Source organism: Pelecanus crispus, chromosome W (assembly GCF_030463565.1).
Source record: "Pelecanus crispus isolate bPelCri1 chromosome W, bPelCri1.pri, whole genome shotgun sequence".
NCBI classification, from domain to species: domain Eukaryota; kingdom Metazoa; phylum Chordata; class Aves; order Pelecaniformes; family Pelecanidae; genus Pelecanus; species Pelecanus crispus.
Genome location: NC_134675.1, coordinates 17580882 through 17641829, shown reverse-complemented (window position 1 = coordinate 17641829; position 60948 = coordinate 17580882). Strand labels below are relative to the sequence as shown.

The 60948-nt window shown below is 43.2% G+C and overlaps 1 protein-coding gene across 1 annotated transcript; it reads left to right on the top strand.

Annotated features, from left to right (window-relative positions):
• Positions 1 to 567: 567 nt before the first annotated feature.
• LOC142596514 (E3 ubiquitin-protein ligase KCMF1-like) lies at positions 568 to 57813 on the top strand. The gene is made up of 7 exons (XM_075725657.1): positions 568 to 670; positions 29583 to 29750; positions 35168 to 35307; positions 43936 to 44037; positions 47224 to 47398; positions 55923 to 56202; positions 57561 to 57813. Exons 1-7 carry the CDS (start codon positions 568 to 570, stop codon positions 57811 to 57813), a joined length of 1221 nt encoding a protein of 406 aa, XP_075581772.1.
• Positions 57814 to 60948: the final 3135 nt, after the last annotated feature.

The following is a 60948-nucleotide window of genomic DNA, read 5'->3' as shown; positions in this document are numbered from 1 at the left end:
GTGGAGAAGGAAAGAGACCTTGAGCCTAGGACGGGAAAGAGCTGAGGGGTGCAAGAAGGAGTCAGTGTTCTTAGTTCTTATAGTAACAATAGAAGAAGGAACAGAGGTGGGGACTCAGGAAGAGGGGTGTAGATTAAAGCGGCGGAAGAGGAAGAGGGGCCTAAGATTCACTGTATCGCGGCGCCTGGGAAGTCGTTGCTGGTGGATCCGCCCCCCGAGGGAGGGAGGGAGGGAGGGAGAGAGTGAGGCAGGCAGGCAGGCAGGCAGGCAGGCCGGCTGGCTGGCCGGCCGGGGCCGTTGGAACCTCTTTGCTTCACCTTCCTATTTCTTCCCCCTTTTTGTTACTTTTTCGCTTCGCGCTTGGGGGTCAGTGCGTAAGAGGCCTAGGCTAAAGTGACGCCCGAGCAGCCCAGCGGGAGCCTAGGGACAGGCCTGGGCTGCAGCCTCAAAATTAGGATGTCCCGACATGAAGGTGAGAGACCCAAGGCCGCGGGGGGGGGGGGGGGGGGGGGGGAAGGGGGGTGGGGAAGAGATGCCCTTGAGCCCTGTACGGCGTTAGGGCCTCGCATGCCGCTGTGTGAGGTGGGTCAACATGGCGGCGCCGTCGCCGAGAGCGGGGCCTGTGGAGTCTGTCGCGGAAAGTGGCCATGGTGGGAGGAGGAAGGCGGCGGCCAGGCCTCGCTTTGCAGCGTCGCGGGAGGGGAGGTGGCGGCCGTGTCTGTTACGGGTAGGCCCCGAGTCCCTTTTCTGTCGCCACTAAGCACGCACACCAGACCTGTGCTCGCTGAGGTTGAAGGGCCTCCTGCAGCTTGAGGTGGGTCTGGTCTCTGTCACTCCTCAATAGCCTGCGACTCACCTCGGACAAGGAGCGTGTCCGAGGCAGATAATAGAGGGGAGGAGACAGGAGAGCTGTTTATTTTCACTCCTCTTACTTCACTGTTTGAAGGGTGGGCCTGGAGGAGTCTGTTCTGGGGGAAAGGAAGAAGGTGTAAGGGGGGTGGGAGGTGTGTGTCAGGATGGTTTGCTGATGTGTCCTGGGAGTTGTGAATGGCATGATGTGAAGAGAGAAGGGGTGCAGGAGGGGAAGAGGAGGCAGGCTTGGCATGATATGCTCCCTGTGAGGGGAAGTACCCCCAGGTTTCTTAGGGTAGGGAGGAGGATAAGGGACTGTGAGGTATGGGGAGAGTAGTGCTTGAGGGGAGGCGATGCAAGGGGAAGTGGATTGGGGTGTGGTCTGCTTTGGTATAATGAAGGTGGTGGTGGGGGGTTGTGTGGCAGGTGTAGAAAGAACTCATGCATGTAATTGGCTGTGGCGTTGGGATTGGGAGAAAGAGTTTATGCAGTCTTCATGGCTTTGTTCAGGTGTAGTTTGTATTCTGGTAGCTTTGGCAGGTTGAGAATATATTCTTTTTTAGTTTTGTATTTTAAAAGAGGAAACATGCTGATGTAGTAGCAGCTTTTGTAGAGAGATCATCATACAATTATTTTGTGTGCTTGTTCTGGCTTTTGGGGGGTTTTTTTGGTTGTTTTGCTATGGGTAAGTGAAGTGGATAGTTAAGGATTAATAAAAAAGTGAGAAGAATAGAGAGAAAAATTAAAGAAGGGAATTTATGTAGAGAGAAGTTGTGTGTGATATTTGTTAAAGAAACTTGCTTGTTTTTCTACCTCTTCTTATCAGTAGTTGCACTAGTATAAAATATTCTCTAGAAGTTCTGCCTTGTATCTTGAAAGGATAATTTTTTGCTCTGTTAGGAACTAAATTTAGCACCTGTCTCCATACATAATTTGGATTCTCCTAGAGCTGTGAGAATAATCTTTTTAAAAGGAATGGGAATATCTTTATTTAATCTTAATGTTTTGAAAGCAACGTGCTAGAAGACTTAAATGTTTGGGAGTAATAATACTGACTTCTAGATGGAGGGTTGGTAGCTTGATGCTGAACTAGACTAAGTATGATGGCTGTTCAGTATATAGCTACAGCATTTTGTTAGTGTGTGTGCTTTCCTATCTAAGACCAGTCTTGCCTGAATCTACTAACACTTTTTTTTCTAGTAAAGGTACCAAATCCTCTTGGTTCTTTTCTGATTAAGATGTGGTTTTGTGTGTGTTTGTTTTTTGGTGGTGTGCGGTTTTTTGTTTGTTTGTTTTCTTTTGTTTTTCCAAAGAGGGTGGGTGGGGTTGTTGGATTATCTGCATCCTATGCAGCTAATGAGGCAAATTACAAATTGCAACAATAGTGAGTAAAATAAGGGTTAATAAAAAGTTTTTGTTTGTGGCTTTGTTGGAGAAAGTACTCTGTAAACTGCTACTGTGATAGATATCCATGGTATGCAAATTAAAGCATGGTAGTAGGATGTGGACTTGTTAGATTGCACTGGTTAAAGCTACAAAAGTGGTATGATGTGGTGTTCAGTGTTGCGATGTTTTAATAAAGGAGAAGAATTATCAAAACAGGGTTTCTTAAAATGTGTTTCTGATTAATAGAGATTAGGTTTTGAGGTTTTTCTAGTGGATGTTAGGTTTTGTCTGTAGCATGGGGAATAATGTTTTTCTCAGCTTTTCTATTCAACAGCAGAAATCAAAGTATGGAAATAAGGTGAAGCGTGGTTTTGCTAAAAATTGGAAACGGGTATATCGATGTTCTTTTGAAGTTGCATGTTTTTAAAAATGAAATCAGTTATCTTCTAATAAACTGTTGATGGTAATGTTACATTGTTGACATAAATATCATTTTATATAAAGAAGGAAAAACCCCATCAAAACTGAAAAGATATAAAGCTGCAGCAACAGTTGTACTTTGTGATAGATTTTTATACGAACCTGGTTTGTCTTGAGTTTTCTTAATGTTTTTCTTTTATTCCTCATTTAATGTGTTTTAAGTGTTAATCTTATACTAGTTATAAGGTTAGAATAAGTTGCCTTGATGTAGGGTCTGTAGTTGGCTGAGAGTTCTCGATCTGTAAGTTGATGGGTCAGCTATCCTGGCTGTGCCCCCTCCCAGCTTCTTGTGCACCTCCAGCCTCCTTGCTGTCAGGGCAGTATGAGAAGCTGAAAAGTCCTTGACTAGTGTAAGCACTGCTCAATAACAACTAAAACATTAGTGTATTATCAACATTATTCTCATCCTAAATCCAAAACACAGCATTATGCCAGGAAGAAAATTAACTCTGTCCCAGCTGAAACCAGGACAATATCCACCCCTTAGTCTGTACCATCTATGTCATAGCAAGGTCCTACTTTTCCAGTACATTCCAATTCATCACCACCACTTTCCCTGTCTCTTGATATATGCACACAGATATCATTGCCTTAGTCTATGGGCCGTCCCTCTAAAATGTCCATTGAGTTCATTCAGTCCATGATGTTGGGCTCCATCCCATAAAAGTGATGCCATACAGCATTATATAGCAATTAACATCACACCATTCAGTTCATTGGCTATTTTCACCCAAAATCAAATCCCCTTGAGGTACACATCGGACTTCCCCATCCTTTTGCATTACCCAGCAAGTGCACCCAGGTCCTTGAGCAAAAGCAATCCCACGAATAGGTTTGCCTTTGCCCGAGGCAGGAGTATCCCAGACTGTCTTCCCCACCATATTTTTTACATGCAATGCAGGGACTTTATCTCCTTCTGCAGTACGTAAAAGTTTTGATTGGGCAGGGCCAGCTCGATTGGCAGATCCCCTAGTGTTGACTAACCAGGTGGCTTTTGCTAAATATGTATCCCAATGTTTGAATGTCCCACCACCCATTGCTCTCGGGGTAGTCTTTAACAGTCCATTGTATCGTTTGATATTCCCGGAGGCTGGTGCATGATAAGGGATGTGATATACCCACTCAGTGCCATGCTCTTTGGCCCAGGTGTCTATGAGGTTGTTTCGGAAATGAGTCCCATTGTCCGAGTCGATTCTTTCTGGGGTGCCATGTCTCCATAAGACTTGTTTTTCAAGGCCCAGGATGGTGTTCTGGGCAGTGGCATAGGGCAAGGAATACGCTTCCAGTAATCTGGTGGTTGCTTCCACCATGGTGAGCACATAGCGCTTGCCTTGGCGGGTTTGGGGGAGTGTGATATAATCAACCTGCCAGGCCTCCCCATATTTATATTTCAGCCATCGTCCTCCATAGCACAGAGGCTTGAACCGCTTGGCTTGCTTGGTTGCAACGCACGTTTCACATTAATGAATAACCTGTGCAATACTGTCCATGGTCAAGTCCACCCCTTGATCACGAGCCCATCTATATGTTGCATCTCTTCCTTGATGGCCTGAGGTGTCATGGGCCCACTGAGCTATAAATAATTCACCCTTATGTTGCCAGTCCAGATCCACCTGAGCCACTTCAATCTTAGCAGCCTGATCCACCTGCTGGTTGTTTTGATGTTCTTCAGTGGCCCGACTCCTGGGTATGTGAGCATCTACGTGACGTACTTTTCCAACCAGGTTCTCTACCTGGGCAGCAATATCTTGCCACAATGCGGCAGCCCAGATGGGTTTGCCTCTGCGCTGCCAGTTGCTCTGCTTCCATTGCTGCAACCACCCTCACAGGGCATTTGCCACCATCCATGAGTCAGTATAGAGATAAAGGACCGGCCCCTTTTTTTCGTTCAGCAATATCTAAAGCCACCTGGATGGCTTTCACCTCTGCAAACTGACTCAACTCCCCTTCTCCTTCAGCAGTTTCTGCAACTTGTTGCGTAGCTCTCCATACAGTAGCCTTCTACCTTCGATGCTTTCCCACAAGGCGACAGGACGTATCAGTGAACAGGGCATATAAACTTCCAGAAAATGAGAAGCAATTATACAGTGGGGCCTCTTCAGCATGTGTTACCTCCTCTTCTGGCGATATTCTAAAGTTTTTGCCTTCTGGCCAGTCCATGATCACTTCCAAGATTCCTGGGTGACTGGGTGTCGTGGTTTAGCCCTAGCCAGCAACTAAGCACCACGCAGCCCCTCGCTCACTCCCCCTACCCCGATGGGATGGGGGAGAGAATTGGAGGAGTAAGAGTGAGAAACACTCCTGGGTTGAGATAAGAACAGTTTAATAATTGAAAGAAAGTAAAATAGTAATGATAATAACAACAACAATATAATAATAATATACAAAGCAAGTGATGCACAGTGCAATTGCTCACCACCCACCGACCGATACCCAGACGGTTCCTGAGCAGCAATTGCTGCTCCCTGGCCAACCCCCACAGTTTATATACTGAGCATGATGTCATATGGTATGGAATAACCCTTTGGTCAGTTTGGATCAACTATTCTGGCTGTGCCCCCTCTCAGTTTCTTGTGTACCTGGCAGAGCATGGGAAGCTGAAAAGTCCTTGACTAGCATAAGCAGTACTCAGCAACAACTAAAAACATCAGCATGTTATCAACATTCTTCTCCTACTAAATCCAAAACACAGCCCTATGCAAGCTACTAGGAAGAAAATTAACTCTATGCCAGCCGAAACCAGGACACTGGGGTTTCCTATTCAAGCCCGTTGTGTGCTCAGTGTGACCCACTTGCTCCATGTAGCATCAGTTGCATGATGTGTAGAGGGGACCCTCCCTTTGAGAGTCCCTTTTGCACCGGTGTACACTAGAGCCTTCTACTCCTGTGGGTCTGATGTGCCAGGCCATTGAATCCACACAGTCCAGGAAACCAGACTGTCCCTCCACCTGGCTGGAGGCAGGGCCCCTCTAGTCCTGGTCATAGTATATGTTGTTCACTTCTTGTAAATACGAATAAGAAGTCTCTTCATGAAGATCAGGGTAAGAGCAGCCCTTCTGCTCTGTCTGGGGAATTGCCAACTGGAAAGTGGAGCAGCAGTTTTCCTGGAGGAACCCCATTGTGTGGTGTGTGTGTGTTGTGGTTTTTTTTTTTTTTTTTTTTTTTTTTGTCCCTGCAACTCATGTACCTGTGCGTCTAGCGTCAAGGTAGATTTTCTATCCCACGTTTTCATAGAATCATAGAATGGTTTGGGTTGGAAATGACCTTAAAAATCATGTAGTGCCAACCTCCTTGTCATGGGCTGGGACACCTTCCACTAGACCATGTTGCTCAAAGCCCCATCGAACCTGTCCTTGAACACTTACAGGGATGGGGCATCCACAGCTTGTCTCGGCAACCTGTTCCAGTGTCTCAGCGTCCTCATAGTGAAGAATTTCTTCCTTGTATCTACCCTCTTTCAGTTTAAAGCCGTTGCCCCTTATCCTATCACTATATGTCCTTGTAAAAAGGTCCTGCTCCAGCTTTCTTGTAGGCCCCCTTTAGGTAGTGGAAGGCTGCTATATACCTGGACTTTAGCAAAGCCTTTGACACAGTCTCCCACAGCATTCTCCTTGGGAAGCTGGCAGCTCATGGCTTGGACGGGCGTACTCTTCTCTGGGTAAAAAACTGGTTGGGTGGCCGAGCCCAGAGAGTAGTGGTGAATGGAGTTAAGTCCAGTTGGCGGCTGGTCACAAGCGGTGTTCCCCAGGGCTCCGTTTTGGGGCCAGTCTTGTTTAACACCTTTATCAATGATCTAGATGAGGGGATTGAGTGCACCCTCAGTAAGTTTGCAGATGACACCAAACTGGGTGGGAGTGTCGATCTGCTGGAGGGTAGGATGGCCCTGTGGAGGGACCTGGACAGGCTGGACCGATGGGCTGAGGCCAACTGTATGAGGTTTAAAAAGGCCAAGTGCCAGGTCCTGCACTTGGGTCACAACAACCCATGCAACGCTACAGGCTTGGGGAAGAGTGGCTGGAAAGCTGCCTGGCCGAAAAGCACCTGGGGGTGTTGGTGGACAGCCGGCTGAACATGAGCCAGCAGTGTGCCCAGGTGGCCAAGAAGGCCAACAGCGTCCTGGCTTGTATCAGGACTAGTGTGGCCAGCAGGAGCAGGGAGGTGATTGTCCCCCCTGTACTCGGCGCTGGTGAGGCCGCACCTGGAATACTGTGTCCAGTTTTGGGCCCCTCAATACAAGAAAGACATTGAGGTGCTGGAGCGTGTCCAGAGAAGGGCAACAAAGCTGGTGAAGGGTCTAGAGAACAAGTCTTATGAGGAGCAGCTGAGGGAACTGGGGTTGTTTAGCCTGGAGAAGAGGAGGCTGAGGGGAGACCTTATCACTGTCTACAACTACCTGAAAGGAGGTTGTAGTGAGGTGGGTGTTGGTCTCTTCTCCCAAGTAGCTAGCGATAGGGCGAGAGGGAATGGGCTCAAGCTGCGCCAGGGGAGGTGTAGTTTGGATATTAGGAAGAATTTCTTCACGGAAAGGGTAGTCAAGCATTGGAACAGGCTGCCCAGAGAGGTGGTGGAGTCACCATCCCTGGAAGCGTTCAAGAAACGGGTAGACGTGGCACTTTGGGACATGGTTTAGTCTAGTCTACCCTTGATTGGTTTAGTGTGGACTTGGTAATGTTAGGTTAATGGATGGACTGGATGATCTTAAAGATCTTTTCCAACCTAAACGATTCTATGATTCTGTGGTCTCCCTGGAGCCTTTTCTTCTCCAGGCTGAATAACCCAGCTTTCTCAGCCTTTCTTCAGAGGAGAGGCGTTCCAGTCCTCTGACGGTTTTTGTGGCCCTCCTCTGGACCCGCTCTAGCAGGTCCATGTCCTTCTTTGTGCTGTGGGCCCCAGAGCTGGACGCAGTATTCCAGGTGGGGTCTCACGAGAGTGGAGGGGCAGAATCACCTTTCTTGACCTGCTGGCCACGCTTCTTTTGATGCAGCCCAGGGTATGATTGGTTTTCTGGACTGCAAGCACACATTGTCGGCTGTTGTCCGTTTTTTCATCCACCAGTATATCCCTGGATTGCTCTAACCCAGATGCAGGACCTTGCATTTGGCCTTGTTGAACCTCATGAGGTTCACATGGGCCCACTCCTCAAGCCTGCCAAGGTCCCTCTGGATGGCAACCCTTCCCTCCAGTGTGTTGACCATACTATACATTTTGGTATCATCTGCAAACTTGCTGAGGGTGCATGCAGTCCCACTGTCTGTGTCATTGATGAAGATATGAAACAGTACTGGTCCCAGTACAGACCCCTGAGGGGCACCACTCTTGTTACTGGTTTCCACTTGGATATTGAGCCATTGACATCTTATGTGCCTCTTATGTTTTTAAAGTTGCTAACTACTGGAGGTGCATTTCATGTGAGTGTGAGCATTTCCTCACAGGCATCTGACTATTTCGGATTGCTCATAAATGTACCGAGCAAAAATGACCCTTCTGAATGGCATTTGAGTGAAGCTCAATAGAAAACAAGATCACCCTTATTGACTAGTTTTTTTGAAATTTAAAGTTGGAGCTGTTTGCTCTTCAGTGTTTCAGCTGTCATATATCTCTTTCCCTGAGAGACTTCTATATTGTTACCTCATGGGGTTTTTTTCTGTATTTTCAGTGTGTCCCCTCCCTTTATTATCTAGGTTTTCTTCCTGGGCATCTGATTTCCTTTCTACTTCTAGTGGTCAATCCATGTAAAAACATACTATGATTGCAGCAAGAGAGCACTGGACCTTTCTTTTGAACAAACTTACAGCATTGTCTTTTCTCTTACCTTTTGTATGCAGATCAGTGGCTCATGCTTTTCCAGTTTCATGACATTAGCATAGTCCAGAGATCACAATATTTTCATATCCTAGCTTCTACAGGCAGTTTTTACCATACTGCTATTTATTGTTCAGTTGTGAGCCTCAATCAAATCTATAATCTCTCCTGTTATTTACCAGAACTACTGGGTCTTATTTTGCCACCTAGCAGACTTTTTAAGTCTGAAGTGCTGATTGTATCTCAGTTGTTATCCAATTCCTTTAGCTAAATATTAGATCAAAACACTTGTGTCTGAATAAGTAAACAAGACTGAAATATACTGACTTAAAGGTCAAGGGGAATCTTAGATAATCAATTGTGATTTTTCTGAATGTGACTGCATCATATAAAATGTATAATCGACAGAGTAGCTGTTTCTAGATTTCTAGCTTTATTTAAAATCTCCTAATTCTCAAGCATTTTGTAAGCTTTTCTAATAGGTCACTGAAATCATAATTGTCCTGGTGAAGATCTGTCAAACTTGTGTTAATATAGTTGACCCCCCCCAGCCTGTTAAAATACTATTAAATAATATTTTACTGGTTTGTGCCTTTTCCTTTTTGTAGCTGCACCTTGGGGTCTGAGTATATAATTAGGAATCATGAGACCTGGATTTTGATGCTCTCTTTGCTTGTGTCTCAATCTATGGAGTGGGATACATGTGTGTTGATGCAGTGATTTATTAAATACAATTTTGCATCATATTTCAACATAATAGTATAATAAAGTTTGTATTTTCATAAAGCTAGTTCAGCAAATAAAGGAAAACATCTCTGTAGCATAGAATCACTTAAATTTAGGAAAAAACTTTTTGGCTTCAAGTTTAATGTTCTAATTTTTAGAACTTGATGTGTATGTGTCTTGTTCAGTAAGTCAATTACTAAATTTGGGATTCTGTACTAAGCCTTTTGAAAGGGGGTTATGTTGAGCATAAAACCACAGTGACTATTTTAAGGGAACTACTTTGGAGTCATTGTCCCCAAATAAAAATAAATGCTCTAAGTAATGGTCTTAATGTGTTTTCAGTTTCTAGACATGCAGAAATAGATGTGGTTTTTGTTTGTTTGGTTTTTTTTTTAAATTGCATGCGATTCTTTTGTTTTATAGAAACAAAAGTGAATTCTCTCTTCTTGTCATAAAATTTCCTAATATGATTTGGACTGTATGGCACTGTAATAGTGAGGCTGATAAACTTGTATTTCTTATTTGTTCTTTACAGTATGTTGATCCGTTGCTATCTGGTGTTGACAGAATTATGAATTTGCTTTTTCCCAGCTGTAGTCAGTGATGTCTCTTCTTCTAGCTGCATTAGACTAAAAATGAAGCTGCATAATGTTTTTGTTGTGGATCAGATTTTTATTTTCAGAGGATGGATTTTCACACATACTCTAATTAAAAAAGCATAGCAGTTTCAGTTAAGTGATAATTTATAGTGAAAAACTGAATTATGAAAGATTCCTCACCAAGAGGAAGTGGTGGGTGATGGTAGTGAGGCCTCCTGTGGGGGATTGAGGTACCCATCTGCCAGCCTGACTTGCAGTCTTGGGAGGCTTGTTGCTTATCAGGGGCTTGGATTTGGGCAGTTGCAGAAAGAGCAAAGACTCATCTGGCCCTTGGAATATTACCTCTTTTTGCTCATGCATGTGGGCACCAATGATAATGCTAGGGTGATCTTGAGTGTATCAAGAGTTTTTATAGAGCTATGGGGAGCCCAGGACGTTGTCTGAGCATGCAGGGATGGAGTTAGGAAAGCCTGAGATCATCTGGAGTCACAACTAGAGGGGGATGTGGAGGACAGCAGGAAGGGTTACATTGGCAGCAAAAGGCCCACTTTTCTCCTCAATGAACATGGAAAAGGCTGAGGTACTTGGGTACTAAATGACCCTTTGCCTTGGTTTTCACTGGTAAGGTCTGCCCTCTGGCCTCTCAGGTCCCAGAGCCTAGTGACAGTTTGTGGGAGTGAAGTATTGCCCACAGTAGACAGAGATTCAGTTGGGGACTACTTAAGCCAATTGCAGATTCACAAGTCCATGGGACCAGATGGGATGCATCTGAGGGTGCTGAGGGAACTGACTCATGTTATTGTGAGCCCACTCTGTCATCTTTGAAAGACCATGGCGATTGGGAGAGGCTCCTGATGACTTGGGGGGGATATGACCAAACATTACTCCCATTTTCAAGAAGGAGGATCTGGGAAACTACAGGCCGGTTAGCCTTGCCTCAGTCCTTGGAAAAGTTAAGGAACAAATCCTCCTGGAAGTCACGTCTGAGAACATGAAGTGCAAGAAGGTGATTGTGACCAGCCAGCATGGGTTTACCAAGGGTAAATTGTGCCCGACTGCCCTCTCTGCGATAACTGGCTGTGTGGACAAGGGGAGAACGGTGGATGTTGACTTTAGAAAGGCTTTTGATGTGGTCTCCATACCTCACAAATTTGGTGAAGTGGATGATAAGGTGGGTGGAAAATTAGCTGGACTGCTGGACTTGGAGGGTTGTGATCAGCGGTGCAAAGTCCAACTGGTGGCCAATTACTAGTGGTATCTCTTAGAGATGGATATTGGGGCCAATACTGTTTAATGTCTATTAACAACTGGATAATGCAACTTTGTCCTCTCTCTGCAAGTTTGCAGATAAGACCAAATTGTGGGGAGCAGTCAATATGTTATAAGGCTGGGCTGTTATTCAGAGGGACCTCAGCAGGCTAGAGAAATGGGCTGGCAGGCACCTCATGTAGTTCAACAAGGACAAATGCTAAATCCTGCACCTGGGGAGGTATAACACCCCACACCAGTTCAGGCTGAGCACCAACTGGCTAGAAAGTAGCTTTGCAGAAAAGGACATGAGACACCTGGTGGACAAGTTGAATAAAAGACAGCAGTATGCCCTTGTAGTGAAGGCCAACCAAATATGGGTCTGTGTTAGCAAGAGTGTAATAGCAGGTTGAGGGAAGAGAGTCTTTCCTTCTATTAGGCACTTGGGACTCCAGGTGTGATCTCATGTGTCCAGTTCTGGGCTCCCTAGTACAAGACTGACATGGACATGTGGTGCAGTTGACTTGCCTGAGGGACAGGATGCCATCCAGAGGGACCTTGGCAGGCTTGAGGAGCGGGCCTATGCGAACCTCATGAGGTTCAACAAAGCCAAGTGCAAGGTCTTGCACCTGGGTCGAGGCAACCCTCGGCATCAATACAGACTGGGGTATGAATGGATTGAGAGCAGCCCTGCGGAGGAGGACTTGGGGGTACTGGTGGATGAAAAATTGGACAAGAGCCGGCAATGTGTGCTCGCAGCCCAGAAAGCCAACCATGTCCTGGGCCGCATCAAAAGAAGCATGGCCAGCAGGTTGAGGGAGGTGATTTTTCCCCTCTACTCTGCTCTTGAGACCCCACCTGGAGTACTGCGTCCAGCTCTGGAGCCCTCGGCGCAGGAAATACATGGACCTGTTGGAGTGGGAACATGGGAAATCCTGATTAGATATTAGGAAAAAACTTTTTTCCCCCATGAGTGTGGTTAAATGCTGGAATAGGGTCCCAGAGAGGTTGTGATATCTTCATCCTTGGAGGTATTCAAACCTCAACTGGGACAAGGCCCTACACAATCTGCTTTCATTGGCCCTACTTCAAGTAGGGGGTTAGACCAGAAACCTTCAGAAGTCCCTTCCCACATAAGTTGAGAAATAGGTCTGAGGCATGTAAAAATGATGCAAGACTGTAAGGGGATCATATTTTGGATACTTCCTGTGTATGCCAACAAGAAAGAAATTAGAAACTTTGAATCATGAAGCCAACGGGGTGAATCTTGCTTATGAGATCAAGAGAAAGCAAGATGGATGTGTGGTATAGCAGGCAGATATTTGGGTTGTGTATTTGGGGAAAGTACAAGCTAATAGCTAAGAAGCATGTGCAGTGGTGAGTGAAAGAAGGGGGGGGGTGAGGAACAGAACAAGTTTAAAGCTTGACTGAAGTAGGTATGAAAGTTCTTGAGGCTTTTTATTATAAAGACTGTACAATTCCCATATTGAAGACAGTACTTTCCTAGTATTGCTTTTCCTTGTAAGCAATTGTAGTTTCTGTGGGTGTGTTGTCTGAGTGGAGAGAGATTTTCTGTGATGGTGAGTGGGAGTGGTTGTGAAGCCATTCTCTTTGTTATGTTTCCATTGTAAGAAAATGTTTGAGAATTCCTCAAGGTAGAACATGGGTGATATTTAAATGATCCAGTGTAGGGGTTTTTTTATGTTCTACTATAATTTTTTTCAGTACACTTGTATTATTTTTGGGTTCAAAGAAACCCTTATTTTTGCAAGTCAGCCCATTGTCTGGGAGTGAGACCTGCTGAGAGGAGTCAACAAGAGAGGCTCTCCTTATATTACTGTGCAGACTCTGGGGGATGGGGGGGGGGGGTGTTCTGCCTTCAGGGATATAGGACTCATAGGATGCAGGGGAAGAGTATTTTGGGATTGTGCAAAACTTAGTATTGGGGTATTTAGGGGAAGGCCGAAAGGCAAGGGAAGAGAGGTATCAAGGTGGATTGGAGAGGAGTAAGCATAGGAAAATAGAGGGATAAGGGGATAAAAGGCCCAGTCACATGTAAACAAGTTGCTGATCAGTATGCTTGTCTGGCAGTGCCCTGTGCCTGATCAACACAGTCTGTCCTGTCTTATTAAACTCGCTATTTTTCCTAGGTGAGGAGGTTTTCTGTTTTGCATGCATGTGTGTGTATGGAGGTCTAGATGCCAGCAACTGGAGAAGAGGCCATGGAATTATAGGGGCTCATGAACCTGAGGTCCCAGCAACTGGAGTGCCTTCCAGTTGTGTGGGTGCATGTAATAGCTAGTAAACTTCAAGCCGGACTAGCTGGAAAGTAGGATGAGAGGCTTGGGAGCCAGATATCAGAGAGGTTGTAAGTCTGGGTCAGTTACTGGAGAGACCAGAGGGTCTGAGAGACAGCTACTGGAAAGGCCATAAGTCCAGATGAGCTGCCGGAGAGACCTGTCTGTGTGTGTCTTTGTGTGAGGCAACTGGAAGACCAGGGGATCCAGGGGGCAGCTACTAGATAGACTTGTTGTCTCACAAAGGGAGTTCGTTACCCGGTGTGCAACAATCCAATCCACACACTGAGTCGAGATATCAATTTTATTTCATTTCTGCACAGAGATGGGTGCTAGGTGATAATTCCACAAAGCTAGCACACCAAAGGAGACTTTCTGTGCCTTATTTATATACAAAACTTACAGAGTTAGTCATTATCCTTTTAACGATGATTCATTAGTAATTACCATCCTATCTGCTATTGGTCAACTATATTCTAATTAGCCTCACTTGCTATGTAAATTAGCATGCATGCTCCTTAATGGGTGTGGGGGGGCGAATCCTTTTGGTCCTAAATTGAGTCGGTGGTTGCGATCTCCCCCTGCTGGAATTACCTTTCCCCCAGTTACTGTTTTTCGGCAATCGTCCGGTTTTTCTGGCACCTGCTGGGGTAGGATCTTCCCTTTTATCAGTTTCTCAGTACTTCTTCAAGGTCTAGTTGCTCCGGGATGCCTTTGGTTAAAGGATACTGAATGTTTGTTCTTCTGATTAGGGATGATTAAGTGTCCTTTACTTGCCAGCTTACAAAAACATCTTGGCCTGATACGATGTTAGCTAAGTTTCAGAGTTAGCCTTCAACCGACTGAGTGTCTAAGGCCAGTTACTGGAGGAATCCACAGTATGTGTGTGTTTATGCACACATGCATGAGGTCTGAGTACCAGCAGCTGGAGTGGGGCTGCAGGCCTTGGGAGTTCACATGCCCAGTTGCTAGGAATAGGGGAGACTAGGGATCTAGGGGCCAGCTACTGGAGGGATTTCTATTCTACATATGTATGTATTTTCCATTGTCTTGGTTTCGGCTGGGCTAGAGTTAATTTTCTTCCTAGTAGCTGGCATAGGGCTGTGTTTTGGATTTAGGATGAGAAGAATGTTGATAACACACTGATGTTTTAGTTGTTGCTAAGTACTGCTTATGCTAGTCAAGGACTTTTCAGCTTCCCATGCTCGGCCAGGTACACAAGAAACTGTGAGGGGGCACAGCCAAGATAGTTGATCCAAACTGGCCAAAGGGACATTCCATACCATATGATGTCGTGCTCAGTATATAAGCTGCAGGTAGTTGGCCGGGGGGCAGCAATCACTGCTTGGGGACTGGCTGGGTATTGGTCAGCGGGTGGCGAGTGGTTGCATCACTTTTTTTTTTTTTTTTTTTTTTTCCCTCCCCTCTCTCCCCCCTGGGTTTTTTCTATCTCTCTCGTTCTCCTTTTCATTACAATTTTATTACTATTATTATTTTATTTCAGTTATTAAACTGTTCTTATCTCAACCCACAAGTTTTCTTACTTTTGCCCTTCAAATTCTCTCCCCCATCTCACTGGGGGGGTGAGGGTGGGCGAGCGGCTGTGTGGTGCTTGGTTGCAGTCGGGGGCTAAAACACAATGTCCATTAACAGGCTTTCCTCCTTATCAGCCAGAGAGAGGAACAGGCCATTGGTGCTGTTTGAGAGTGTTGCTGTATTTTTCTCAGTGCTGATTTGTGTGTATGTGTTGTGTGCATGCATGCCTATTGGAAATACGTGCTCACTCAGTCTTCTACTCTTTGGACGTGGGGGTATGGCACTGTAGTAGCCTTGCCTTATTGAGCTACCAGCTTCAGCACCTCCTAACAGTGTACCTTTTAAATAGAATAGCCAGTTTCCACATAGCCTTGTGTAAAGGTAAGAGTTTACAAGGAAAACTGAGTTGTACTATTGTCAGATGTGTTAAGTAATCAGTGACTGAAAGAAAAAGCTTGGTTAAGTCTATAATATTATGAGTTAAGGTGAAGGCAGTTTGTCTGCTCAACTGAGCTATACTACTTAGTTCTCTGAAACTTAATCAGGTATATCACTTGTTCCCACTGTTTGTTTTCTCCTTTTTTTGTCACTTTTCTGTGTGTGTTTTGTTGTGTGTTAAGGCAAGTTCTTAAAAACTTTTGAAGCTTTTCTTCAAGAAGACAACCCCTAAACCTTGCAGGACTCAACAGAGAAATGTCAGTTCTTAATTTTTGTTTTGTATACCCTTAGGATTTTCTGTGTTCCTTCTCTTCACACTTATTCTAACTATAAAATTAATTTTCAGGTGGTTCGTCCCTGTCCCCCCACTTCAGCCTGTGTTCTCCCAAGCTTGAATCTTTATTGTCCTTTCCACAACTACAAAAACCTCAGGACCTTGATCCCATGCTATTAAATGAGAAACTTCGCCATTGATTTTAATGAGTGCAGGGTTAGGGTGCTGCTGTTAATATTTTCTTGCACTTGTTACTGTGTAGAGCTCTCCTCAGTTCAAATATTCTCTGTTCATAGAATTCGTGTGCTGTTTACCAATTTCCAAACTAACAGAAATGTGAAGTAAGGCCATGCACAGTGCCAGTTCCTATGCTGCCACATAAGTCTTTCTGTGCTGATACAATGCATTGCTGTTTACTTAAATTACTGTATTTATAGTAGTTAAGCAAGTTTTCATGTTGTGATGGTGTTTGAAAACTAAATTATCTTAATTGAAAGATAAGGCTACTGAGAGACAACATCAAATATTTAATTAAAACAAAATCTGCTTGATTACAAGTCCTTGCATTGTACGCTGTTTGTAATTCTATTTTATAAATTTATTAGGTATGAAAAAACTTTTATTGCAAATAAGTTTTGCTTACAGCTTATGACTTCTGTTATCTTCTAAATGTTTAGATATGTTAAATGTAATATTTTAAGAAGATACCTAACTTTTTTTCTTAAATGCAAAGGTCCATAGTAGTCTGAATACAGGAATATCTGTGTGCTGTAGGAGGAAGTGTTTTATTAATAGTTCTTTAAACTAACTCAGAGAAAAGTAGACTATAATCATAAAGAGACTGATTAGGGCATCAGGTATAAAGAATAAATTTTGGATGGTCAGTATTACCAATGTGAAATTCTTTGCTTATTTAACTGTGAAAAACATGGCTTGTCTCTTGCAGTGTTTTCTGGAAGTTGTAAAGCTAGCAAAACTGTATAGAAGGCAGCAAATAGAAGTGTTATTCTTGGAGACTTCAGCATTAGCAGCTCTTCTCCAATAATGTGTTTATACTTGGGTCGCAAGATTATTCTTAGGCCTGTATCATTGGTGTTAGTTGTGGTATGCCCTCTCCTGGTATGATAGATGTACTCAAGAGGTACTCAACAATTTCTTTTTTTTTTTTGCCTCAGTTTTCACTGGCAATCTCTCTTCCCACATCCCTCAAGTCCCTGAACCTCAAAGCAGGGACAGGGAACGAAGTCCCTCCCATCGCAAGAAAAGATCAAGTTTGAGACCACCTGAGGAACCTGAACATATACAAGTCCATGGGACCTGATGAGATGTATCCCAGGGTCATGAGCGAATTGGCTGATGTAGTTGCCAAGCCACTCCATCATATTTGAAAAGTCATGGCAGTAAAGTGAAGTCCCCAGTGACTGGAGAAAAAGGAAACATCATGCCCCTTTTTAAAAAAGGGTAAAAAGGAGGACCCTGGGAACTACCGACCTGTCAGCCTCACCTCTGTGCCTGGTAAGATCATGGAACAGATCCTCCTGGAAGACGTGTCAAGGCATATGGAAGGCAGGGAGGTGATCAGAGATGGCCAACGTGGCTTCACCAAGGGCAGATCATGCCTGACTAATCTAGTGGTGTTCTATGATGGAGGGACTGCATCAGTGGACAAGGGAAGAGCTACGGACATCATCTACCTAGATTTCTGTAAGGCCTTTGATATGGTCCCCCACAGTATTCTTGCTTCTGAACTGGAGTGATATGGGTTTGATGGATGGACTATTAGATGGATAAGGAATTGGCTGGAAGGCTGTGTCCAAAGAGTTCTAAGTCAATGGCTCAATGTCCAAATGGAAACCAGTAATGAGTGGTGTCCCTCAAGGGTCCGTACTGGGACCGATACTGTTTAATATCTTAATCCTATTGTTTACATCATTTCTGGAGTGTACCCTCAGCAAGTCTGCAGATGACACCAAGCTGAGTGGTGCAGTTGATTCACTAGAGGGAAGGGATGCCATCCAGAGAGACCTTGGCAGGCTTGAGGAGTAGGCCCGTGCAAACCTCATGATCTTCAACAAGGCCAAGTGTAGGGTCCCACACCTAGGTTGGGCCAATCCCCAGTATCAGTACAGACTGGGGGATGAATGGATTGAGAGCAGCCCTGCGGAGAAGGACTTGGGGATACTGGGGCATGCGCTGGCATTGTGCTCTTGCAGCCCTGGGCTGCATCAAAAGAAGTGTGGCCAACAGATTGAAGGAGGTGATTCTTCCCCCCCCAAAATAAATGATTGCTGCTTTTCTTGCAAGAGCAAATATGTGTGTTGGGAAGTTCAGGAAGGAAAACAGTAGATATATTTTTAAGATACTGCTGTGGAGAACTGACTGTACCTCTGCCACATGTCTATTGTAGAGTGTCAGGCAAGTCAAACTTTATTGGGTGCTTATTAAGCACTTGTTACTTGCTTTCTAGATGACTTGCACTTTTTATGTGTAAGTTCTGGAATCTGGGGTGCGAAAGTGAAGTGAAACAACTCTCTAACATTGTGTTTACACCCATATGTGTTATGAGCAGAGCTGAAACTCACTGTCTCAGCAGTACTGGATGGTGCTCGTATCTTTAGAATAGGTTCAGACAAGTATCACATGCTGTAGCAGTGGACTCCACAAGTTTGTTGATAACAGAGAGAGAACAAGATCTGGGGATCTGCTTCTACTCCAGGTTGGGGGAGAGAGGATGAGTCTCATTTGGAGAACAATAACTCTTCTGCCATTGTGGCCTAGTATAGGCCTGGTTTTCTTCCTCTTTTCTATTCAGCTACAAATCTACCTTGCCTTTGGCTGCAGCCTCAATCCTACCAATTAATTTTGGAAAGACTGTAGTCTGGTTGCTTCCTTTTCCATGCTGCTGTAGGATGATGTTGCGTGTTGAAATTCAGTGGTATTCTTGCATGTAATTCCGTTAGTCTTTGAGAAGGATTAACCTACTTAGGACTCTGTATAAGTTAGGAAGAAAAGTTTAGAAAACTGGCACTTTTCTTCTGGAGGAGAGATAATTGTTAGGCTAGTTTTGTATGTACATAGGATACCAGAAGGATTTGGTAATCCTTACTTAGTGTATTAATGAAGGAAGGACTGTAATCAAGTTATAGGCCAGAAGGCTAGTTCATGAACACTTAACTGGAATGTTACATTAGTGGATCTACCCATAGACATCACATTGCTTCAGTGTCCTGCTAAAACTAAAGGGTTTTAGTCTAAATTGATTTTCTAACCTTGAGATACTGTTCTGTATCCACAGCTAAACCTTGCTGTCCTCATTGAGCTTTCTTAGCCAGGAATATTTTCTACTTGAATATCTCAGATGCAGGTTTCATGTACATTTTAAGTAGGTTTTATAGTGATTAGGGGATAATATTTTCTCCCTTTGGTATTCCTAAAAGTTAAATATGCATCCCAAAATATTGCTAAATGTGCAGTGCTTCATAATGTTTGAGGCAGAGAGCAAGAAACAGCTGAATATTTTAGCTTCACTGTATGATTCCCCTTGACCATGCATTCTTTATAAGAAAGCTAGCTACTGAGTTCTAGTCCTGACTTAGTGTATTGATGAGTGAAGTTTGCACTGCTTTATAGTTTTGGCAGCTTAGATATTGAGCTTTTTCACTTCAGGTGACAAGTCATCTTGGAGACATCTTTCATGTGGTTTGAAAATATCGTTCACATGGCTGCTTTAAGTCATGCCAATTGAAGTAGAATCATAGAATCATTTAGGTTGGAAAAGACCCTTAAGATCATCGAGTCCAACCGTGAACCTAACACTACCAAGTCTACCACTAAACCATTTCCCTAAGCGCCACGTCTACACGTCTTTTAAATACCTCCAGGGATGGGGACTCAACCACTTCCCTGGGCAGCCTGTTCCAGTGCTTGACTACCCTTTCTGTGAAGAAATATTTCCTAATATCCAATCTAAACCTCCCCTGGCACAACTTGAGGCCATTTCCTCTTGTCCTATTGCTAGTTACTTGGGAGAAGAGACCAACACCCACCTCGCTACAACCTCCTTTCAGGTAGTTGTAGAGAGTGATAAGGTCTCCCCTCAGCCTCCTCTTCTCCAGGCTAAACAACCCCAGTTCCCTCAGCTGCTCCTCATAAGACTTGTTCTCTAGACCCTTCACCAGCTTTGTTGCCCTTCTCTGGACATGCTCCAGCACCTCAATGTCCTTCTTGTACTGAGGGGCCCAAAACTGGACACAGTATTCCAGGTGCGGCCTCACCAGTGCTGAGTACAGGGAGACAATCACTTCCCTGCTCCTGCTGGCCACACTATTCCTGATACAAGCCAGGATGCTGTTGGCCTTCTTGGCCACCTGGGCACACTGCTGGCTCATGTTCAGCTGGCTGTCCACCAACACCCCCAGGTGCTTTTTGGCCAGGCAGCTTTCCAGCCACTCTTCCCCAAGCCCATATTGTTGCATGGGGTAGTTATGACCCAAGTGCAGGACCCGGCATTTGGCCTTGTTAAACCTCATACAGTTGGCCTCAGCCCATCAATCCAGCCTGTCCAGATCCCTCTGCAGGGCCTTCCTACCCTCGAGCAGATTGACACTCCCACCCAGCTTGGTGTCGTCTGCAAACTTACTGAGGGTGCACTCGATCCCCTCGTCCAGATCATTGATAAAGATATTAAACAGAACTGGCCCCGATACTGAGCCCTGGGGAACACCGCTTGTGACTGGCTGCCGACTGGACTTAATTCTGTTCGCCACAACTCTTTGGGCCCAGCCATCCAGCCAGTTTTTTACCCAGCGAAGAGTACACCCATCCAAGCCATGAGCTGCCAGTTTCTCCAGGAGAATGCTGTGGGAGATGGTGTCAAAGGCTTTACTAAAGTCCAGGTAAACAACATCCACAGCCTTTCCCTCATCCACTCAGCGGGTCACCAGGTCACAGAAGGAGATCAGGTTGGTCAGGCAGGACCTGCCTTTCATGAACCCATGCTGACTGGGCCTGATTGCCTGGTTGTCCTGTACATGTCGTGTGATGGCACTCAATATGAACTGCTCCATAATCTTCCCCGGCACTGAGGTTAGACTGACAGGCCTGTAGTTCCCCAGATCCTCCTTCTGTCCCGTCTTGTAGATGGGCATCACATTGGCAAGCCTCCAGTCAACTGGGACCTCCCCTGTTAGCCCAGACTGTTGATAAATGATGGAAAGCGTGGCTTGGTGAGCACTTCCACCAGCTTCCTCAGTACCCTTGGGTGGGTCCCATCCAGCCCCATAGACTTGTGTATGTTTAAGAGGTGTAGCAGGTCACTAACCATTTCCCCTCGGATTATGGTGGCTTTGTTCTGCTCCCCGTCCCTGTCCTCCAGCTCAGTGGGCTGGGTACCCCGAGAAGAATTGGTCTTACTGGGGCAAAGAAGGCATTAAGTACCTCAGTCTTTTCCTCATCCTTTGTCACTATGTTTCCCCGCGCATCCAATAAAGGATGGAGATTCTCCTTAGCCCTCCTTTTGTTGCTAATGTATTTATAGAAACATTTTTTATTGTCTTTTACCACAGTAGCCAGATTAAGTTCTAGTTGGGCTTTGGCCCTTTAATTTTCTCCCTGCATAACATCACAATATCCTTGTAGTCCTCCTGAGTTGCCTGCCCCTTCTTCCAAAGCTCATAAACTCTTCTCTTTTACTCTTTATAAACTGAGTTCCAGCCAAAGCTCTCTGTTCAGCCAGGACAGCTGCCTTCCCTGCCAGCTTGTCTTTCAGGGACAGCCTGCTCTTGTGCCTTTAAGATGTCCATCTTGAAGAATGTCCACCCTTCCTGGACTCCTTTGCCCTTCAGGACTGCCTACCAAGGGACTCTGTCAACCAGGCTCTTGAATACACCAAAGTCTGCCCTCCGGAAGTCCAAGGTTAGCAGTTCTGCTAAACACATTCCTTACTTCTCCAAGAATCAAAAACTCTATCACTTCATGATTACTGTGCCCAAGACAGGCTCCAACCATCACATCACCCACAAGTCCTTCTCTGTTCGCAAACAACAGGCCCAGAGGGGTGCCTTCCCTAGTTGGCTCACTCACTCGGCCTTGTTGAACCTCGTACAGTTGGCCTCGGCCCATCGATCCAGCCTGTCCAGGTCCCTCTGCAGGGCCATCCTACCCTCGAGCAGATCGACACTCCCACCCAGTTTGGTGTCATCTGCAAACTTACTGAGGGTGCACTTAATCCCCTCATCCAGATCATTGATAAAGATATTAAACAAGGCTGGCCCCAAAACTGAGCCCTGGGGAACACCGCTCGTGACTGGCCGCCAACTGGACTTAACTCCATTCACCACTACTCTCTGGGCTCGGCCACCCAGCCAGTTTTTTACCCAGTGAAGAGTCCATCTGTCCAAGCCATGAGCTGCCAGTTTCTCCAGGAGAATGCTATGGGAGATGGTGTCAAAGGCTTTACTGAAGTCCAGGTAGATGACATCCACAGCCTTTCCATCATCTACCAGGCGGGTCACCAGGTCATAAAAGGAGATCAGGTTGGTCAAGCAGGACCTGCCTTTCATGAACCCATGCTGGCTGGGGCCGATCCCCTGGCTGACCTGCACATGCCTGTTGAGCGCACTCAATATGAACTGCTCCATTATCTTTCCCAGCAGCGAGGTCAGGCTGACAGGCCTGTAGTTCCCCAGATCCTCCTTCCAGCCTTTCTTGTAGATGGGTGTCACATTGGCAAGCCTCCAGTCATCAGGGACCTCCCCTGTTAACCAGGACTGCTGATAGATGATGGAAAGTGGCTTAGAAAGCTCCTCTGCCAGCTCCTTCAGCACTCTCAGGTGGATCCCATCAGGCCCCATAGACTTGTGAGTATCCATGTGGTGTAGCAGGTCATTAACTGCTTCCTCCTGGACTATGGGGGCTCCATTCTGCTCCCTGTCCCTGTCTTCCAGCTCAGGGGGCTGAGTACCCTGAGGATAACTGGTCTGGCTATTAAAGGCTGAGGCAAAGAAGGAATTAAGTACCTCAGCCTTTTCCTCATCCTTGGTGGCAATGTTCCCCCCTGCATCCAATAAAGGATGGAGATTCTCCTTGGCTCTCTTTTTGTTGATAATGTATTTGTAAAAACATTTCTTATTATCTATTACAATAGTGGTTGGACTGAGTTCTAGCTGGGCTTTTGCCTTTCTAATTTCCTCTCTGCATGACCTAACGAGATCCCTGTACTCTTCTTGAGTTGCCTGCCCCTTCTTCCAAAGGTGGTAGACTCTCCTTTTTTCCCTGAGTCCCAGCAGAAGCTCCCTGTTTAGCCAGTCTGGTCGTCTTCTCCGCTGGTTCATCTTATGGCACATGGGGATAGCCTGCTCCTGCGCCCTTAAGATTTCCTTCTTGAAGAACACCCAGCCTTCCTGGTCCCCTTTGCCCTTCAGGACTGTCTCCCATCAGACTTTCCAAACCAGCGTCCTGAACAGGCCAAAGTCTGCCCTCCGGAAGCCCATGGTAACAGTTTTGCTGCCCCTCCTCCTTATGTTACCAAGAATCAAAAACTCTATTATGGTCGCTAAACCCAAGATGGCCTCTGACCATGACACCTCCCACGAGTCCTTCTCTGTTTGTAAACAGCAGGTCAAGTGAGGCACCTCCCTGGTAGGCTCACTTACCAGCTGTGTCAGGAAGTTATCTTCCACACACTCTAGGAACCTCTGAGACTGTTTCCTCTGCTGTGTTGTATTTCCAGCAGATGTCTGGCAAGTTGAAGTCCCCCACGAGAACAAGGGCTGGCGATTGCGAGACTGCTGCCAGCCGCTTATAGAATGCTTCATCTATCTCTACATCCTGGTTGGGTGGTCTATAGCAGACTCCCAACAGGACGTCTGCCTTGTTGGCCTTCCCCCTCATCCTTACTGTCATCGCCACTGTCGAGCTCTATACAGTCAAAACACTCCCTAACATACAGAGCCACTCCACCGCCTCTCCTTCCCTGCCTATCCCTTCTGAAGAGCTTATAGCCATCCAGTGCAGCACTCCAGTCATGAGAGTCATCCCACCATGTTTCTGTGATGGCGACTATGTCACAGCTATCCTGCTGCACAAGGGCTTCCAGCTCCTCCTGTTTGTTGCCTATGCTATGTGCATTGGTGTAGATGGGCTATTGATTTCACCCCCAACATTGCCATGCCACCCCTGGGCTCCTTTCTAGTGAGCATGGTTATATCCCCTTCCCCCTTCGAACCTAGTTTAAAGCCCTCTCGATGAGTCCCGCTAACTCATGAGCAAAAATCCTTTTCCCCTTTGGAGACAGCTGAACTCCGTCTGCTGCCAGCAGGCCTGGTGCTGTGTAAACCTCCCCATGACTGGAAAAAACCAAAATTCCACCGACGGCACCAGCCTCTGAGCCACTTGTTAATCAGGTGAGTTTTCCCGTTCCTTTCAGCATTCTTCCTTGCCACTGATGGGACAGAGGAAAATACTGCCTGTGCCCCTGATCCTGCAACCAATTGCCCCAGTGCCCTGAAGTCCCTTTTGATCGCTTTAGGACTTCTCTCTGCAACCTCATCACTGCCAACCTGTATAACCAGCAGTGGGTAATAATCAGAGGGCTGTACCAGATCGGGGAGTTTCTTAGTAATGTCCCTAACCCGGGCCCCAGGGAGGCAGCAGACTTCCCTGTGGGATGGGTCCAGATGGCATATCGGGCCCTCAGTTCCCCACAGGAGGGAATCACCTACTGCAATTACTCTCCTTTTTTTTCTTAATAGAGGCAGTTGTAATGCATGGGGCTGACTGACTCACTGTCAGCAACCCCCTGGCTGGACCTCCTCACTTGCCTGGCCCTCAATTTCCAGAGCCCCATATCTGTTATGTAAGGGCAACTAGGAAGGTGAGGGAGGCCAGGAGGGGATTTGCCTGCTGCCCCTGGCAGGGACCTGTTTCCGTTCCCCCCCTGTCTCTTAGGTCCCCTCCTTCTGCTTGCTGGCAAGAGGGTAGGGGGATCCTCTGCTCCTTGTGGGGCCTCCATCTGCTGCCTTGGCCCCAGGGATGGTAGGGTGTTGCTCCACCAATCTATCTCCCTCTCGCACTCCCTGATACTCCTTAGCCTTTCCACCTCCTCCTTCAGCTCTGCCACCAGGCTGAGGAGATCATCTACCTGATCACACCGAAGACATCTGCCATCTCCGCTGCCCTCCGGTACAAGTGACAGGCTCAGGCACCCCCTGCAGCCGGAGACCTGGACAGCTGCATGTTTGTGCGGGAGCTTCGTCTGGGTTTCATATTTCATCTGCCTCTTCATTCTGGTTGGGTGGTCTATAACAGACTCCCACCATGATATCTGCCTTATTGGCCTTTCCTCTGATTCTTACCCATAAACACCATGTTTCCGTGATTGCAACTATATCATAGTTTTCCAGCTGCACAATGGCTTCCAGCTCCTCCTGTTTGTTGCCCATGCTGCGTGCATTGGTGTAGATACACTTCGGTTGGGCCATTGATCCTGCCACCTTTTTTGGGGGAGAAGCCCTAATTCCTGTGTGACTATTCTCAGGTGCTTCCATGGTTTCTAACACATCAACAACCCTTTAGTATTTGCTGCCGCACGGATCTCCATCCCCTACCTCCACTGAGATGGCTAGGGTGCTGTGTGCATTAGTACAGGGACATTTCAAATGTGCTCCAGTGTGCTCAGCACATCGTGGAGCAGACCAAAAGACCTCGCTAGCACGCTGTCCTGCAAACATTGGTGTGCTGCCCCATGGCTTATCATTGGTGAGCCTGGTTTTGTCCCTTTCCTCCTTCAAATCTAGTTTAAAGCACTTTCAATGAGCCCTGCGAACTCCTGTGTGAAGATCCTTTTCCCCCTTTGAGAAAGGTGTATTCCATCTGTTGCTAGCAGTCCTGGTTTCATGTAGACTGATCCTTGATAAAAAAACCCAAAATTTTGCTGCTGACACCAGTCTTGGAGCAAGTTATTGATCTGCTGGGTCGTCTTCTTTCTTCCTTCATCCTTCCCTGCAACTGGAAGGATAGAGGAGAACACTATTTGTGCTCCTGATCCCTTAACCAGTTGTCTCAAGGCCCTGAAATATCTTTTGATTGCCCTTGGACTTCTTACTGCAACTTAATTGCTGCCTACCTGAAAAATCAATAATGGATAATAATCTGAGGGCTGTACTAGGGTAGGAAGCTTCCTCGTCACATCTTTAACCCAGGCCCCAGGGAGGCAGCAGACTTCCCTAAGAAATTGGGCCTTCTGTTCCCCTCAGTAGAGAGTCTCCCCTGACAATAACTCGTGTCTTTTTTTTTTTTTATGGAAGTGGTTTTGACGCAGGGTGTAGGCTGACTTAACCTCAGCAACACCTCCAACCTAGATGAACCATCGTCCTCATCATTGTTTGGTTCCACTTGCAGAGCCTCGTACGTATTATGGAAGGGCACCTGGGAAGGTGAGGTAGTCATGGAGGAGACATGTCTGCTGTGCCGGGCAGGAACTTGTCACCATTCCCCCCATCCCTTAAGTCACAGTGTTCTGCCAGGTGGAGAGAAGATAGGGAATCCTCTGTATCATGCGTCCTGTGTGCCTGACAGGCCTGTCCCAGGGCAGGTAGGGTGTAATTCCAGTAGTCTATCTCTCTCTTGAACTCCCTGATACTCCTCAACCTACTCACCTGCTCCTGGAGCTCTGCCACTAAGCTGAGGAGTTCCTCTACCTGGGTGTATCTCCCACAGGTGTACTCACTACTGCCATCCGGTACTGGCATAAGAGTAGGGCACACCCTGCAGCCTGGCACCTGGGTAGCAGTGTGTTCCCACAGGAGCTCTGTCTGGGAAGCTGTGTCAGTCACAACGGGTGCAGGGTTTAGAGAGGCCATGGCCTTCTGCTGGGTAGATACCATTGCTCCCAGCTCAGGCCGGCAGAGTTACAGTGCCCTTCTGTGCAAATTGCTGTGCCACACCCTGTTTACCCGCCCTGGTTGCTAGTGCTCCCTAGGGGCTTCTTTTATACGTGTGGGATCTTGACTGCAGTTGCTTCTGCCCCTGCCCAGGTCTTGTCAGATGCTGTTGCTTCCCCTGAGGTTTTCCTGCTTCAGGAAAGCCCCTTGTACACTGCACTAGAGTGCTCCGCTGTGGATTGTGCTGGCACCGGAGCTGCTTCCCTTGGTGACCATAGACCATGTTTTTTAACTTGATTGTGAAGGGATGAGTTATTACTCTCTACTTTGCAACTGTTACTTATTCCAGTTAAAATCTGTTATCTTTCTTGGGTGTACTGAGTAGGAAGTAATTGTGGCTTAATGTCTTCAAGTAGAGAGTGCTTTTTTATTTACAATGGACATATTCTCTTTAACTGTTTTATATTTACATTGAAGTGTTGTTCCTACTTTGTCTAGTAGTTAAGTAGAATTCAGTATTTCTGTGCTTTTCCTGTGAAATACTGAAACAGGATAGAGCCAGTCTTGGATAAGACTGACAAAGGAAGCAAGTTATTTAAAACTCTGTCTTAGACTGATGTCCTCAAAATGTTATTCCTGAGATCTTTTGATAAGCCTGAAGTCTTGCGTATCCTGTGTGAGCTGAATGTGAAATTTCCAATGTTATTTTTACCTGCTCCTAATATTATCTTGATTGTAGTATTTGGGGAAGTCAAATGGAAAAGTGTTTTACTTTTCAGAGAGAAAACAAGTTGTTATTTCTGCTTATTCAAGGCTACTCATTTTTTCATTTTGGATGTTCAGGTTATCTTATTAGATTTCACACCTGAGTTTTGTTTGTAGTTTAAAAAATTTAATCCCAGTGTGAGGTGGTATTTGAACCCTAATATTATTCAGCACTATTCTCCTTTTCTTGACATTAGATCAGATGTTCATCTTAATCTGATAAATACTTAGCTCCTCTTTTCTGTTTATTTTTATTAGAAATTAACCAGATTTTATAGTATAAGAATAAATTATATTTGATTGGGAAGATGATAACTATATATATTTTTAATATGTTAGTATTAAGCATGTTGCAGATAAAATGCTTATGTGATAACTTCTTCTCTGAAATTTTCAGCCATGATAAAGGTGAAAAATGTGGTTACCTTGACATACCAGAATAGTGAATCCAATGTGCTAAAGGAAAACAACCTTTTCTTTTCTTTTTTTTTTTAAATTCATGGGACTGTTATGCATCTCTTGATTCGTCCATAAATTCAAAATGCTTACCTGTAGAAACTGATTGATATTACTGAGAAGGGAATACTGTTGAAGATGCCTTTAGGAGTGAGGTTTGATCATTAAAAGGTATAATGAGTAAAAAAATCTTTAGGCTTTTAGCTTAATGCTACCCTCTAGTGGAATACTGTTGCATTAAAAAGCAAGCACGTTTTTGTCCATGAGCAACAAGTTTTTTAACTAGACCTGGTAGCCCCAGTTATTCTAATTGTGAGGAAAGGGTACATTGGTATAAATGTCATTATTTGGGCCTGTTTATCAGTCTACTTCTGTATTTGTGTATTGATAATTGACAGTAGAAAAACTGAAATGTCTCCTTGCAATTCTCTAAGGTAAAATGCATCAAAAACTTTATTTAAAAATAAACTGGATTATTTCTCTTTTGTAGTTATTTCCATAAGGTCGTTCTGGAGAAGATGCAGGAGAACAGTTTCCATTGAATAGGAATTAATTTTAAAAGCTTTTTAAAAGTCACTAACACGTCACGTAAATCAGAACTTTGTGAAGAACCTGAATTCTTTTCACAACTTGTTTATTTGTTTGCTCTTTTTGTTCCCTGCTTATAACGGAACTCCTTCTGAGTGTGTGTTTTTCCTCAAAACCTGAGATTGATATGGATGCATACAGTTCAATGGCATTCTGTTATCTTGCAGTGTGGGTTTTTTTTTTAAGAGGCAGAGAGGCAAACTTCTAAAATATTAATTAACACAGTGTATGGGTTAAAAAGAACAGAGCTGAACTTATGAGGCTTTTTTTTCTTGACACTTTCCTCTCCTGTTACATTAAAGGTTATGAAAGTAGTGTGTTATGCCACCTGCTGTCTGGTTATCAAAATGAAAACATGGTAATTTAGAGTGATATGAAGAAATACTAGCTTGGAGAGATGTTGAAAGAATTCTCTCTATGTAATTTAATTTTGTACTCTGGACTTGACGTTGCAAGTAGTAGTGGTGGTTTGTGTTAATACTAGATTTTTATCTGATCATAGAATTTATAGTTAGGAAATGATCATTGGGGTATTTGCAGTTTTGAGACCTTGTTGATCTTCCCCTAATCCTCTTGGAGTCAATGTCAGTGCTTTCTTCTAGTAACACTGTTTCTATAACATTTTCTGCATTTGCACTGATTGAACTTCCAAAAGGAAGAAGCTGAAGAGCTGATGCAACATAAAATTAAGATGTATTCAAAGTTCTTCTGTACTTCAAAATAGAAGACCCATATTTCTGCTCCCAGATATGTATATGTTGTGAAAAATGGTTGTGGCATTCTTCAGAATTGAACTATTAGAAAGTATAAAAATAAACACAAAAGCTGGGGAGGGATGGTGTTATGTGGTGGTGGTGTGTGGTTTTGTGTGGTTTTGTGTAGCTTGTGGGATGGTCTGCTGTGGGCTTTTTCTTTGTTTGCTTGTTTTCACAAAACTTCCAGATCAACCACTGTACTATTTAACCTCAAGAGTGTTTTGAACCAAGCTTCTGAACAGGGGAAAAAAGTGATTAAAAAGAATTTATAGCATAACCAATTATCATTTTGAGTGCTTGACTGGTTTTTATTTTACTTTGAGTTTGGCTTTCACTTTGGATAATTATTGCCTTTTTAAAGATATAAATATGCTTAAAATTGAGTCTTATTGTCCATCAGCTGCATAAAAGCTTCTCGGCTGAATTCCTTTTATTGTTGTCTGTATCTTTAAAACAATGTGAAATTATTGTTGTTTTCAAGCAGTTGTCTTTGTTCACAGGTGTCAGCTGTGATGCATGTTTAAAAGGAAATTTTCGAGGTCGCAGATACAAGTGTTTAATTTGCTACGATTACGATTTGTGTGCAACTTGTTATGAAAGTGGTGCAACAACAACGAGGCATACAACTGACCATCCAATGCAGTGCATACTAACAAGAGTAGATTTTGGTAAGTAATAATTTAATTCATATTAGAGCTGTTTGCAGTAGTTAAAAACTTGTATTTTTGTTTCATTGCTTAGGAACTTTTTTCCCCAAAATAGCATGCTGAAAATTATATCAGGTTCCTATCTCTGTGATAAAAAGCTTGTTTTTTCTTTGGTTCTAGCATATGAAATCTGCTTTACTCTTTTGGGTTAAGTTTTTTGGCACACAGCAAATTATCAGACTATTAGATATATATCTGATAAAAAGGATTACTCCTAAATTAATTTCCAATTCAAAAGGTGCAACAAAACTACATGCACCTGCTCCCCCTTCCCCTAGTATGTTGTACGAGAAAGTACCATGGTGAAGAAGAGAAATAGTGGTGAGAGTTTGGGGAAAAAGTTGTTTTCTAGTTACATCAGGGGATGTTAATGCAGCAGGGGTGGTAGGCTGTACTGAATGCGGAAGACTAGTGGCAAGGGCTAGAAAGTAGTCCTCTGTTGCTGTTTTCTTTTCCATGAGTCATTTCTATCACATTATACTTATAACACCGGTATTGTAATTCAGGAGATACTTCCATAGCAAATCTTTGCATTAAGATGTTGTTGACATTGGATGCTTATTTCTTTTTATACCTGTTTTAAGCCCACAAGGCTAATGTTTTGGTAAAAACTGTTTGTAGTGATTCAAACTATATTGTATTTGAAGGCTTTCAGCTCTTAGTCACTTTTTTACCTTTTTGATTTAAAAAAAAAAAAGGATTGAATATACACATTATGCTACTTCCTATATGCATGTAAAGCTCAGAACAGCTGAATATACCAATATACAGCTTCTTTCTCAGAGCTCTCTTTGAGCAGAGAAGTATCTCATTCACGTATAATTCTCAAGTAGCTGCTTGCCCTAAGCCCTAAGTTTTAGTTGTTGCTAAGTAGTGCTTACACTAGTCAAGGACTTTTTCAGCTTCCCATGCTCTGCCAGGTGCACAAGAAGCTGGGGGGGGCACAGCCAGAATACTTGATCCAAACTGACCAAAGGGCTATTCCATACCATATGATGTCATGCTCAGTATATAAACTGGGGGGGGTTGGCCAGGGGGCAGAGATCGCTGCTCGGGGACTGTCTGGGTATTGGTTGGTGGGTGGTGAGCAATTGCATTGTGCATCACTTGCTTTGTATATTATTATTACTGTTATTATTTTCTGTCCTATTAAACTGTCTCTATCTCAACCCACAAATTTTACTACTTTCTTTTTTTGATTCTCTCCCCCATCCCACTGGGGAAGGGGGGGAGTGAGCAAATGGCTGTGTGGTGTTTAGCTGCCTGCCGGGTTAAACCACAAAAGTCTTTTTGGCGCCCAACATGGGGCCCGAATAGTTCGAGATAACGACAGGTCTGACCAGAGTGTGTTAAAACAAATTTGTGATAAGCATTCATTATATTAGTTTAATAGTCACTAGTCACAATGTTGATTCATTTGCTCTGAGCTGTTATGCTTGTTCTTAGAGTTGTGCTATGTAACACCTTACTTGCCATATGCACTCCCTGTGGTGCTGGTTATCACCTCTGGGAGCTGGATTAATGCTATTGCTTTGCTGTACTGTGTAACACTGGCTTATGGTATGATAAAATTATCGGTCATGAGATTGTACTCAGCACTGCCATCATCCCCATGCTTCGGGAGCCATTTCTCAGAAACTATTAATAATTACACTTATTACCTCATTTCCTCGGAGAAGCAATCTATTGGGGAGACAGAGGGGGACAGTTTCCTCTGCTCCTTCACCATCCCTTTCTCCTTCAGACTGTTACAACAGCTTTTGAGAATTTTGAATATCCTTGGGATGTTCAAACCAGCATGTTCCTATTGCTATGTCTCCTGAATGCGGTTCAGGTCTTGTTTAGGGTTAAACAACTATTTAAGACCAACCTCCGCGACAGGCACTGCCGCCACTCCAACCCACGCGACAGGCAATGCAGTTACTCAAAACCCTGCGACACACACTGCAGCTACTCAAACTCCAGTGACAGGTGCTGCAGTGACTCTAACCCTAGTGACAAGCACTGAAGCTACTCAAACTCCAGTGACAGTCACTGCGGCTGAACTAGAGAACCAACCTGTACCGGTATCAGTCGCCCCTATACACAATAAAAAATACACAAGATCGTCTTGTTTAGTAAGGGATGAAGATGAACCAGGGCCATCATGAGAAGAGGAGGAGGAAGAGGCAGAACCCATAAATGAGACGGTAACCACCCGATCCCTATCCCCAAGTGAACAGCGAAATATGCAGGAAGGGTAGTCAAGCATTGGAACAGGCTGCCCAGAGAGGTGGTGGAGTCACCATCCCTGGAGGTGTTCAAAGAACGGGTAGACGTGGCACTCTGGGACATGGTTTAGTGGGCATGGTGGTGTTGGGTTGATGATTGGACTGATGATCTTGGAGGTCCTTTCCAACCTTAATGATTCCTAGTTTTTACTTTCATTAAAAAATAATCCAGCCACCAAGCCAGGAAACACGAAATTGCTACTCTACCCTTAATTGGTTTAGTGGTGGACTTGGTAGTGTTAGGTTAATGGTTGGACTGGATGATATTAAAGGTCTTTTCCAACCTAAACGATTCTATGATTCTATGACTGTTAGAAATGAATAAGAAGCACTAGTGACTTCCAGCTTCACCCATGTTTGTGTTTATGAGCCTAGTTGGCTCACCACTTCTGTAAGTCAATGCACAATCTAGTATTTCTTCTGAATGAGGAAGGTGGAATTCTGAATGGTCACAGTTGTATTGTTCTTCAGTTCCTAGAGTGATGCTGGGAAAAGATGCTTGTTAGACGTAAATTTTAAAATGCTGAATGGGCACAAACATTGGTATGCTGTCATAGCAAAAGACAGAATAGCATTGCAATAGGTCTGTTTAAAGAATAGGGATGTGCATATCTAGTAGTCTCTGTAGAAATTATACTTTTTGCTAGAACAGCATAGAAGTTCAGAGCAGACTTCCCAATTTTGATGTTCCTGAAAAAGAATTGCTGGCAGTGACCCACAAACTCTACATTCTAAGCTGTTAGAATGCTTTATGATTTGTATTATGTGGAAGCATGTTTCCTCACTGTCCCTGCCATTTTCAAGGGGTTAGACTAGGCAAAGTAAGTAATAGGGTTTTCCTGGAAAATTGTATTAAGAACTTATATTTTGTTACTTCTGTTTAAGTCCCCAGTGTAAGTTCAGCTCAGGTGCTTATAGGGTACAAGATCAAAACACTTCAGCTACCTTTTGCAAAAACATGAGCTGCTTACACGAAGTTAAGCTTAAAAATGACAAGTCTGAGGTCTGGATAGATTGACTAGAATTCAGCTTGAGGCTTTACCAGTCTTAAACTATTAGAAGATGATCCATTTAGTCTTGCATGTCTTGCTAAGTCAAGTAGTGACAGCTGTGTTGGCAGTGTTAGGTGTTGACAACCGGGCATCAAATCAAGTCCTTTGTAATCTGCATCATCACCTGTGTATGTTCATGGCTTCAGTATGTGGTATCAACAACAGAATGTCCAGCTACTGCTGGATGAATTAACTGAATCCCTGCCATGGGGTCTCTGTCAGACCCAGCAGAGTGTTTCTGATTCTCAAGTAGTTAGCCAAGCAACCACTACTTAGCTCTGTAGCTGAACACTGAGAAACTGATGAATTTGTATGAAGAAAAACAGAGAATGTGCTGTTTCTTGCTACTGGACATGGCTACACTGAGATATTTCAAAAAGGTTGAAGTATTGATGTTCTATATGGAAGCAACTGGCAACTTTTTCCAGACTCTGCCAAGCTTACGTTTTACTCTAGCAAACATGGCTCTTGTGCTGCATTTTTACTTAAAAGGGAGGTTTCTGTTAGAGAGTTCTAAATAAGGTGGATAGAAATTCTACTTGCTGGTATTAGATCACTCTAGTAAAGCAGGACAAAAAATGGTGATTGACAAAATGTCAGAGTCTATATGAAAGATGTAGCTATATGTCTTTATCTGAGTATTTACAAAGGGCAGGAGATATAGAGGTATGCATTGTTTATTTATGCTTTTGGCAGGGTACCTAGCCAGATGGCTTGGGAAGCTTTTTAGCTCAAAAATGTGAAGCAAAACAAAAGATGCAGTAGCTTTAAGAGTAATACTGTTCTGATTAATGAAGCTTATTGATCAGTGTTAAAGTACCACCTCCAAAAAAAAAGGAGGGGGGGAGCTTGTCAGCATTCAGTTTCTTCAACTTTTTAGTTCAAATACTAGTGTGAAATCAGCATATTACTTGTATGATGTCAACATTTTTAGTTTACGTATATTAAGTTGAACTGAAGTTGCACTTGTATGAAAATAAGTTTTATTAAAATTCCTCTGTCTTCTGTGGAACTTCTTAAAGTAATATGTCTCCTCAGTCTACAAGAACAAATTGTTACATTTAGTTCTGAATCGGCTCCTTGAAATACTGGTTTTGTCTGAGGAATGCTAGTGTATTTCTGAATGAGTGCCAGGAGGTTTGCAACTAGAGAGAAGAATGTGCTAGCTCTGTGGTTGATGAAACAAAATTGTTCTCTTTCTTCCCCGTTGAGATTGGCAGATGTCCTAAAGCCATTTTCTTTAGGAAACACTGTAGTTTCCAAATACCCTTAGACTTGAAATCTAATTTAGTATACCATCAAGTCCCCTTTAGAGAGCCCCCTTTTGAGAGCATTCTGAGCCTAAGCATCATCTTAGTGCTCTTCCTCTATAAGCAGTGAAGGAAACTTCCTGGAGTGATGCAATTTAGTATGAATTTAGCATGGTTTGTTAAATTTTCATGATCGGTTTGTCTCATGTTAATTACTAAATTAGCAGCTTAAAGGAGGCTGCTACTTAAGTAGTCAAGAAGTGCTGAAGCGTTGAAACTGATACGTAACATCTTGCTCCTTTTGCTTCACTAAAATTTCCCCTTATTGTTAAACACTGGTTCAGCTATGACACCAGTATCAACATATGGAGTGCTGGTGTCAGAGAGGCATTTAAAATTATGATATTTAACATAGTTTTGCTGCGAGTAAGGCTGTGAGAGCACAGTGCATCTACAGTGATCTTATCTGTAGTACAAGCTCACCTATGGTAAAAACAAGGATGGGGGAAAAGTGATGGTTCAGCAGCACCATCAGACTTTGCTCTTCCTGGATATTAGAAAGTTATGTTGTTTGCTAGTGAAAATTGTGTAGTCTGTCTATTCTTTTGGAAGTTGAGTCATTGAACAACTTTATAATATTGGCATATGCACTTTGTGCAGAATTAAAATGTTTATTTTGATTAAATAATGAATTAATTTGACAGTGATTACATGCACATAGGTGCATATATAAAGAGGTTATATAAATAAAATAATGAGCTATGCTGCTTGAAAATAACCCCTCCTAAAACATCATCTTTTTCCAGATTTGTATTATGGTGGAGAAGCTTTTTCTGTAGAGCAGCCACAGTCCTTTACTTGTCCTTATTGTGGAAAGATGGGTTATACGGAAACATCTCTTCAAGAACATGTTGCTTCTGAACATGCAGAAACATCAACAGAGGTGGTAAGCCGCTTCAGCGTTGTTTTTCAATTACAGTGAAAGTATATGAAAATTTCCAGGAAATGAGTATATATTTTTTTTTCTTGAAGTATGTGTTCATTTAAATGCTGACTAGGAAGGTATGTACCATACATACGTACATACACACACACCATGCTGGTGTTTTCCTTCTTGACTCCTTGAGCTACTAACAGTCCCCAACTCAGCGATCCTACATCTGCCTACAACATCACCTTTACCTCTCTACAGACTTTCTCACAGCTCGCTCTCAGCAGTCTGAGTCAAGGTTATGCAGCTGAGTCCTTGGATCCTTGGTATGCAGGCCACTAAATCCTGGTGTTACAGAGAAGGTTAAACCCTTGTAAAAATAAATAGCTTTTAAATATATTGACTTTTTATAAAGTGGCTCTTACTGTTTCCCTTTACCCCCTACCACTTGATTTTCCTGATGATTTCAACAGTAGTAATTGGTGTAGAGCAATTATACACTGTATAATAGACTACTGGAACAATCGTTTTGTTTCTGTCTTTGTCAGTAAGCATTATGATCTTCTCAAGTTTTTATATCTAGATGTTACTGTTGCTTGTGCCAGAAGGTCTGAAATTTTTCTGAAATATGAGGTGACTTCTTTGCTATGTAAACAATAAAATAATAAATAACTTGGATTTTGATACTATTAGAAATGGTTTGTTCTCAGCCTTCATTATAATGTTGAGAAACTACATGCTTGCACTGCTTAGTGTTCAGACTACTTTCTTTTTAGAAAAGTCTGTAGCCCTGTTTTTAGATTTCCCTTTATGATGCAGGGGTATGTTTTGTATTTATTTTTAAAGCCCATTTCACTAATTCAACAGTTATGTGTGTTAGCAATCCTAGGTTAAATTCTTGACCAAGAAGTTTGGGTATCTTTCCAGCAGTGGGGGATATATTCGTGTTTGTGTGTGAATACTGTTTATGCCTGAGGAATGTATGATTATAGAAGGACATTCAGGGAACTGTTGTCTAGTTATTTTTGCTGTAGATTCCTATAAAAATGTGCATGCTTGAGGAAAGCTATTAAAATCTATTAAAAGTTGTGGAGAAATGACTTGTGATTTTGAACTTGTTTGTTCTGACCTCTAAGCTCTCTTCACTTCTTGAGAAATTATGTAGTGGAAGGAGAATCTCTCTCCTTAGAGCCTGCTTAAGGGCCTTATGAGAAGGAGCAATAGAGGAGGTAAAATTGGTCAACCTGTTCTGAGACTCAAAGGTGTCGTGGTCTTTGCTAAGAACATATGAACTATTGGCGTATATTTCTTTATTTTTAGAACTAAAACCTCAGTAATTATTATTTCTCCATTAAATGATCAAAGATAACGGTCAGCAATACAGGGCAAGTGCAGATGGATGTGGCTGGCATTATGATGATTGTTACTGTTGTTATTGGGTTTCAGTAGAGTGGAGTGATTAACAAATAAAACACAGCATTCAGGTAGAAGTTTTTCAGGGTTGCAGCTCTGAAAATTGTAAGACATGCCATCAGATATCATCTTTGAATCAAGTTTCAGACTGAAGACATCAGTTTTACGCTACTCAGTCACACTTAGTGGATTCATTCTGTATTTAGTAAAGCAGCAACTAGACTGAAGTGAAAGAACTAGGTGGGGTGGGTCAACCTTGGCTGGCTGCCAGGTGCCTACCAAGCTGCTCTATCTCACCTCCCTCCCCAGCAACAGGATGGGTAGAAAATATGGCAAAAAGCTCATGGGTCAAGATAAGGACAGGGATATTACTCAGCAATTACCATCACAGGCAAAACAGACTTGACTTGGGGAAATCAGTTTAATTTATTGCCAATTAAACAGGGTAGGAAAATGAGAAATAAGAACAAATCTAAAAAACCATGCTTTGTTTACCAAAACAAAAGGGAATAGCTTGCTGTGATGAGTTAATTTTATTCCCTCTGTGCTGGTTTTGGCTGGGATAGAGTTAATGTTCTTCATAGTAGCTAGTATGGGGCTATGTTTTGGATTTGTACTGGAAACAGTGTTGATAATACAGGGATGTTTTTGTTATTGCTGAGCAGTGCTTACAGGGAGTCAAGGCCTTTTCTGCTTCTCACACTGCCCCACCAGTGAGTAGGCTCTTCTCTCTGCCCCCCTCCCCCTCTCCCCACCCATGGTCTCAGCCTCTGCCTCTCTCCCTCTTTTGCCCCCCCTGCCTCTCTCTGTGTCTCGTCCGCACTCCCTCTGTCTTTTGCCCTTGACTTCTCTCTCCCCCATCAGCCCATCGGCCTTTCTTAATCTCCCCTTCTCTGTCCCTCTCTCTGCCTCGCACCCCTCGCCCCCCCCCCCCCCCCCCCCCCCCCCGCCCCTCTGTCTCTCTCTTGGCATCGGCCTCTCTCTTGACCTCTCTTATCCCCCTCTCTCTAAGTGTCCCTTGGGATGTGTGAATATCTCCCTCTCAGTCTTAGCCTCTCTCTCTCTCTCAACCTCGGCCACACCCCCACCTCTCTCTCTCTCGCAGTCGCAGTCCCTCTTTATCTCAGTCTTGCCCTCTCTTGAAGTCTCATGAAGTTCATCAAGGGGAAGTGCCAAGTCCTGCACCTGGGGAAGAAGAAGTCCATGCACCAATACATGCTGGGGGACAACAAGCTGGAAAGCACCTTGGCAGAGAAGGATCTGGGGGTCCTGGTGGACAGGGTGGTGGGTTGACCTTGACTGGTCACCAGGTGCCCACCAAGCCGCTCTGTCACTCCCCTTCCTCAACAGGACAGCTCATGGGTCGGGATAAGGACAAGGGAGATCACTCAGCAATTACCGTCACGGGCAAAACAGACTCGACTTGGGGAAATTAGTTTAATGTATTGCCAATTAAACAGAGTAGGACAATGAGAAATAAGAACAAATCTAAAAACACCTTGCCCCCCCACCCCTCCCTTCTTCCAAGGCTCAACTTCACTCCCAACTCTTCTACCTCCTTTTCCCTCCCTGAGCGGCACAGGGGGCTGGGGAATGGGGGTTGCGGTCAGTTCATAATGCTTTGTCTCTGCCACTCCTTCCTTCTCACACTCTTCCCCTGCTCCGGCATGGGGTCCCTCCCACGGGCTGCAGTCCTTCATGAACTGCTCCAACGTGGGTCCTTCCCACGGGCTGCAGTTCTTCACCACAGGGTACAGTCCTTCAGTAATGGACTGCTCCAGCAGGGTGTCCTGGTTTCGTCTGGGATAGAGTTAATTTTCTTCCTTGTAGCTGGCATAATGCTGTGTTTTGGATTTAGGATGAGAATAATGTTGATAACACACTGATGTTTTAGTTGTTGCTGAGTACTGCTTATGCTAGGCAAGGACTTTTCAGCTTCCCATGCTCTGCCAGGTGCACAAGAAGCTGGGAGGGGGCACAGCCAGAACAGTTGACCCAAACTGGCCAAAGGGCTATTCCATACTATATGACATCATGCTCAGTATATAAACTGGGGGGAGTTGGCCGGGGAGCAGCGATCGCTGCTTGGGAACTGGCTGGGCATTGGTTGGTGGGTAGTGAGCAGTTGCATCACTTGTTTTTTCCTGGGTTTTGTTTCTCTCTCTCTCGTCGTTCTCCTTTTCATTATATTTTCTATTACTATTATTATTATTATATTTCAGTTATTAACCTGTTCTTATCTCAACCCATAAGTTTTCTTACTTTTGCCCTTCTGTTTCTCTCCCCCATCCCACCAGTGGGGGGAGGGTGAGTGAGCAGCTGTGTGGTGCTTGGTTGCCGACAGGGACTAAACCAAAACAGTCCTTTTTGGTGCCCAACGTGGGGCACGAGGGGTCTGAGATAATAACAGATTAACCAGAGCTTATTGAGGAATTTGTTAATTGTTGCGGGTCACGATATTGATTCATCTGTTCTCGATCTTACTTTATCTGATCTGTACCATGCTCCATTTTTTGCTGTACGTGTTAAAGCCTGGTGTTGGTTTTTGCAGTCTGCTGTGTTCTGCAGTGATTAGTGATGTTTTGCCTGGGAGATTTGTTATTAAAACACTGACCTTGAGCATTCTTTGGTATTTGGGTTTTGTACTGAAACCATTACTGTACTTCGGGTAGCACCTCATGGAGACAATCAGCAATTATACTTCTTCTGAGAGGTTTTTTATGGAGTAAATACAGAAGGGCACCTTCACTACCTTCTTCTATGATGTTTCCTTCTTCATTACAATAACTTTTCAGTATTTTGAACATCCCTGGGCAGTTAAGATACTTCTATTGATACTTCTTGGGAATACTGTTTTGGTTTTGACAAAGGTTAGTAAGCAATTTAAGAATATCATCCAGAGATCTGCCCCAAGGCTGGATAGTTATGAGTGGCAGGGTATGTGGGATAGCATGGGCAAGTACCTAGGGCAGTGGGCACCTCCCGTGTTTTGGAACTTCACCCCTGAACAAGTGCAGAATCCTGAAGAACTAGTAAAGTATTTGGAAAAAGTATGTTGTCACCCTGGCAACTCCAGAGACAGAAATCACTGCAATGTGCTGGGGCCTTGCCCATGCCTACCGAGCCCTGTTCAACACTATTCAGAACCCTCAAGGGGAAGAGAAGGTCTCTGGATCTGACAACAAAGCGACAGGCACTGCGGCTACTCCAACCCCCATGACAGGCAAGGCGGATACTGCAGGGGACCAACCCATGCCGGTATCAGTCACCCCTGTACACAAGAAGAAATCTTGGAAGTGAAAGTCAGCTCGTTTAGAAAGGGAGGATGAAAATCAGGGCCATCACAAGGAGAGGAGGAGGAAGAAGAGGAAGAACTTGTAAATGAGACTGAAACCATGGGGTCCCTCCCACAGGATACAGTCCATGAACTGCTCCAACATGGGACCTTCCCACGGGCTGCAGTTCTTCAGGAATAGACTGTTCCTGCATGGGTCCCCCACGAGGTCACAGTTCCTGCCAGAAAACCTGCTCCTGCATGGGCTCCTCTCCATGGGCTGCAGCTTCCTTCAGGGCACATCCATCTCCTCTGATGTGGGGTCCTCCATGGGCTGCAGTGTGGATATCTGCTCTGATGTGGTCCTCCATAGGCTGCAGGGGGACAACCTGTGTCACCATGGTCTTCTCCACAGGCTGCAGGGGAATCTCTGCTCCGCTGCCTGGAGTACCTCCTCCCCCTCCTTCTTCACTGACCTTGGTTTCTGCAGGGTTGTTTCTCTCACATTTCCTCGCTCCTTTCTCACAGCTGCTGCTGTGCAGCTTTTTTACCCTTTCTTAAATATGTTATCACAGAGGTGCCACCACCATCTCTGGTTGGCTTAGCTTTGGCCAGGGGTGGGTCTGTCTTGGAGCTGATTGGAACTGGCTTTGTCAGCTATGGGGGCAGCTTCTGGTCTCTTCTCGAGCCAAAAAGTGTCTTTAACATGTACATCAAAAAAGGGAGCATGGCAAAGATCAGATAAACTAATATTGAGAACAGATAAGTTAATATTGTGGTCAGCAACGGTTAAACAGCTATAATATTTATATTGTTCCCTTTAATATGCTCTGGTCAAATTTGTTATTTATCTCACACCCTTTGAGTCCCACACTGGGTGCCAAAAACACTGGTCATAGTTTAACCCCACCTGGCAACTAAGCACCACACAGCTGCTTGCTCGCTCCCCCCCCTGCTCCTAGTGGGATGGCGGGGGAGAATAAGAAGGGTAAAAGTGCAAAAACTTGTGGGTTGAGATAAAGACAGTTTAATAGGGAAAGCGAAAGCTGTCTACACAAGCAAAGCAAAATGAGGAATTCATTCACTCCTTCCCATTGGCAGGCAGATGTTTAGCCATCTCCAGGAAAGCAGGGCTCCATCACGTATAATGGTTACTTAGGAAGACAAACGCCATAATTCTGAACATCCCCCCTTCTTTCTTCCCTGTGGTTTTTATTGCTGAGCATGATGTCATGTGGTATGGAATATCCCTTTGGTCAGTTGGGATCAGCTGTCCCACCTGTGTCCCCTCCCAACTTCTTGTACATCCCTAGTCTATCTGCTGTTGGGGCAGTGTGAGAGACAGAAAAGGTCTTGATGCTGTGTGAGAGCTGTTGAGCAATAGCTAAAACATTGGTGTGTTATCAATGTTCTTTTGGTCACAAAGCCAAAGCATAGCACTATATGGGCTACTATGAAGAAATTTAAGTCTATCCCAGCCAAAACCAGTATACTTGTATAAACAGGGAGGTGGTGGTAATAAGGGAACAGATCTAGAAACTGTCAACTGTGATGTTTGGAGCCTAACTGCCTTAAGGCTTTTTAATCATCTCCTGGATTTCATTCAAAGTAATATGGTGATCTGTTAATTTTAAGGGATGTTAAGAAGGTGGCTGCCTTCTCCAGCACAGGACTCCCTTCTGCTCAGCTGCTGAAGTCCAGCCTGGGGACCTGGGGCCTCTGCTTAGGCTGAGGGATGCAGCTGCCACTTTCCCATTTGCAGGTTCAACCAGTAGTGAAGCTGAGCACGTATTCCAGAGACCCGTACACACACAGAGGACGCTGACATGGCCCGTCACACAGATGCCTTCAACAGCACCTACATGTAGGGCTTGCATAAAACATAAGTATAGGCAGCCACATCCCCTTCTTCCTCTTCAGCTGAAGAGATAGAAGGTCACTAGTGAAGGTACACACATGATGCTCTCTAGATTCACAAGCACATACCCATTCACTGTGATCCCTCGAGTACTGGCATGGCCCCCTTTGTCCAGTACCCCTGCCTGGATCTCAGGCACTCTTACCTGCTTCACAGGTCTCCTACTTGCCAGCTAGTCCAGATTGATGCTCACTAGCAAACACACATGCACTCACACATTCATCCCACAGGCACTCCACATTCGCAAGTCCCCCTGGGCATACCAGCACAGACCCTTGCCTGCTTCTTACTCCTGCCTAGACTTGAGGCTCCTCCCTACTCATTAGCTAGTCCAGCTTGAAGTTTGCTAGCCAATACACACGCACACCAGGTTTGGGGAAGATGCAGACACCCACCCCCCCCCCCCCTTTTCCCCAGCAGCTGGCACCAGGCACCACATGGGCTGTGACTGGTGGTCCTGCTCCAACTACCGGTGCTGGGCCCCTCACTCATGCTGGTGTGTCCCCCCCCCCATTAGCTGTTTTTTTGGGACACACACCATTCCCACCCCAGTGGCTGAAGACAGAGACTATGACTCGCTCCAGTAGCTGATAAGACCCCACTCAGTCCAGTAGCTGACACCACAGGCCAGGGGTGCTTGCACCCCTGGTCCGACTGGAGTAGCTGGCACCGAATCCACTCATGACAGTCCCCTAGTAGCTAGCACTCCAGGCATGAAGTCTGTAGTACCTGCCCTAGGTCTAGAGAGCTATGGCCCCTCCAACTACTGATGCTTGTTCCAGTAGCTGACACCACAGGCCACAGGGGCACCTACCGCCCCAGTCTGACTCCAGTAGCTGACACCAAATTTCATTCACACATACACAGGTCTCACCAGTAGCTGGCACTTAGTCCTTGCAGCATACATACACATGGGGTAGAGAGTGAGATTATGCAGAGAGATTGTTAAGATTTTATAAGAAGACGGGACAGACTGCGGTGATCAGGCTCAGGGCTCAGCCAGACAAACATACTGACCGGCTCTATTTTACATGCAACCGGCCCACTTTATACCCCTTTCTGTCTACCCTCCTCTTTGTTCCTTCCTGCTCTCCCTTCCCCCTGCGTGTCTCTTTATCAGTTTGTATGGTTCTATTGATTCCCTCACCCCTCCCAGTCTGTTGTCTGGGGTCTCCCCCTTAGTTTACAGTCTTATCAGTTGCAAAGTCCAGGTTGATCTCCCTGGAAGAGTAAAAACCTAAATACTGTGTGGAAGTTTCTCCTTTCTGGCTTATTAACCTGTGATCTGTCAAACTTTAAGGCTGGCCTGCAAAACTGTTGCAGAGGACTTTTAAGGCACACTTCTCTCAGGTGGATGCAAAGTCACTGGGAGGAAAAATAAAAATAATAAATGAAGGTTGCTATGGCAGTAAGTGTCCTAGACTTTTTTTAAAATGTGTGTTTAGGCTTAAGGAAAAAACAAAACTATAATGCCATCTCCCCAAATACTTGGTAGGAATAAGGAGTTTCTCTTCTCTGCCAAATCTCTACTTGCATGTTACCTCAGTGGGTGGTCTCAGTGGTGATACTTTAATGAATATTCATATCTGGTTTCATTCTCCTTCCCACACTTCTCTGGTGAGATGAATGAGAAGTTGCTTGGGGATTCAAAGAGCAGTAAATGAACTTGATAATGTCATATGCAGGTACATACAAGCAGTAATCCTGTGTAACCAGACCTACTGTCTGTGCTGGAATTGACATAGAAAGACAAGTTTGAAAGCTGAAACATTGCAGATAGGATTTGAAAATTTTGCTTTTTGGTTTCCATGGTATTATTGAAAGCATAATTACAAGGAAAAGTGGGTCTTAAAAAGATACTAAAATTAACAGCTGCATTTGAACACATTTACTGTTTTAACCTGTGGCTGTTTAGATATAGGATTAGAATGTGATATTTAAAGTATAAGAATCCCTGTCGTGATCAACTCTGAATTATGTGTTTTGTGGTTTGTGTAAAGTTGGTTGTGTTTGTTTTTTTCTCACTTTGTTGTTTCAGATTTGTCCAATATGTGCAGCATTACCTGGAGGGGATCCTAATCATGTCACAGATGACTTTGCAGCTCATCTTACACTGGAACACAGAGCTCCTAGAGATTTAATATCCTTTCTTAAGTTGAGGGAAAAGGGATAGACTATTCCTTATGATAGCTGTAACTACTTGTTTTGACTTCTGTAGTCAAGTGGCTACATCACTTTTGCTTATTTTTTAGAATTGGTGTTTAGTTATAGGGGATCTGTCTGTCTGAATTTTTTATATGTATATATATTTATATCTATCAGACTGTGAATGGGCTTTAGGTGTAGCTTGACAACGTGGGTGTGTGTTTTTGTTTTATTCCTGATAGCAAAACCTTTAAAAGATGGTTTTGACACCCAGCTGCTTCTTTCTGCACTGCAGTTTTTACCCTTCTTGGTCATTAGTTCTGATGCCATTTTGTGTATGGGAAAGCAGCAATCCAGATGCAATAGTGTATTATAGATAATTACGAGACTGAAAGCAGTAAATTTCACCAAAAGCAAAGGTGTTAGAGAATGCTTTGAACTTTGAGTGATTTTAAGCATTTGATTAATTTTATCACTATATTTCAATAGGGTAGTTTCAGCCTGTTATTTATTGACTTTTTTTTTAAGATATAACTAGAAGAGCTATCAGGAGACTTCCTAGGGATTAGGGCTATCTTTCAGTTATCTGCAGATTGTAGTGATATAACTACTCTCAATGACTGAAGAGCTCAAACTGACAGTTTCTTTGCACTTTAAGTACAATTTTCTTTTGTGTTACTTGGTCTTAGGAATAGTAATGTGGCTTGTTTTTTGCTGTACAAATACCTACAACATAGTTTCAGAAGGTACTCTTACTTCATGGAAGTACAGGCCATCATGAAAAACTCTCATTAAGCGATCTCCTATAAATTATTTATCTTTCTATATCTCAAAAAAAATACACTCCTACTGTAATTTGATAGTGCCTTTTTTGTTCAGGGTTTCTTAAAAGAAAAAAAAAGGCCTAACAACTCAAGTTCATTATATCTACTGCTAGCAACTTTAGAGGAAATAGTTTCACTTTGGTTATGATCTGTATTTACATTTAAATTTGTTAACATTTAAATTGTCAGTCCTAATTACACAGTGAAATTAACTTCCTATTGAAGTGGATGAGGTGTTGGATTAGAATTCACGCTTCTGGAGCTTTTCCTCCCCCTTCCACATCAGTGATGTCAGATAACTTTTAATTGGGAAATGTGTGTTTATTACTAGCTACATAAGAGTTAGAGAAATTAGAATAATCTTTTCAGTTACTGAGTAAGGCCACAATGTCAGTCATCACACAACTGATGGGGGGAGCTTTCATTAAAAAATAATCCAGCCACCAAGCCAGGAAACATGAAATTGCTACTCTACCCTTAATTGGTTTAGTGGTGGACTTGGTAGTGTTAGGTTAATGGTTGGACTGGATGATCTTAAAGGTCTTTTCCAACCTAAATGATTCTATGATTCTATGTTATAAATAATTATAGAAAATGCATGTGGAAGTTTCTGTACAGTGTTGCTTTAGCAATCAGTGTTGCCAAGTCCACAAAACTTGATAGGGAAAATTTTTCTGGACTAGCTGTTCCATGTTGGGTGCTATTTCATGTCTTCTGACAGCTAGGACTAAAAGGAAGAAAAAGGGGGAGAGATTTCCCCCTGCCCAGTTGCTAGCAGTTTAGGAAAGGATATTGTCTTCTGTGTAGCAGTTAGAAGGGATTTTAAGCTGTTTTAAATGGCTGCACATATTTCTTGTGAAGAATCCTGCGCAGCCACTGTAAGATATCACCTTTATCCTTGGAGACTCTGGACAGCTCTTTAAATTCCAGTTTCTTTCTTAAACAATTTTCAACTGTTTTACTGTTTAAAACATGACTTTAGTCTTGATCATGTAAATGGTTCTAGCTTGGTTGTTTTCAGTATAAGTTTGCAATGAGTTAAGAGTTCCAAATGCTTTTCTAACCCCAGCATAGTTGGGTGAGACTTCAATATACTCTTAACTAGTATTTAAATAATGTTGTTTATCTTAAAAACACTTTGAAAGGTGCAGTTAGCAAGCTACTAAGATCCTTTTCTAAATGAGACCAAGGCTGGAATTTTTCAAAGGATTTATATTAAGGATGTTCTAGTTATCTTATTTCCCAAGTTTACTTTAAAAAAATCCTAAATGGGGGCATTTTCATTTATTATAGTAACTGGATATTCTTACTTGCCAAAAGAAGTCTAATAATTTTTCAGTCTTAAATTTCTCAACTCAGTGATATCATGAGGAAATGAATTCTACACCATAACTGTACGTTGTGTGATAAGTACATTGGGCACCAGTCTGATACAAATAATAGATTTTATACAAGTGATAAACATGCTATTTTTGAAAATAAGAAAATTGGAGATAAGGTGAGCTAAAACTACTAATTTAGAAATTGGAAAAATAAGATATGTCCAAGTATGTTATTTCCTAGCTTAGTAGTTAATTGCACTAGTGCTTCTTAAGATAAAAGGAAGCTTTAGCTAGACTGTCTTGGGAGAACTCATATGTTAACACTGTTCTGGGAAAGATCATCTTTAAATGATTTGCTGATAGTCTCTTAGTATGTATGAAAAAGCTTATATTTCATTTCAAGTCATAGACATCCTAAGAAATGTGGGAAATAAAGAAAGTGAAAGGGCTTGTTTTCATAATTGGAGCAAATGGAATTTGTGTGGAGAAAGAGAGGGAAGATGAAGCAAAGGAGTATGACAGAAGTGCTGAATTCTCTGTTGACCTGCAATTCCTTGAAGACTGGAGTGGGTGAAATTCCTTGGATAAAAGTATAAAATGCAATAATTACTGTGTTTTCTTGGTAAGAATGGCAATAAAACTTTGTAGATTATTTTCAGTATTTAAATACCCTTCTTTCCCAATTTTGATGTTAAAATCCTTATGTCTGTTGAGTAATGTGTTCTGCTGAATATGCATCATCAGTTTAAATTACCTAGTAGAAAACTTTGATCCAGAAGGCAGGAAATCCATCCTGACATTTTTTAGACATGATAAAAAGCCTGGGAAAGATTAAATTGGTGCAAGCAGCCCTGGGTGCCTTGGGTTCAGATCTATAGGTCTGACTGGCACCATAGCTATGATTGCATTACACTTATAAAGTTGAATCATTGTTTTATGAATGAGGAATAGTGTGTTGCCTGATTATTCCACCTAGTAAGTGTTCTTGCTGTTTAATACTTGATAGCAAAAGACTTTTCTTAACTGCTTGGTTACGATGAATCTAGTGGTGTTCGGCACGTACGTAGAATGTTTCACCCAGGCCGGGGTTTGGGAGGCCCCCGTGCACGTAGATCAAACATGCACTTTACTAGCAGTTCCACTGGTGGGCTTTCATCTTCTCAGAGTTCATATTCTCCAAGCAACAGAGAAACCATGGATCCTATAGCTGGTAAGAGCTGTAACCACTGATTTTAGCTCAGAGTCTTTAAATAGACTTTGAAACAAAATCCAAGATGATAATAGTTGCCTTGTTTTTCTGTGTTTTGAAAAAAAAAATATATATGCTTCCCAATGTCATAATTGATGGGTGTTTACTGATGAAAAGTATCCTTAATTGGATTGTTTACAGGGATTGAACCCGGAACTTCTGAAATTAAAAACACTGCCCCTTTAGCTTGTGCTTTTACATTTAAAGACTTCTAGGCTCATTCTGATGACTGACCTGTCCACAGGTGGTATCAAAGAATGGTTGAGGTTGGAAGGGACCTTTCAAGATCATCTAGTCCAACCGCCCCCCCCAAGCAGGGCTACCTAGAGCAGGTTGCCCAGGACCATGTCCAGTCAGCTTTTTAATATCTCCATGGATGGACTCTGCAACCTCTTACAGCGTTTGACCACCCTCACAGTAAAAAGTGTTTTCTCGTGTTCAGATGGATTTAATTTGTTTTAATTTGTGCCCATTGCCTGTTGTCCTGTCAGTGGGCAGTACAGAGAAGAGTATGGCTCCCTTTCCTTCATTCCCTCCCATCAGGTATTTATATACACTGATAAGATTCCTCCCCCTTGAGCCTTCTCTTTTCCAGGCTGAAGAGTCCCAGATCTCTTAGCCTCTCCTCATATGATATGTATGTATGTATTTTTAAATGTAATTGTTTATAACCACTATTACCTACTTCAGTGCATCTAGCTTTAATTTGCCATGTGCATAGAGGTGTTAGAGATGAATCTTAATTTTTTTAGCACAAACCAAGTGCTGTACTTGAGTTCATCAAGATGAAATTGGTTCAATTCGAATATTATTGATAGACATTTAAAATGTGCTCAGTTTACTTTCAGATTACAGTTTGGATGACAGGCTTGCTGATTTTAGGAGGTCTTTTTTAACTCTTTTAAAATTCTTACATAACTGTATTTTAATAAGTATTTTATATAGAGCTGAGCAACAGCCCTGCCTTAAGGTTTGTCACGAATGCAGGTCTGTGAATCCTGCTGATTATGTCAATTCACTATGAATGAGTGACTTTACACAGTTTGATTTAGTAAAAGTTAGAATTTACTTGTAGCGAATTGCAGAATTTGATTATAATATTTTTAATAGCACCCAATCATCAATGATTAATAAAGTGATTAGACAAAATTGATCAAAACAGTGACTTAGTGACAGATTCGAAGATGGCAAGGTTCACTCTATTACTACATAGAAGCACATAAAAGAGAATTAAATCACACTGAGTTAAAATGATTCATAAAAGCATTGCATATATATGGAATAAAGGCAAGGGGGGGGGCCCTCCCGTTGAGTCATGAGGTTCAGAATGGACCCCCTTGCTTTCTAAACTCCTTCTCAGAGAGGAGCCTAGGTGCGGCTGGGCCCACTCTTAGTCTCAGACTTGGTCAACGGTTTAGGAGAGTAATGCTATAAGAATAATACAGCAATATAAAACTCCTTTTAAAATTAAATCATACATCTACAAAACTACTTAAATTGATTCATGCATGCACACTTACAACTATAAATGCATATATGAAAATAGTATACCTGTTAAAAATTCCCCTCGAGTTTAGTGAAATACGTCTAATGCCTTGGCATTTCTCAATGGGCAAGAGTAGAGTCTCGAGGAGTGAAGAATATCAGCAGCCCAGGCTCCGTTGTCAATCTCCGGCAATGGAGTTCTGGTGGCAGCAGACTTTCAGAATCTGCTAGTTTTTGCTGACTCTGAGAGACATTTCGATTCAAGGGAGATGCTGGTGCAGCCCGTGGTGGTCCAGGAGAGCTCAAAGGGCCTCGCTTAGGACTGCCATTTATAGGATTGTGAGATGATTGACTTTAATCACCAGTAAATTTCCATCCGAGCCACGATTCGGGTCGGCTTGTTGTTAGAATTCCAGCAGTGATGATACCACCCTGTTTCAAGGCTGTCCGGGGTAGCTGTTTGTTCTCGTTCCCCTCGTTAGCCATAATATGAATGTTGATAAGAACAGAGCCGCTCTCTGCTCCAGCCATGTAGGAGTTTCTGGTACAATTAAGGGGCGCTTAACTGACCAACTCGCTACACAAAAGCTGCGGCCTGGAATTCCTGAGATTGTAAAGCGGCCGAAGTGAAGGGGAAAAACAGAACAGAAGAACAGGGGCAGGGGGAGATGTACCACCACAAGGTTATGCAATGGGAAGGTAAGCCTGAATTCAACCTTGAGCTGACTGACACAAGTAACTCACAAGATGAAGGAGACTGGACTCTTGTCTCTGCTCGGGGCAGAAGGAAGAACCTTCCCCCTTCCCCTAAAGTACCCCTGCATAACAGAGATGATGCTCTGGGGCTGGAGAACAAAGAGCACATGAGTAACGGACAAGATCCAGGAAAAGCCGACCATGCAAAGTTGATCCAACCATCCACCCACATTAGAACCAGTGCCACCAGAAAAGCACATAAAGTATTAGTAAATGGAGATTCCTCACTGAGAGGCACCGAAGCACCCATTTGCCATCCAGACAATTTCTCTAGAGAAGTTTGCTGCCTACCAGGAGCTCACATTCACGACGTCACCGAGAGCCTGGTGAACCCTACAGATTATCATCCGCTCCTACTATTCCACATAGGGTCCAATGATACTGCGACAAGGCAACTTAGAACCATCAAAAGAGACTATATGTCCCTCGGAGCAACGTTAAAAGGATCTGGAGCACAAGTGGTATTCCCTCTATCCTGCCAGTCAGAGGAAGGGGTTCAGGAAGGAGGAGAAGAATTGAACAGGTGAATGCCTGGCTGCGTGGCTGGTGCCATACTCAAGGCTTTGGCTTCTGTGATCACGGATCTGCCTTTGAGAAGCTGGATTTGTTGGGAGCTGATGGGATTCACTTGACCAAGTGGGGCAAGAGGGTCTTCACCAACAAGCTGGCCAGACTTACAAGGAGGGCTTTAAACTAGATTTAGTGTGGGGGAAGGGGCTGGAGTTCTGAGCACCAGACAGGAGCCAGGGGCTGCTGATGTATTAGGAACCAACAGGGAAACATCTGTGAAAAGCCTCAAAGGAATTAGGGCATGTTCCTCTAAAAAGGTGACAAGGGAGGTAGCCTAGCTGAAGTGCCTCTATACAGATGCATGCAGCATGGGTAACAGAGGAGGAGCTGGAAGCCACTGTGCAGCTAGAAAGCTATGATCTAATTGCTATTGCTGAAACATGGTGGGATGAATCGCATGACTGGAGCACTGCAATTGATGGCTGTAAACTGTTCAGAAGGAAGGAGGGGTGGGGGGGTTGCCCTCTATGTAAAAAAAAAAAAAAAAAAAAAAAAAAAAAAAATGGATTGACTGCACAGAGCTGTCTTTGAAAAACAGTGATGAACAGGTTGAGAGATTATGGGTAAAACTTAGGGGCCAAGCCAACAAAGGAAACCTTGTGGTTGGTGTTTACTACAGGCCACCTGATCAAGGGGAACCTGATGATGAAGCGTTCTTACTTCAACTACAGGAAGCATCACGCTTGCAGGCTCTGATCCTGCTGAGGGACTTCAATCACCCTGACATCTACTGGAAAATTTGGATAATTTTTTAATCCGGATGATAGACAGCCCAACCATAGGAGAAGCATTACTAGACCTGTTGCTTACCAACACAAATGAACTCATTAGGGCTGTCAAGATTGGTGGCAGCCTGGGCTGCAGTGATCATGCCCTGGTGGAATTCACAGTCTTGAGGGATATGGGCCAGGTGAAGAGTAGAGTCAGGACCCTGAATATTAGGAGAGCAAGCTTTCACTTCTTTAAGGAATTAATGGATGGGACCCCCTGGGAAACTGCCCTCAGGGACAAAGGAGCAGAAGAGGGCTGGCAGCTCTTTAAGGATATCTTTCTTAGGGCGCAAGAGCTCTCGATTCCCATGTGCAAGAAATCAGGCAAGGAAGGCAGGAGACCAGCATGGCTGAGTAAGGACCTCCTGGTCAAACTAAAGTGTAAGAAGGAAATGCACAGGCAGTGGAACCAGGGTCATGTATCCTGGGAAGAATATAGGGATGCTGCCTGGATGTGTAGAAATGGGACCAGGAAAGCTAAGGCGCAGTTGGATCTGAATTTGGCAAGGGGTACGAAGAATAATAAGAAGGGCTTCTACAGGTACGTTGGCCAGAAAAGGAAGACAAAAGAAAATGTACCCACCCCTGATAAATAAGACATGTGAACTAGTGACAACTGATGTGGAGAATGCTGAGGTGCTCAACGATTTTTTGCCTCAGTTTTCAATAGTAATCTCTCTTCCCACATCCCTTAAGCCCCTGAACCTCAAGGCAGGGACTGGGGGAATGAACTCCCTGCCGTCGTAGGAGATCAGGTTTGAGACCACCTGAGGAACCTGAACATACACAAGTCCATGGGACCCTACGAGGTGCATCCCAGGGTCCTGAGGGAATTGGCTGATGTAGTTGCCTAGCCACTCTCCGTCATATTTGAAAAGTCATGGTAGTCAGGCGAGGTCCCCAGTGACTGAAAAAAGGGAAAAGTCATGCCCATTTTTTAAAAGGGTAAAAAGGAGGACCCTGGGAACTACCGACCAGTCAGTCTCACCTCCGTGCCCAGTAAGATCATGGAACAGATCCTCCTGGAAAAGATGTCGAACCATATGGAAGGCAGGGAGGTGATCAGAGATGGCCAACGTGGCTTCACCAAGGGCAGATCATGCCTGACTAATCTAGTGGTGTTCTATGATGGAGGGACTGCATCAGTGGACAAGGGAAGAGCTACAGACATCATCTACCTAGATTTCTGTAAGGCCTTTGATATGGTCTCCCACAATATTCTTGCTTCTAAACTGGGCTTGATGGATGGACTGTTAGGTGGATAAGGAATTGGCTGGAAGGCTGCGTCCAAAGAGTTCTAAGTCAATGGCTCAATGTCCAAATGGAAACCAGTAATGAGTGGTGTCCCTCAAGGGTCCGTACTGGGACCAATACTATTTAATATCTTCATCAACGATGTAAACAGTGGGATTGAGTGCACCCTCAGCAAGTCTGCAGATGACACCAAGCTGAGTGGTGCAGTTGATTCACTAGAAGGAAGGGCTGCCATCCAGAGGGACCTTGGCAGGCTTGAGGAGTGGGCCCATGTGAACCTCATGAAGTTCAACAAGGCCAAATGCAAGGTCCTGCATCCAGTGCGCGTCCAACTCTGGGGTCGCCAGCACAGGAAAGACATGGATCTGTTAGAGCGGGTCCAGAGGAGGACCCCAAAAATTATCAGAGGGCTGGAACACCTCTCGTATGAAGAAAGACTGAGAGAGTTGGGGTTGTTCAGCCTGGAGAAGAGAAGGCTCCGGGGAGACTTTATTGCAGCCTTTCAGTAATTAAAGAGGGCTTATAAGAAAGACACAGAGTGACTTTTTACCAGGGCCTGTAGTGACAGGACAAGAGGCAATAATTACAAACTGAAAGAGGGTAGGTTTAGATTGGACATAAGGAAGATATTTTTTTCACTATGAGGGTGGTGAGATGCTAGGATAGATTGCCCAGAGAAGTTTTGGATGCCCCAACATTGGAAGTGTTCAAAGTCAGGTTGGAGGGGGCTTTGAGCAACCTGATCTAGCAAAAGATGATTCTGCCCATGGCAAGGGGGTTGGACTAGACAATCTTTAAAGGTTCCTTTGCAACTCAATTCTTTGATTTGTGTGTCATATTTTGGTCAGATTTAGGAGAATTTTGAAGGGGAAGATGTCTTATTTTTAACTTCCAGCAATCACAAAGGCATATTTTTAGGATTTACAGATATAGTCTGTAAGTATTTTTTCAACTTTGTGATTTTCAAGAATAAGTTCTCTATAAAGAGGTAAAAATAAAAATTGACCAAGAAGTTGATTTTTAAAAGAGCTATAATTTGTCCTAGTGTAAAATCTTAAGACATCAATCTTACACTTGTATAGTGAAAGATGATAAGTGTCAGGGAAACTTCAGAACTTCCTGCACTTATCTAAGTTCCTGCTATTATCTGCCTTTGCTTCAGACACTGGAAGGACATGAGTGTTTAAACTGGAGCTTCTTATTGTTAGGCTATGATTCCTTGAGAGGCAGTGAACCAACTTAAGAGTGCATTGCTTTTGAAAGAGGAAGCTGCAGCTCCACACACACACACACCCCCCCCCCCCCCCCACCTTTCCATAGGCATAGTTCCTTTGCCTCTGTTGTGCTGGCTGCTCTTCAGGCCCTCTGTGAGCTGATTTAACTCATTGAAATGGCAGAAAAATAATAGAAAAATTTAGTTTGGAATTGACCTCTGCAGGTTGTCTATTTCCAGCCCCTTTCTCAAAGGAGATCTATTTAGATCAGGTTGATCAGGTTGCTCAAGGTCTCATTCAGTTGAGTTTTGAATGCCTCCAAGGACAGAGTTCCTACAACCTCTCTGGGCAACCTGTTCTACTATTTAAAAACCTTAATGTTTTAAAAGGGGTGAGTGGGGGGGGGGGGATACAAAAAATAAACCCCTTTGGATGTAATTGGAATTTCCCATGTTCCCTTGTCTCACTCTTGTCATATTACTGTATGCCTCTGAGAAGAGTCTAGCTTAGTCTTCTCTGTATCTTCCAATCAGGTAGATTCAGACAGCAATAAGATATCTTCCAAAGTATTCTTTTCCAGGCTGAACAAATCCAGTTCTCCTGCTCTTTCCTCATGTACTGTGTTGCAGCCTCCTGATCGTCTTGGTGGCCCTTCACTGGACTTGTTCCATTATGTCCATGTGTCTCTTGTCCTGGGGAGCCTAAAACTGGACACAGCACTCTGGATGTGGCCTCGCCAGTGCCAAATAGAGGGGAAGAATCACTTCCCGGGACCTGCTGGCTGTACTCCTACTACTAAAAATATCCCAGCAAAAGAGGATGAAAAATTTTCTGTCATCTTAGTGAGTTAAGTTAGGTCATGGGTCTGTAAAGCACTAAAGTTGGTGCAAGAAGGAAAAGGAAGGATGTTTGTGTGTTCTGGAGTGCAAGACTTCCTCTTACCATTACAGTGGGCGTTAGTTCAGCTGAGTTAAATGTGAAGCAGCTGCCTTGGTTTGTTTCAGCCTCACAAGGCCTTCCCATTTTAGGAGCACATGTAATAAAATGGTATTCCTTTGAGTCTTGTTTTTTTGGGTTTTTTATTTTTCATTCAGAGAATGTAGTGCAGCCTGGCTGGATGTCTGTGTCATGCCAAGCCTGTGTCTCAAATTCACATCTGCTATCAGGGTTCTGTTAAGCTGTACTCAAAGTGATCTTACAAACAGTGAGGATAAATACATCTGTCCTACCTGGCAGTGTTATAAGTCTTCCTTTGTATTGGGGTAATAATTAGTACATACTACCAGAAGTTAGAACTTGTGCTTGTAACAGACCTGTAAACATTATTTATTTATTTTTCTTCTTGTGGTGGTTATCAGTAATTAGTGAAATAAAATATTATTGGTAGTTAATCTTGATATGATTAGCTGTGCTGATTAAAAGTGACTTGAGCATTTACTGTTGACATTCCAAGTGTTCCTGGTGCAAAGAGCTACTGCACTGTGCTTTATTCCCCTAAGAAAAGCCTAGTTTCAAAGGATTATATCTTGAAAGTAAGATGGAAGAAAAATTTTTGTGACCTGTAATAACAACTTGCAGCTTTAATGAGGGTTGGATAGATAGGGGAACAAAATAATCTACTACTTCTGCCCTCCTTGCATCAAACACAACAAAGTAGCACTTGCAACTTTGTGTGGAATATAATCTGTAGTAAATCACTGAGCAGTAACTTATTATTAATGTTTATTTTGGGAAATGCTTAGCATGGACAGAATTTGTCACAGTCTTGAACTTTGGAGGAAAGGAATCCAGGCTAGACTTATTTTTTTTTTTTTTTATTGTTACAATTTCTCTTTCCAGCAGTGGTTGAAAGTCTCACAAAAAAAGCCCTGCTGTGGTCAGATATTTTTCATATAATACAACATTTGAAAACCCTTTCTGAACTGAATATTTTCTAAAAATGTCTGAAATGATGTTGTAATATTTGTCTTCTCTGCAGCGCAGCTTCCCTCTGGAATATGCATTGAAGGTGCATGGGGGGGATATAAAACCACCAACTGAAGTCAGAATTGAAGTGAATAGTTATTAGTCAATAACTATTTTGACTTGATAAAATTTTAGAAAATTGTTGCACAGGATATTGCTTATATGGTATTCCCCATAGGTTGACTCTTATTGGTTTAAAAAGCTTTAAGCTTTGACTTTCCTATTTATGCACAGTTCTTTACTCTAGATGATTCTTAATCTTCCTTACCCTATGGGCTTTGAGACATGGGATGCTTGTAATGGATAGCCCATGAAGCTTTTCAAATCAATACGATTTGTTCATTAATTTCATTGATGAAAGGTTTTAGAAAGCAAAGGAATTGATATACTGGTATTTGGGACATATTTATGCTGTTGTGTGATATGTATTTAAGCAGCTTTCACTGTAGAAATTTCTCTCTCTTCTGGCAGAGCTTTTATCTCAGTTATCAGGCGTGAGACGTTCTGCAGGGCAGCTCAATTCTTCTGGCCCTTCTGCTTCTCAGTTACAGCAGCTGCAGATGCAACTGCAGTTGGAGCGACAGCATGCACAGGCAGCAAGACAACAACTGGAGACTGCACGCAATGCAACTAGACGCACTAACACAAGCAGCATCCCCACCACTCTTACACAATCTATAGCAGCAACCAATACATCTAACACAGAAAACAGTCAGCAGACTATACAGAATTCCCAGTTTCTTCTTACAAGGTAACTTGTTCTGTGGGTTTAACTCTTCTGCCATTTCTGTTTTCCTTGGTCCTGTTATGGACATAGAATTCAGTGAAACTACTGCCAGATCCCTAATGAAGTTTGGAGTTGAGATACTATGCTTTTGTTTGCATTTGTAACGTCTCCTTTTCAACCCTGCTGTGTGTTTGTTCCCAGGCAATGAATAAATATTACTTGCTGTTTCTTAGTTTGTAGAGAAACATAAGGGATATTACTTTGTTAAACTGTGCTTGTTTACCCTACTACTTCTGATAAAACAAGAGCCTTTACAATAATATGTTTCAAACTGATAATGTGAGGGGAGGGAACTTAAAAGGTAGTTTATTAAATAGGAAATGAATCTTTAATGAAGGCTGAAGGCTGAATAGAGGTTTATATGTAAAATATTTTGGATGAAAAAAGCAAATAAGGAATGTTCTATTAATAAGCAGAATACATTATCTGTTTCAGAAAGTATAGTTAGATCCTAGAGTTCTGTAGAATGGAATAGTCCAGTTGGAAGGGACCTACAACGATCATCTAGTCCATTCTGCTATAGAAGAGTTGCCCACTCTCGTTCCCGCTCTTTTAGGAGGTTTAGAATACTGATTTTCTGGATTCAAGGGGGGGGGGGGGTGTTCAATTAGATGTTGAGAAAGAGCACAGGCATTTAAACAGTTTCTGTGTCAAGAAACCTGGGCTGGGACAAGTTATTGCCGTCATGCTGATTTTTATCAAAACTTATGATAATATCTCAATCCAAAACTTTTTGAAAATAGTAACTTTAATGAAAGTATCTGCAAATGTCAGTCACTGATCTTGTGAGCGAGGATAGAACTGGAGCAAGCAATTTCCTTGCTTCTATTAGGTGATGGTGCATGCACTGATAAGTGAAGTGAATGATGTACTGTGCTTTAGGAATCTCTGGGCATTATGTGTGTAGTAATGTATTTTGTGTCATGCTTGCATTTAGAAGTTGTCCTGGGGACAAAATGAGCACTTAAGGGATGACTAGAGAATTTTAACACCCCTTAAAACAAAACCCCTCTGAAGGGAAAGAAACTTCAGAAATAGCTAATTTTTTTTTCCTTCAGCCTTAGAATCCACTTCTATGAAGTTTCTTGAAGCATCTAGGAACAAGTTTGTTAAATGTCTGTATTCTTGCATCAGGAGTGCCAGGTGTTGTCAGATCTGTACATGTCAAAAGAAGTGCAGCAGTACCTAGGTTGTTTCTCAAAGGAATGGCTTTCAGATGTTATTCAGCACGCGTCAGTCCAGCTGTTTAGGCAATTAGTGAAAGCCCATTTTGTTGATGATATTATTAAGCCCGTCTTCTCTCTTTCTGTGATGCTATGCAGGTTGAATGATCCTAAGATGTCAGAAGCAGAGCGTCAGTCAAAGGAAAGCGAACGGGCGGACCGCAGCTTGTTTGTTCAAGAGCTTCTACTGTCCACTTTGATGCGGGAAGAAAGTTCCTCCTCAGATGAGGATGAACGGGGAGAGATTGCTGATTTTGGTGCTATGGGCTGTGTAGATATTATGCCTCTAGATGTTGCTTTAGAAAACCTCAATTTAAAAGAGAATAATAAAGGAAATGAGCCTCCTCTTTGATGGCATCCCACTTTGCAGACAATGTCCTCTGTGCTGTATTTGCCAATGAAAGTGGACAACAACTATCTTGGGTTCGTTTTGGTGATTGTAATTTCAGGTCTGTCACTCTTGTTACATTGTGTACATTCAAAGGAAGAGAGAAAAGATATATACGATAATCATTTCCACTTAACCAATTTTTACTTTTAGCAGGTAAATATAGGTTGCAGTGCGGAGAAAAAAGCTCTGCATCCTGTAGCTTGACGTGCAAAAAGCTCTCCTAATACTCCACATTCAAACTGAAGAGGAAAAAATGAAAAATCTCTAATAAAGCTGCTGTGTGTATTTATGAATATTAATGAATAAAAATTGCTTGGATGGTTTACCTTAACTATTGCATGATTTTTTTTGCAGCGTGCATGAGTTTTAGTGACCTTGTCATTTAAAAAATGTAAGTACAAGGAGTAAAACTATAAAACCCCAAAGCTTTCCCATTATTCAAAGGTAATGTGACAAAAAAAGATTAATGCTCACTAGCAGTTTGTGGCCGTGAAGTAGCCTTTGAGTAACACATGGTCCATGACCTTTTTATGTGCTCTCCCTGCCTATTAATGCAAACTCTGCAGTGGGCTATATTTTTGCCTCCAGAGTGTGATGTTTTGCTATATCGTGACCACTATGTTGCTCTGTTAGGCATCATATCCATGTGGAATTGAACTTTGTATTTGTCTGTAGGAGACAAAAACCAAGGGCCACTACTGGAATCTACCACAAAGGGCTTCTGCGTGCCCTAAAACCAAATTTTGTTCACCTTTCTTTAAAGTTTTCCTTTTTGTGTTAAATATACTTTATTTAGGTGTAAATGATTCATATATTCACTGTCGGGGGGAGGGGGGGGGCGTTAACCTGGATTATGTTGTCTTAGTTCTAAGCCTTCACAGTCCTTATCGTTTTGAGTTATTTATGTATTTGCTTCATAGTTTGCAGAGACTCCTTAGTATCAGGAGAGCTTGAGGATTTGACTTCTCAGATATCTCCATATGTTACAATTCTTATTCTACAATTCTACAATTCTACAAATTCTTAATGCTAACTTCCTATCAACCTTTATTTACTGGGTTTTTGGGTTATATTTCTGACATAAAAAATAAAGCCTTTTTAATTGAGTCATGCTACCTATTTGCCTATGCTGTTAATCCTATAAGTTTTTTTTATATGGATTATTATAATAGCCCCAAAGCAAGGGACAGCAAGGCTTTAGCTATTTGGAATGTAAAGTTAGCTTATAAAGATAAAAATGAATGCAACTTCTAAAAATTAGACTTGAAAACCTGATGATGTTCCGAAGAGAACTGTGATATGTATGTTAATCTAAGATAACAGCAACAAAAGAAGCTACCCCATAGGTTGACATTTGAGTTCCATTCTCATTTTCTCAGTTCTCAAATTCTGATTGTTTCCATTTTGAACTGTATTGGCGTTGTTTTTCTTTTAGTCTCTGCAACAGAAAACGTTTTAAGGGAACTTTTTACACTAGTCTTCTGGTTATCTCGGGAGTTACCCTCAATAAAGATTCATTTTTAGTTGATTGTTGAGGATGTTAAAAAAAAAAATCAAACGGCAGTCTTTTTGGACACATCTTCTGCACATTACAAAAAGACTCAGTTTGATAAAGTATTTTAAGGGCTGTTGTTCAGTCGATTCTTTGGTGATGATGTATTATCCAGATAGCTGTAGAAGAAATTTTGGAATTGAACTGTCCTTCACAACTGCATGCAAAGGCATTTCGTGGCAAAACCCTGGGTGATTTACATAAACACTTTTTTAAAAAGTGCATATTCTGTGCAGTGCGTGTAGCAGTGATTAAGCACGTAATCTTATAGCTTCATAGGTACGTACATTGAATTTCTAGAAAAGACTTGTTTAAAAACAGTATCTTAATATTTTTTTTTAATCTATATATAGCTGGTCTATTGAGGATGTTTACATTGCAGGGTTTGCAAACTCCATTCTGCTTTTACATAAAGCACTTGGAAAGCCTGCAAACTCTTACTGTCCATGTTTATTATTAGAATCTGAGTATCTGCTGGCTTACATTTAAAATTAAATTTAGTTACTACATTAACTCCTCTGAGAATCATAAGTGTGTTAGATTTTGTTAAGCTTAGAAATAATGCCAAACAGCAACTGGGAGAGTGTTGTTCTAGCACTCTGCTGATGAGTATTTGCAGGGAAGTGTTCTTCAGTGAAAGAATGTTTCCCAGAACTATATTTTTGTTACTTTCAAAATACTGATGTTTATTTTCATAATGCTGTGGGCTATAGTGAAAATAGCCTTTGAGAATTTTTCAAGGGGAGCCTGGAGGGGATATCACATAATTTCCTACCTTAAGACCACCACTTCAGAAAAGAGGGCCCTAGCATTCGACATACCTGACATTCACAAGAAGTCTGTTGAATACTTTACATTTGTGTGAGAGAAGTTTGTTTTCCCAAAAATGTGGCACAGCCTGTGACAATCTTTGCAGAGAGGCTTCATCTATGAATAGAGAGCACATCTGGAATTTGGTGTGCTCTCCTATGAATTTGCACCTCAGAGCTCAGATGTGGCTTGCTTCTCCTTCCTCTGTTTAATCAGCCAAGAATCTGTATGTTGCCTTATGGAGTATGGGAGTTGTGTTGCATTTTGCAGGGGAGGGTAGGGTGCCCATGTGCCCTTAGACTGAGTCTTGCAAGATGGCAAATGGGACTCTACCTGTGTGAGGATGTTGACCTTTGTGTGTGTATGTTAGCTCTGGAGACCAGTGAGACTGTTAGGTCAGCTTGGTCTTTTACCTGCATTCTGTGCTGACTGAAAACACTGTAGCTGTCCTTAGTGTGATGCTGATATTGAGCTTACAAGTGCTGCAAAAATGATCCCTTTTGGGGAGATAAGGGCATATTCATATATAGAAATGGGAAGAGATGTGAACTTTTTTGAAGCTGTTCGGGAACAGGTCCTGCTTTAGGTGCCTGTGGGTACTGATGTTTAGTATGTATGGTGCAATTCAGACTATTTGCAACTCTTCTAATCTGATTTAACCAGGTTTTTCATCTGTTTGGTACTTTGCCAGAACCAGACATTTGCATGAGGTGGGTGGAACATGGAACAGAACG

Excerpts from the sequence above, each read along its gene's own strand:
- LOC142596514 (XM_075725657.1), top strand. The coding sequence starts at position 568 with ATGCCGCTGTGTGAGGTGGGTCAACATGGCGGCGCCGTCGCCGAGAGC. Across the intron at positions 44,038-47,223 it reads ACAGAGCTCCTAGAGATTTA|GATGAATCTAGTGGTGTTCG; the intron begins ATATCCTTTCTT and ends CTGCTTGGTTAC. Across the intron at positions 47,399-55,922 it reads AACCATGGATCCTATAGCTG|AGCTTTTATCTCAGTTATCA; the intron begins GTAAGAGCTGTA and ends CTCTTCTGGCAG.